This window comes from Cupressus sempervirens, chromosome 11, assembly GCF_028749045.1.
Source record: "Cupressus sempervirens isolate cs-2001-9-10 chromosome 11, ASM2874904v1, whole genome shotgun sequence".
NCBI classification, from domain to species: domain Eukaryota; kingdom Viridiplantae; phylum Streptophyta; class Pinopsida; order Cupressales; family Cupressaceae; genus Cupressus; species Cupressus sempervirens.
The window spans coordinates 719,316,223-719,378,273 of NC_143128.1; the positions used below are offsets into that span (position 1 = coordinate 719,316,223).

Sequence of the window (62,051 nt, forward strand, 5' to 3'; positions counted from 1 at the left end):
TACATATAAAAGAATAATCAGAAACTCCAATGTCCATAATATACATTTGTTCCGAATGCTCCTTGGCAAATTAATTCGGAATGCTCAATCATCCACTGTACATGTCACAGGGTATGAAAGGCTTAAAAGAATATACATATGTAAAGATCAAGATACAACATCCTCAAATCCATGATACAAAGTACAGTAAAAATATATGAAACTATTCACCATACATGATACAACATCTATCATAAAATCTAACCATCCATAATACTAATCCAAGAACATAGTGTAGGTAAATGCCAATCACGAAATCTCCAACCACGGTGACCATGGAACGGATCTCAATGGTAAGAGTAAAAGCACTACCACCCGACCGCGTGGAACCTAAATGGTCCACTCCCACCACACTAAGGAGATAGTCTCAAGTCCCAAATAAGATAACAAAAACCTATAATCAAAATTACTCTCTAAGTCCAAGAAATCCTATAAGTATGCTAACTCAAGGGTTCCTAAAAAGATTGACATCTAAATCCCAGAGGTACCACAAGACACGTAGGAAACCTAATATGCAAGCGGGAAAGTGTCATCGCAAAAGTCACGTAGAAGTTACCCGAGCAATCCCTTAGGAATCCCGGGTCCTTACCGATCCTGGGGCCACTAGTATCCTCTCGTACTGACGAGGCATACTATGGAATGCAAGGTCGTAACCAAGCATTCTCTCTACCCCATCCTAGTCTGTACTAGCACTCATGGCATGGGAGAGAACATACAATTATCTTGTTAGGTTCATTTTCTCTCATTTAGTGTAAATGTTTTCACTTATAAAAAAATGACTTACAATGAGTTTCTCAAGGCAGCCTCTTAGGGCTCTGACCCCCATTGCAAGCCACTTCCTGACTCTACACATAGATAACCTACCCTAGCTCATGAACTCGTAAATCAAAGAATCATAATAAAACCATCTCAGTCCTATACGAGCAACTGAAAAATATCATAAAAGATAATCCACAAAATTACATCAGTTCTTCATGAGCAACAAATAACATCAAATAGTAATCATGTAATCACGACAGTTCTCTATCAGCAACTGAAGGCATCAATGATAAGTCACAAAATCCAATGGTTATCTAATGAGCAACCAGAAAGTAATACAAGTATAACTGATCGAGACTCAGAAATGGTTATCAAATATAACTGATCGAGACTCAAAAATGGTTAAGTTAGGTATTCTCATATACATACACCTCAGCTTCACAAAAGGAAACTGAAAAGCAACAACAAATAGTAACACAAACATGTCATAGAGCACTTCATCACATTACCATGGTCAGGTTAAGAAAGATCGAGACCAAATCATCATGACATCACATTCACAACCCCGAGCCTCTGGTAACAACCTGAACTGGTCAATGCTAAACCAACCCCAAAACATTCAAAGTACAAAGACAACATCAAAGTCTCAGAGATTGGATCTGAAAGTATATTGTTTGAGTTAAGATAAGGTTTATGTTTTAGTTTAATGTCAAATTCAAGTAACTAAGTTTTCTCAACTACCCTTTACAATTATCCCTTTTCTATAATAACTTTCATTAAATCAATATCCAAATTTATAATTTAGTCAAATAAAATTCATTATTAATTAACTTAATTAAACTACTTTTAATTAAATTAATCAATAATCATTTGATCTAATTACTTATTTTAATCTAACCATTAATTGTTAATTTATTAATATTTAAGCAAAATTATTAATAAATTAAAAATTTACAAACTATGTCTATGCATTTAATATTTATTTATCAAATGTTAATAAAGTTTAAACTATTATAAAATTAAATATATTATAATTTTATTATTTAAAAATTTTAAATAAATAAAATTTGTTTTAATAAATTAAAAATTATATAAATAAAAAAAAAAAAACAAAATCGAAATCAAAGTTTCATATATTTTTTTTTATATACAAATAACATTTATAGCCTGTCGGCTTGGCCGCAGGCCTGCGGTCGCAGGGCCTGCGGCGGCACCTACTCTGTACCTATCGTCGTAGTACCTGCGATGCAGGTACTGTCGGCCTGCGACAGTGGGGGGCGGGTACGGGGTGATTCCCTCCCCCCCCCCCCACTATAAATATATATATATTTTTTTATATAATTTTTTTTTTTAATTTTATTTTATTTTAATATAAATAAAATAAATCAAGTTTTATTTTAAAAATTAATTTTGTTTAATTTTTAATAAAAACAATTTCTTCCAAAGGATAAATATATAATATATAAATATATATATATATATTTATTTATTTATTTATTTATTTATTTATTTTTCTCTAGAACTTTTTAATTTCAAAAAAAAAAAATCAAAACCCCTACTAAATTAAATGTTAATTTCTAAATCAAGAAAATAAGGGTTCTAATAATTCATCCAGTCTCCATGGATACAGAAATTATTGAAGAGCAATTAATAAATTCACAATATTGAACAGTTAAAACTTTCATCACAGAGAATTTAGATCTACAAACCCCAGACACGAAGAAGACAGGAAGGGATAATTGCATATTTAATGGATAGTCAAAACACAAGACCCTACCTGATCCTAATGCTATTATGCAATCTCTAGGAACTGTATGCGAATTCGCTCCTCTCAATAACCTTCCCCTGGAAAACTTTCTTGGTATCAGCCTTCTGAAATTTGCTTCCAAAAATTGTCTCCCAAAAATTCCCGTCCAAATTCGTCTATGTCAAAAATGAACCCCCAAAGTTGTGATAAGCAATTTCTCCTCAATTCGGGGCACTAATTGTGCGTTTACCCGAGAAGACTCTTTTCACAACTCAGTTAACTCCAATTTAACTTTTATTATCTTTTCTTATTCTTTTGCATTCAACTTTCATGCACATTAAGTTGAATTATTAAATAACTTTATTTAAAATTTCACTTGACTTCAATTCTTAATTAATTTATTACTTTAAATCTTATGTGCACTTTTAAGAAATTAAAATAACATTATTAATTTTTATAATTTAATCTTTTAATTTAATTCTTAAATTTAACTCATGTTTAGATCATGAGATCTAGAATTCTTAATAAATTAATATCTTTCAACTTTTAATTTATTTTAGAACTTAATTGATAACATATTTAATTAATTTAAATAACAATAATATTTAGCATTTATTTAAAAATGAACTCCAAATATATTATTATTAAATTAAATAAATATTATCCTGTTCTAAATATATCTTTGAACTTTAATCTCCAACTTTAATTCTTTTATTTAATTAATTAATTAATTAAATATAAAGATATCATAATAATTCTTTATTAAATTAAATCATTAATTAGTCTTTTTAATTAGACTTAATTAATAGAAAAATACACCAAGGACTCATAAAGCAACATACGAAAACCCATCATAGAAAAATACATACCAAATCAAACAAAAAGGGTTATAATCATGAAATTACATCATTTGATGCATTCGGAGGGTACTTAACTCAGATACTTGTCCTAATTATCAATTAGGACAATTGGCTAAAGGGTTTAGGATTTGGACTTAAGAGTTTATCTCCCCTCCCTTACCATTGAGACAGTGCGATAGGGTACGCTCATCCTGACAATTTAAGGAAGTCGATACCCAGTACCTGCAACCTGCATAAAATCCACGCATATACAAACACAATATTCTAAGCTAAACAGACAATGGCAGGAAGTGGTGCATCGTGTAGATCCCGACTAGCAGGTGACTACAACTCCCTTCCTTAACCATATCAGAAACACCATACATAAATAAAACAGCACGCACACCATACACATGCAGTATGGGGTAATTATCTATAAGAAGCACATGGAATAATAAATCATCTAACTAATCATCATCGATAATCGAAACCATTGAATAATCATCATACATGCATGAAATATAGAGTACCAAGTAATCTCATCATATAATAAATTGAGTGTAAACATCATCTGATAATCTCTAAAATAATAATACTAATCATCAAACATAAATTGGCCTAAAAGAGTTTGGCAATGATATCAGAAATGTAGCTCGAAAATGTAAACTAGGGGCAGGCACTACAGATTCTTCATTTAATCTCCAAGTCAACTCATATATCTTTTTGAATAAAATATAGAATTATCCCTCCATTATTTTAAAATAATTTTCTAAAACAATCAGAAGATAATTACTTATCTAAATTATTTGCATTCTTTCTCAAAATCAATGTCATCAACAATTCCTAGAGGCTCGTCTCCCAATATTCAAATTATTAGAATAATACTTATCAACCTTCAAATAATTAGTTTACAACTTCCTTAAAACACTTCAAGGACAATCATTTATTTAAAACAATCTTCATTGATTTTAAGTAAAATCAATTTCATTAATAATTCAATTATTTAATTCCACTAAACACTTATTAATTTTTTTTTTAATTTTCCCTCATTTAAAAATCCATTTACTTAAATTGACTAATAATTAATTACACTTCTTCTACTATTAACTAATCTTAATTAAATTTAATTTAATTAGACTAGTTAATAAATCATATAAAACTAATGAATAATAATAAGATTCTATTTTAATTCGAACCCAAACCCGAATCAATTTCAAAATCTTAATTCTACTAAGGAAAGATTTCTATAATATTTTTAATTTCCATAACTAGATGAAACAATATGCATGCCCGAATTCTAAATTACAAAATTGAAGATTCATTCATAGAGAATTATTCAAACACGCATAACAAACACGATGAAGACAGGAAGAGAAAGAGCGTAGTAAAATATGTGAAATAATCATGAGTGCCTACCTAGACACTGATGCTAATTCGCTACGACTCAAAAAATTGTAGAGAAGCTCCTCCTCTTAGAACCTTCTCTTTTTTTAAAATTCCTTCCTTCTCCAACATTCGTAAGTCCTCCAAGAACTGAACCCCCTGAGTGACTAGAAGTGCTTGTAGAAGCATGTGAGGATGTAGAAGCATACAAGCTTCTCAAAGCATATGAGCTTGTTGAAGCGTATGAGCTTGTCAAAGCGTATGAGCTTCCATATACACTAGGAGAGCCTCTATATAAAGGCCTCTAAGATGCATCTAGAATGTGTCTAGAAAGAACTGGGAGATAAGAATGACAACTAAGCACATATCTTTCACAATAAGAAGATAAACATGATGAGGTGTCTAGAATGTTGTAGACACCATGTGCTCAAATAATGCGGTAACTCCTAAGTGTAGACAACACATGCATAATTAGAGTGCAAACTCCTATTTTGTCAACATGGCAACTCACAAGAGTTCGCATACTCCTATGCAAATAAATATTAAAATAATGCATATTAATTTATTTAATATTCACTTTACTCTTTTTAAATTATAAATCGCATGCACTCACTTTATTGAATCCACTTGTTTTATCTTAATATATTTTAATCACATGCACACATCATGTGATCTAGAATCTTTTAATAATTTTAATATCTTTTCCACTTTTAAATTTATTTTTGAAACTTAATTGATAAAATATTTATTAACTTAAATAATAATATTATTTAGCATTTATTTAAAAATCAACTCTAAATAAATTAGTATTAAATTAAGTAAATATTATCACATTCCAAATCTAAACTTATAACTTTTATCTTCAAATTAATTCTTTTTATTTAATTAATTTCCCAATTAATAAAATAAAATAAAATATTAAAATATTATTTTAATTTTCATTTAATTAAATCATAAATTAAATATTTTCATTAGACTCAATTAATAGAAAATTCACCAAGAAAGAGTTCGGCAAAAATGCAACTTAGGGGTAGGCACTACAATAAGGCTTGGTTTACAAAGTAACCAGTAGGCAATGGGGTCATGGAAATGAAATCAATACTCAAGAATGACCAAAAACACTAAAATAATTTATTTACAAATTTTGAGCCCTTCACCAAGTCCCAAACTCCTGCCATTCACAAATCAACACACTACAAGAGGTCAAATCCTTCATGGTACTTGACCGAGGGCTTGATTGGAAAAATCACAAAAATCATCCTCTAGCTTTGGAACCATGGAATCTTTTATATGAGTCTAATAACTACTATTTACCAAGTGGCCATGGAATTCCAATCAAGGAAATTGCAGTTAGAGGCCCATCTTTGCTGAATATACCAAAATATTGTCCTAAAAACCTAGTTTCACTAAAAATGCAATAACTTGAGCAAGAAAAAGCTTAGAATGATGAGACCAGAAGAAAATGAAATCTGATTAAATTTTATATCTCAAACATCTATCAAAACTTTTTTGATAGTCCGTACAATTCATGCAACATGAAAACAATAGTAAAAATGACTCCAAAATTGAATTTTCTTCTTTGCAACTTCTTCCAATCTGTACATTAATGCCCTCTAGACCTCAAAAATGAGGTAGATATCTCTCCTATGTGTATATAAATGGTTACAAATAATATTTTAATAGTTATAACCATTTTTTCACTAAGTTGCAATTTTGAGCAACTTTTACAACTTGCACAAAAAGTGCAATTTTTACATTTTCCACTTCATTCCACTTCTAGGATTGGAAAAGGTTCCAACATACCTAAAATAAAATAAAACCACATAATCCTAGGATTTCTTGATCAAAAACATTAAAAAATCCAAATTTTCCTAATGAGCAACTTTTTCTTATAAATTGCATAAAGTGTTAAGCTTACAAAATGATGTCTTTCTTTGACAACCATGGACTTTTCATCCAAGGTTTGTTTATTCTAGCCTAAGTAGGTGGAAAAAAAATATGAAAATGAAAATATAAACCAAGTGTCTTGGTTCTCTACACCAGGGGCCTTTCATTTTGAACTCAGATTGGTTCTCAATTGAGCATATCTAGATTTTACTTCTCCATCAGATCATTAGATGCCAAAGATCCATCCCCCACAGTGTTATTTTGGCTAAGTTTGGTGCCCACCCTTTCAGACTAGCAGCCATTTTTGACCTAATCTGGTTCTTCCACCACTTTTTTAGCTTTGTGGACTCTGCTGAAGGCTGACATAGATATCCTCACTTGGCATATTGCTCTTCATTTGCTATTTCAAACTATGATCCTGCATCTAGGGCATGCTATTGGTACACTCAGGCTACTATCCTACTGAGATCAGTCAAGATACACATCAACTATCTCCCTCCCTACTAGTTCTCACTAGATGCTCTAGCCCATCTCTTCCCCTCTTAGTAGGAGTTGAACAGATATATCAGACTTGACATCTATAGACAATATATTATTCAAACCTGGGTCAATCCTTCGAGGGTTTACATCCTAGGATGGCATTCTATGTCGAACACTTCTTGGATATTTGAGATGGGATTATTTGGCACCCAAACTACTTACATAGAAAGTGGACCCATGCCCTACATATCTCTCTTAGCTCCTTTAGGGTGGGCTCTCACCAACTTCATATTCAGATTGACCACCATATTGATAGAGAGGATTAGGTTTGTAGACTTTGTACCATGGTGGAGGCAAAATCTAAGACCCATTTACTTTTTAGATTCTCCATATACTATGTGATCATATGGAGATTCTTTTGTTTGTTTAGAGAGTGTAGATCCCTCTCAGACTTCTTCAGATACATAGATCAATGTTTCCTTGCACTCTATCTTCATGAAGCCATACAACTTTGTAACCACACTTTGCAGCTATCTTTTTTCACCAATCAGACCCAAGTACAACTTATCACATCCTTCTTCTTGTCCTCATCTCCTACTTGGGGTACAAAGTGAAGGAATAGTTTCTTGAATACCAACCACTCTAGATCAGTGAAACCTCATAGTTCTCCTCTCTACCAGAGACACTCCTCCCATAGCACTCAACAACAGAACAGAGTCCTTGGTCACCCTCGTCCTTCTCATTCATTTTTTTCCTTTATCCCTCTAAGGAAAGATCACTAAAACCTATTTTTGTTTAGGGTTACTCTTTCTCTCTTCTTCATCATCCATTTTAGGTTTTGTGCTTGCTCTTTTATCAACACCCTTTGGTGTTCCATTTGGTGCTATCTTCTTTGTTGTAAGCTCCTAGTCCCATAGACTCATGTTGTGGTCTCTTGTTGGACATTAATATTACCTTATCTTATCTCTTATGATTAGAAAAAAGACCTAAGATTGAAGTCCCCATATTATTGAGAAATCTTAATCCAAAGGTGCTAATCAATTATACCAATAATCTAGAAAAATATTTGAGTATGGGGAAATTAAAGATCCTAAGAGGGTCAAAATTGTGAAGGCCAAACTGAAAGGGCATGCAAAAATTTGGTGCTAGTAGGTTCAGTTTGAGAGAAATAGAAGATGAATGGAGGAAATCACAAGATGGGATTTAGTGGTGGAGAAATTGAAGAGACAACTCATTTTTGTTGATTGTGAGATTGATTTGCTAAAGAAAATGCAAGGGTAGAAGCAAGTAGGAAGATATGTCGAGGAATATACATAAGAGTTTTATTGAAACCTTATTAGAACATGCCATGTAAAAAATGACAAAGTGAAAGATGTATGTTACCTTAATGGATGAGGCCAAATATCACAAAGAGTTGAGTCTAGTTAGAATGACTAGTATTGAAGAGGCATATCAATTTTCCTTAACGGTGAAAGAAAAGTTAAATAATAAGTTTGAAAGCAATAAGGTAGAAGATTTAACAAATGGTCTTATGGAGGTCAAAATAAAGATCAAAAAAAGAGTAATGGGGCTAGTAGTAGTCAAAACCAAGGGATAAATAATCTCAACCATTGTTGTGATCAAAATAATAGGGATTTTAGAGAAAGAGGAATAGTTCAAGGATTGCAAAGAGGAGGTTTTTGTGTGACATGTTTCCATTGCAAAGAAGCTCATAGAGATTATGAGTTTCCTTAGCATCAAGAGAAAACCAAGGAAAATGCATACATTGCACATGTAGATGAAGATACCAAATTATTGTACTATGAAGGTGTTGAAAGAGGAGAAGTCTTGGTTATCATAAGAGTCTTATTGAGTGATAAGAATGAACATAAACAAAGGAATGATTTATTTTGCACCGGGTTTAAGTGTAATGATAAGGTATGAAATGCCATTATTGATGGTAGTAGAAGAGATAATCTTGTTTCTAAGGAAATGGTTAATAATTTGAAGTTAGAAAGAAACAAGTACTTGAGTCTCTATTGGATTCATTGATTACAAAAGAATCATAAGGCTTTGGTTAGTTAACAATGTCTAGTAAAGTTCAAGATTGGGAACTACCATGATGAGGTGTGATATTATACCAATGGATATTTCTCATTTATTTTTAAGGAGACCCAGATGGTATGATCATTTGATGGGTTTGAAAATACCTCATTTTTTTACAAATGGATTTTGACACAAATTGGATCCATTGAATGAAATTGAAAAGAAAGTATGTAGAAGTCTTATAAAATGTTTATTTGATGGAAGAAAGTTCCTAGAAGGAGTGAGTAATGAACATTTATGTTTTAATTTAATTACAAAAGTTGGTAAAGAGGAAATAGAAGATGTACATTTTAAAAAGTTGTAATTTATTGGATAAGTTTCAAGATATTATTTCTGATAATGTGCCTAATGGATTGTTGCTAGTAGCAAGATCAGTTATTAGATGGATTTAATTCTAGGAGTCATTTTTTTCAAATAAGGAACCTCACAAAATAAATCTAGCATAAAATGAAGAGTTGAATAGAAAAGTAAAGGAATTACTGTGGAAGGGGTTGATTCATGAGATTTTGAGTCCATGTTTTATACTAGCAGGATTAGCACCAAAGGAAAATGGAGAATGGAGGACGTGTACAAATTCTCAAGCCATCAACAAGATCATGATCAAGTAAAAATTTCCCTTGCCAAGGATGGATGATATTATGGATTTCTTGAGTAGATCTGTGTATTTCAAAAAGATATATCTGAAGAGAAGATATCACTAAATTTGGATCAAAGAGGAAGACAAATAGAAGATAGCCCTCAAGACAAAGAAGGGATTATATGAGTGCTTAGTCATTTCTTTTGGGCTAACCAATGTACCAAGAACATTTATGCAGGTCATGTATAAGGTATCGAAAGAATTTCTAGGTAAGTTTTTCATTGTTTACCTAGGTGATATTTTGATCTTCAGTTACACATTGCAAGAGCATATAATGCATCTTCAAAGGGTCTTTGAGAGACTAATGGGAGAAAAAAATATTTATTAATCTAAAGAACTACAGTTGTGTAAAAAAGGATTTAATGTATTTTGGATTTGTAGTTTTAGTATAAGGTCTAAAAGTGAACCCAAAGAATGTGAAATCTATCATCGAATGGCCTACTCCAAGGAGCGTTGGCGAGGTAAGATATCTCCATGATTTGGATAGTTTTTATAAAAAAAAATTATTAGGATTTTTAGAAGTGTTTATGGACCCTTGACTAAAACAATGAGAGGAATAAGGAGTTTAAGTGGACTATAGGAGTAGACAAGAGTTTTGAACTATTGAAATATAAAATTATAAAATAACCTACTTTAGCACTTTTAGATTTTAATAAGGTGTTTCAAGTAGACTATGATGATAGTGGTCATTTCATTAGAGGTGTTTTGAGCCAATAAGGTAGACATGTTGCTTAATTCAATGAGAAGTTAAACAATGCCATAATAAATTATTATGTTTTTTTATCGTGAGTTTTATTTTAAAGTTTAGGTACTAAATAAGTGCAGACATTATCTTCTTCATAAGGAGTTTATTTTATATATTGATTGTCAAGCTTTGTAATATTTGAATAGTTAGTAATTAGAGCCATTTAATTTAATGGGTTGAGTTTTTATAGAGTTGTACCTTTGTTTTGAAGCATATGGGTGGGAAGTCTAATAGGGTTGCAGATGCTCTTAGCAGGAGACAAGTTTTGCTAACAAAGATACAAATTTAGTTTACTGTGTTCAAGAAGCTTAGGAGTTTGTATCTAGAGGATCCTAATTTTGGTGAAACTCTGAAAGCTTGTACAAAACCTTTTACTCGAAAAAAATAGATGGCTATATTTCATCATCCAAGATTGTATGTTATTCAAGTGAAATTAATTGTACATTCCAAGGAATTCTACGAGGGAGAATCTCATCAAGAATAAGCATACTATAGGATTGGCTAGATAGTTTGGTCGAGATAAAACCATTTCTCTAGTTAGTGAGACTTATTACTTACCATAGTTGCAACAAGATGTCAAGAAGTTTATATAAAGTTACAAAATATGTCAAATAGAAAAAGTAGCAAAGAAAAATATAGGATTATATAAACCACTATTGTTAACCCCAACTAGTAATGTTGTTAATGTACGTATAAGATTCATAGTAGTTTTTGTGTTCTCATTAATTTCATGCCTTAATTGGTTAAACATTATGCTAATTCATTAGATTGCGATATCATTTTATTAATGATGATGATTTGATTGATGAAGAGGATTTGAAGAAAGTATGATGAGTTAGAGTGTTGATAAGTGTATGGTATTCAATGGGCACTTGAATGAGTTAGGCTCTACTTGGTACAATGTTAGTTTGATTGCTTGACATGATCTTGAACAAGATGTATATAGAAGACAATTTGGTTAGTGAATAAAGGAATACATTATTGACCGAGCTACTAGGATATAATCACAAAGTTGGGTTGCAATTCCACAGAAGTCAAATCTGCGGAATTGGATCTCTCAGAAATGGATTCCAGATTTTCTTAGAATTGGGTACCCGTTTCTAAAATCGCACTTTGGGTACCCGAGTAGTGATTCAAAAATTGGGTACCCAATTCTTGAAAATCGGATTAGGTGCCCGAATCACTTAAAAATTAGGCACCCAATTTTGAACAAATCGAGTACCCTATTTGTAAAATATCGGGTATGTGATTTTAAAAATCAGGAACACAATTTCAAAAAGTTACAAATACCCCTTTTGGCATTTTGAGTGTCATTTTCAGCATTTAGAAAATGGAAGCCCAATTTTAGAGCAATATGGGAGCTCGTTTTTTACCTCTACCGACTGCCCCCTCTGCTATTTTCTGACATACCAAGTATTTTATTATGTTTTGTACTATCTTACTTAATTATTTTCAGTTTTACGTTTTATATACTATCAATTTATTATTATTTTTCATTTTTAATATACATAAAATTGTAAATTATCATTGTTAATGAGTATTATCTTTAGATTATTGTATTTGTTAATTCAAATAATATTTTCATAGATGTTCATTTAAAAATTATTATTTTAGATGTTTTGAAATGTATTTAATATGTAAATTACAATGTTGAATAATTAGATTATAGATGTAAATTCATTGTTTAAACATGTAATTACAAATAAATATTGATTTCAAATAACTTGTGATTAATTATAGATTATTTTGTAAACCATATAACAAAGAAAGTAAAACTAACTATACTCGTACTTGTCTTTAACCTTGACCTAACCATATAATTGTATAATAAAACCCTGAACATATATAACTAAGTATTTAATCACATAACACCCCGCCAAGGGATCCAAACACAAAACTCAGTATTTAATGATTTTACTTATTATATTGTACTTTGTTTCATGGGTCACAAAAGGATGATGTAAAGTATTTTATTAATGTATTTTCTTTCAGCCTTTCATACCCTATGATGTGTATAGTGGATGATTGTGCATTCCAAATTAATTTGCCAAGTGGCATTCAAAACAAATGTACATTATTTAAATGGATTGAACTTGTAGTTATTCTTTCGTGTGGATGTGTTATTTATTTTACTTCTAGTACTTATAATTATTTAAAAATGAAATGTAAATGTGCTCATTAAGGAATTGTTAAGGAATGTAATCTCTTATGCTTTTTATGTAAATTATTGTACATGTTATTGCTTTCTTAGTAAAACTTTAGGTTAGTTCTTTGGATCCCTTGGCTGGGCATTACATAATGTGCCCCCTTACTTTATATCAAGGTTATTATTAGGGTTCAAGTATCAGACATAGGATTTACACGATTAGTTTTGGATTATGGGAAAACATTTAGGATTAACTATAATCCCAATTTTAACCAAAACTCTAATCATAACCCTTACTGTCATCCTAACCATAATCTTAATTTGCTAAAACCTACACCCTAATATAAATCATTAAATAAGTATCCTAAGAACCAAGTACTAATTATAAATGTCAAACCATAATCCTAACCTTAAATGATAAACTATTATCCTAAATGCTTAACCCTTATCTTAAACATTAATATTCCTAATCCTAACCCTGTCCTTGAATCCTAACCCTTATACAATCTCTAACTTTTATTAAAACACTAACCCTAATCCTAAAAGATTTACATAAATCTAAAGTATTAAATACTAAATATTAGATCCATACCTAAGCAATAACCCTAAGTTATAGTAAATGATAATTTAAAATGAAAAAAATTGAACTCTTCAAATACTAAACTATAGTTGTCAATGATATTATAATCTCATCCCTAATTATAAATGCTAAAATTGTACTTTAAATGGTAAAATATGCACCTAATACAAAATATTAAACCTTGACATTAAGTTTTAAATTATAATCTCAAGTCTAACCCTTATCCTAAACCTTTATCCTACATTCTTAACCCTTGGCCTAAGTAAGTTATCCTAAATGCTAAACCTTTATCCTAAAAATAATCATAAATGCTAAACCCTTCTCCTAATTCTAAATAAAAATATTAAGCTTAAATGTTAAACCCTAATCTTGACCTTAACTATGATTTACATATAAGGTTAGGATTTAATATTTAACATTTAAGATTAGGATCTAGTATTAGGATTTGTATTCAATTCTAGAATATAAATAGGATAAGTATTATAATTTAGTTTTTATAATTAAGGTGTATATTTAAGATTTATGATTAAGATTTATAATTAAGGTTTATAGTTAAGATTTATGATTAAGGTTTATAATTAAGGTTTATATCTAGCAACTCGTTAAAACACCTTAAGAAAAATGATAATTTGTGAAGTTGCTTCCACCTACAAATCAGAATTAAGAAAACATATTTTATTTTAATCATTGATACTACTGAGGCTAATGTTTGGATGAGCCAAGAGTAGTTCACAGGTGGAAGACAAGTAAGCATCTAAAAGTAATTATAAAAGATGTGATTAATATAATAAAAAAATTTCTAATAGTAAAAAGACTTTGGTCATAATTAGAAAATGCAATTGATATAACACATTCCAACATAGAGATTTAGAGGGAAGAAAAGTTCTATTAGCTCAAAATTCATAACAATTGTTAAACGATAAGTTAAGATTTAAATTACTAAAGAAGATAAATTATAAGTTTAATTATTATGATTGGAATTAGGATTATTATGGTTAAGGATAGGGTTCATGTATTAGAATTATGATCTAGACTTATAGTTTGCATTAGTGTATAATATTTAGGATGAACTATAATCATAAATATAAAACAAATCATAATTCTATCTCTAAGCTTTCATTCTAATTGTAAAATTAACTCTCATCCTAATGCCATCTATTATATATCTTTTAAACAATAGCACCATAGTAAATATCTAAAACCTAAATATAATTCTAAGTACAAAACTATAATCCTAGGTAAACCCTAACAGTAGTCATAATCATTATAATAATCTTAAGCTTAACCATCATGAAAACCCTAAACATAACAAAATTATAAACCATAACCTTGTCATAATCTTAACTTTGTTTGATCCTGAGATGAACATATAATCCATAATGAAAATACAATCCCCCAATGTCACAAAATAAGTGTACATAAAAATTGATCTAGCTACTTGAATATAGAAAAGGGAAACAATTTTGAAGCAAACAACCCTAGAACAAAAAACACATTAGAAGTTGCATTCTTAGTCCCCCTACCAATTTCTTCATACTTTCCTTCCATAATCTTAATTATCTTCATTTTTATCTCATTTTATCCTTATATTTCTTAATGATTTTATGCATTTCCTAACAAGTTTAGTAGGCCAAATAAATGCATAAATAGTGTTGAATAACAAATCTTATAGAAGTATCAAAATATGTTTTCCCTTTTTATAAGGTCGGGTAGGGGTCTAGGACAGAAACATATAACTGTAATTTTTTTCAACAAGACTTTAAAAACTAAATAAAATAGGAATATAACTACTCTAGCATTCAATATAAAATATTAATAATAATAAAATTACTACTTGTATATATTTCATAAAGTATTTCCATATAGGATCTAGATCATAATCTAACAAAACAATGGTTAAACTATTGGGCACTTTCACATCCTTTTCCTTGATATCAAAAACATGTTCCCTTTAACTTGCATAGACAAAACAAGTTCCTATCTAACATTAAAACTAGATTTATATAGTTGATTTATTAATATAGTCTTTTGGAGTATTATTTTATGATTAGACTTAAATTCAGTATAATGTTCAATTGGCCTTAATATTAAAGTTTACTTAAGTGTTTAATTTTATTTATTTAATTGATATGGTTTTAAAGATCTACACATTTATATAATTGATATTTTAGATTTAAATTTTATTAAATAGTAATTTTGTCAATTTTTATGTTGTTTAAACATATATGCAGATTATATTTAATGGACCCACTGCCACCCCCTCCCCCTCCCCCACCCCTGCCTCCACCCCCTCCATCTCTACCTCCACCTTCACCCCCACCCCCATGACCACCTAGTCCTCCTCCACCATCCATCGCAAATGATTTGCGAGAGAGCATGAGGCATAACCTTAATGACCTCATGCAAGATATTCAGGCTATCAGATGTGAGGCACACCCCCTCCTCACCTACTACGCCTTGCAGATAGCATGCAAGGTGTCATTCACTCCATACAACCTCTAGATTCTGAGGTTGATTCATTTAGATTATGGAGGCAAAACATGTGTGCCTTCTATTCCAATGGCTTATCATATAGAGAGGTCCATAACCCCAAAATAGGTAAAGGAAATTTTAAAATCTATTTTGTAAACCCTAAGACATGTGAGGAGATTAACAAGAGGAAGCCTCGTATTTCTATTGGATGGTGCAGACATCCAGGCATAGTAGCACACTTTTGGGAGCAATGGTGGATGGTATTTGACCATCCACCACACGCTAATCATGAGGTGCCCATCTACTTCCTTAGGAAGCTATGGGTTGAGTTTGAATAGGGTTTGAAACCCAATTATTTTGATATCAGATCATTTCAGGGGGTTGGTGGAGGGATGCCTCAGGATAGGCCTGGGGCAAAGCTAAGTGATAGAACAAGAAATTGCAAGCGGCCTCAGCCCCTTGTACCTTTTCTTGCAATCATTGTACCAGCTCCACACCATCATCAAGTAGTTTGATTTGATCTTACCTCTTTGAGTGCCCTTTCGGGAAATTTACTACAATAGTGGACAGAGGTGACACATGCTCGTCCACTTGGACATATTTGTACTAGTTGTGGAGGTATATGTAGAGGCCTCGAGAGTGACGTTGATGTAGCATGTAATGACCATTATGCTGAGGGTGCTGATTTTGATGATGACGTATAAACTACCCATGGTGATGGTAGTGATGAGATTGATGTGTCATCATTTGTTGACCTCGTGCAAGGAGAGCCCAGAGACAATCAAGAGCAATAAGTAAAATTTTAATTAAAATTTAAATATAAAGTAAATAATTATTTACTTTCTACATACATGTGTAATTGTATTAACAATATTAATTTGGACTTTTGAAATAACAGAGGACGAATGATACTGTTCCTCCTAAGAGGTAGTAGAGTCTTTTTTTGAGACCTACAGATGTTGTCATCCCTCATATGGTATGCACTTTGAATTACACTATAAAAATGTACATTCGAACTCAAATTTAATAGCATGTACTCATATATTATTTTTATCTGATTTTGTAGGGATTGTCCAGTGCTACACAATTTGATGTTAGTAGAGGTCCTGATCCAGTTACCACCAAGGCACAGCCTCAAATGTATACGGTATGAACTTTTGACTAAAGACAAATAATTTGTACTATTTTTATGTATGTACATTGTTATTAACTTATAATCTGAAAAAATTTTACTGGTGTATATATTTTATGTGTTTTGATTTTACAAACAGGAGATGGATCGTACTCATCCATACATGCCTTGATATAGTTTATTTTAGACTCCATCTTTTGATCATCATGCAAGCATACCTGTTGACACATCTGTGATAGTGGTGACTACTCAGGTATGATATAGATACATATTTTTATAGTGTATAAAAAATGTAGTGTTCAAATTATGTACTTTTTAGATTATGTACTTTGTAATTATTCATGTATATATAATTTTGACTCAACGTTTATATATCCACAATTTTAGGACTATGTCGCCATGAGTGTTGCTAAGAGTATGGAATTTAGCCAGATGGAGGTACCTACATCATCCTTTGAGGTTACTATTGTGATTTTTGTACATACATAGTTCATTAAATGCTCTTTATCAAATTTTAAAAATGTGTGTATTGTAAATTATAGGACCTCACCACTGGTGCATTTGGTAGTTTTCCAGTGCACCTCCCCCCATCATACAGGATGATCCATCTACCTCATAGGGTGTCCCACATGATGAGATGGCTCATATTCCATAGGATGATCCATTTGAGTTCTCTTCGTGTGGAGTAAAGAGGACATTCGATCAGATAGATTAGGTCTTGTTGGCACCTTTAGATTGTGTTTTTATGACACATATTGTTTATTTTGATACACATTGTATTAGGATTTAACTATATTATATGCATTTTTTGACTTCATAGATCATGTTATGACATGTTAGACCATGTACTATTTTTTTACAACTTCTTATCATGCTAGTGTATGTAGTATATATTATTATCTTTCATCATGTTTTAAGAATTCAAACCATTTTCTTTGTTACGACATATTTTATTCATGAACATATGATACATTTTGTAAGTGTAAATGCTACATGAACAATAATTTTAACTATTTATAAAGCATTAGTACTGATATCAAAAAGATTATTAGATAAATATCACATCAAATTTATGCATTGAGATTCATACAAATAAATTTTACCTACTACTATAAATATTTTTCATCCTAAAAATTCAAATTTATAAAATTTAGTTCAAGATTGAAGTTTTTTTTATGAAATGATGGATGATAGCCTTCCTTTCACACATTTTCTCACCAAGGCTATGTAAGTATGTTCATACAATTATGTACCTAGGAAAGCCATGTACCTAGATGGTTCCTTGTAACTTTGACTTAGGTTTTCTTACATCCCAACTAATTAAATAACCAATTGAGGTAGTTTTAATGTGTCCTAATTGGTCCTAATATATTCTAAGGTATTGTAATGGCTCATGGGGCCACTTACAATCCATTATGACCCCTTATGATACATTAGAATCATTAACATCCCATTTGTGTGTCCTATTATAGTTAATGTGTTCTAAGGGATCCTAATAGACCCTAAGATGTCCTAGGACCACTAAGAACCCATTATGACCCTTCATGATATATTAAGACCACAGTTTACAATCCAAGAGGAAACATTAGGACAGATTACAACCACTTAGGAACTATTATAATGCCTTTAGACATAGTAGTGTATCATATGATGGTGAATGTGTTCAGAGGGGTTATAATTGGTTCTTATGAGTCCTAATGGCCCCTAATGGATGATAAGGGTTTCTAACAGGTCCTAAAAGGTCATGGGATCACTTAAAACACATTTCAACCCCTTAAGACACATAAGGACCCATTAGGGCATATTATAACCCATTAGTGTGTCTTAAATGCCCCTTAAGCTTATCCAAGAGGCATTAATGGATTTTAATATGTTTTAAATGGTCATAATGTGCACCCTAAATGGTATTAATGGGTTTTCAAACCACATAGGACCAATCATTATCCGTTGTGAGATATTAGGACCACTTAGGACACGTTACTATGTCTTGCAATGGTTAATGTGTTATAAGAGGTTTTAATGGGGTCTAATGGGTCCTAATGTGTGCGAGTGGATCCTAATGTGCCTTAATGAGACCTAATGTGTACTAATGGGTCCTAAAAATCCCTAATGTCCCCTTAGAGCATATGACTCATTAAGGAATATTAGACCTCTAAATGGTGTCTTACAATGACTAATATGCTATAAAGGCTCATAATGGGTCATAATGGTTCTTAGGAGGTTGTAATTAGTCTCAAGGACTCCTAGAACCACTTAGGACCCACTAAAACTCCTTAGGAAAAAATAGGACTGAATAGGACACATTACAACCCTAAATTGTATCCTACGATGATTAATGTGTTCTAAGGGTTCATAAAATGTGTTAATGGTATGAATGGGTTCCAAGGAGTCATAATGGGTCCTAAGGTTTCTTATGACCACATATGACCCATCAAAACCTCTTGGAAATATTAGAATGTACTAGGACGCATTAGAAAAGATTACTTTTAGGACTACAATAACTAATGTGTTGTAAGGGGTCCTAAGAGGTGCTAATTTTTCCTAAGGTGTCCTAATGGGACCCCTTTTTGATAAATTACAAGCACTTATAACCCTCCCCATATCCCTCCCTCTCTCTCTCTCCCTCTCTTCCTCCTTCCCTCCCTCTCACTTAACATGGTTAACATGGTTAAACATACATGCCAATTATCAACATAACAATAGCATATAATCAATACAATGAGTAATGATCTTTAAATTATCATGTACAAGTGAAGGGTTATTAATTACAATCAATAGTAATTTGAAACTTTAAACAAACATTAATTTAAACATGCTTGAATGTAAAAGTAATGGAAAAAAATAGGAGGCCATTACTTAGATTGACAATTAATTTATAATATCAAGTGCACACCTTTAACTTTCAAATAGAAGTAAATTCCTATTTTAAAATTTTTTTGTACAATATATGTAAGATAATGTCAATGATAAATATATAGAAGTGAACTCAAAATATAAAATTGGTTCAACACATCTCTTCAATTGAGGTCCTGTAAAATAAAATTGTAAAACAAAAATACATGTTAATAAATGCATAAATTAATATGAGGTATCTGAACTATGTAAATATATGTGTAATTTATATGTACTCACTATGTGGAATTGCACAAGATGTTGATGCCCGATCCACTTTAACACTTAAATATGCATAAATTGTAATTGAGACTTGAATAAGAGAAATATATATAAGTTCTCTAATTTGGTATTGACAGGGAAAACATACATGTAATTAAATTATATAAGTACATATATAAAAATAACACTATAAAGAAAAAACTTACATGTGTTTGATTTAAATGTAGTCATCCCACTGTACCATCTACATCCTCTCTCTTTTGCAATGCATCTATGATTGTCTCTTGCTCGTCCATTGAAATTGTCCATAATAATTTATTGGCAGGTCTCCCTTTATATCTTTCTAATTTGATATTCATTTCCACAACCAAATGAGAATAGTGTGAAATCTTCTTTTCGGATTGGTAGCCTTCAAATGCTAGTAAACCATTTCTTCTTGTTAGGTATCTATGTAGCCAAGTGCTAGCTACAACGACAAACCCAACTGGATACTCAAAACCATCATCATCTACTTGATGACATATCAATTTTTTCTTAGGTTCCACACATCTAGCTATCCAATGCTTAGTCTGTTAATCATTATTACTAGGCGCAATAACAACATAAACATATCCTACAAGATAAGATAAAGTACAAAAACACTTTAATCACATGAGTACATATGCAAATTATATAAATTGAAGCATGAAATCACAACAAAATCTAATTAAATTGTGCATACCAAGTTCTATGAGGTCTAAAATGCGATCATAGTCTTCTGAGGCAAAAGTAACATTCTGGCCTTCATTTACTATATCATCTTGAAAATGTGTGTCAATAGGTGCTAATGATTTTTGTTTCCAATCTTCAACCCATTCTGTATTCTCACATTCTTCCCATTCACTTGCAAGACAAAATTGACAAAAATAAGCAAGCACCCTAGTCCATATAGTCCAAGTGTTAGAGTCTAAACTCCTAAATGAATGCCATTTAGCTGACCCACTAATTGTATCACAGTCATATCTTGAAAGGATATTCTTTTCTTCAACTAGATAGAAGAAATGTTTGATTGTAGAGTTCTCACTTGATCCCATGTATAATTTTTTTTTACACCATTCAACAATCTCATGTGCATTTTTGAATTTAGCTTTTTCCTCAAATTTTGATTGCTCTCTACTAAGGGCTCTCTTCACGTATGCACTAGCACCATCATGTTCTCCTTTACCATGTCCAGCCTCAAGAAAACTCCACAAATGTTGGATGTTAGTTTGCCTATGTGTCCTACTTAACCAATAGAATATTCTAGCATTCTCGAATTGTCTTGTACAATTATCCGACCATATCCAATGTTGTGTCATTTGAATTTGTCTCTCTTTTAAATTATCATAAAAGACCTTGAAACAATATTGGACAAACTTAGATGAATGGAGTTTATTATCAGTCATATAAAAATGGTACTCTCTCAATATTTTTTGATCCTCCTCTGTACTATCAGGTGCATGCCTAGAAACTATATGAACATAAATTGTTACTTGCACTAAATTGTAATATTGTGGTTGTACCTCTTCTTGTGGTGCAAGTGTGTAGTTCTCTCCAAAGTCAACAACCAAAAGTATAGTACCAATTGGAAATGTATTCTTACATATGCAAAATTGTCCATCAAGCCATCTAGCATATTGAGAGTGTTTAACATATTTTGGTATGATCACACTCTTAAACTCATCCATACATGATTGACAACTAACTTTATCTATAACTAGATCCCACCTTCTTCCAATATTCCCATCCTTCAATGGATATTCAATAGTTTTGAATCTTTTTACCTCAACTAATTGTTGTCCAAAAGTAGTCAAAGCATTTTCATGCAAACATTCATCTAACAAAGAAAGATTGCCGCACATATCACATGTACCAAAAAGACATGCATTGAAAAGAAAGTATTGATCATTAGGTGGTATTGATCATTATAGTTCATGGTGGTATTTTTATACCACATTCTTGCAATATTTATTTATTATGCATGGTACCACATATAGATTGAAATACAACATAATGGTAATGAAATTGAATATAAGTTTTACAACATGTGATTCTTTCCTTGTTAATCCTTACATACCATGGTTTACACTTTTCAAAAGATCTTTGACTAATGGTAATATTTAATACCTTACCATCTACAAATTTTCTAAATAATTCAGTTTGAGTCATGTCCAAAAGGTGTTTAGGATGTGGATAACGTATTTTTGATGCAATTCTCAATTTAAGAACATCTTTTGAATTAGGTGATACGCTTGTATTATCATGCCAAAAAATTTCAATCAAACTTTTGACTTCACTAGTAAATTTCATATCACATCTCGGGAGTCTACCAGTAGAAGTTCATAAAACATTTGTTGGATCATATTCAAAGTTAACCCTTCTCTTTATAGCTCTTTCTAAAGTCTTACGATTCACATTAAGATATCCACTTATGTTGATAATCAATCTTTTGTCAATTGTTGATTTGTTAACTAAAGCTATTGGTATTGCTTGTCGTGATGCATTATTATCTTTAGACTGAATTCTCTTTCCGATAACATCAAAGGCACTAGCAACAGTGGATACAACTTGTTTTAAAGACTCATTTTTATTCTTGGATTTTGCATACATTCCTAACCTTCTCATTACTTTTCATATTTTAGACATTTTAATTAGTTGCAACATCAACTAACATTGAAACCCAAATTTCTTATTATAAAAAAAATGTTTATACAATCTATTAGCATGTGTCCTAATTTGTCTCCATGAAACCAATCCCTCAAGATTATCTAGCACATCATTAGGAATATGAAAATTATGTTCATACAATTTACTATCATTCTAACATGTTTGTTCAGTAGTTGGTGTTTCTATGTCTACATTCATGTAATTAGAGTTTTTTGTGCATGATCGTTTGATAATTGATTCTCATGAAGAAAATCTAAATCATTTAAATCGTAACCTGCTTCTAAAAAATCACCAATTTCATCACGAGAGAAAATTTGAGGGTTTGGAGACACATCTGTATTGAATGCATAATTAGAATGTGCACCTAAATTTTCTTGTATTGGGTTCTCTTCTTTGACCTCTTTATCCATCGTGGTATCCTAAATGTCTTTCTCCTTTGAAACATTGTTCAAGTCTCTGATTCTTTGTCTTCTCTCTTGTTGACGTCGTACTTCATTCTCTTTATTTGTTGTAATCTCCTCATCTATCAGAACCTTTTCTTTCTTCTTTCTTCGTTGTTTTTATCCCATGTTTGCACCAATTTTGAATTTGAATCAATAGCTTGCAAATTGTAGAAGAAGACAAGAAAATAGAATAACTATGAGAGAATTCGTTGTTGCAGATCGAAACTATTATTCAACCATTTCAATCATTAAAAGTCGGTCTATGGGGCAACTTTTGGGGCCCAACGGGTACATAAGAATTGGGTACCTGATTGTTTGAAAATTGGGTACCTGCTTACAAATCAGGTAACCGATTTTAAAAGAATCGGGTACTCGATTTTTAAATAATCAGGTACTTGATTCTTACAATAGTTAAAACACAATTGGGCATCCGATTTTTGAATTACAAGTTGGATGCCCGATTCTTGAGACATGAGCAGGAATTTGGTATGACACGCGACTTTTACATGGGGTTTTGCCTTGGGGAAAGGCATGGCATAGGCTTGGTTCCACCAAGTCATGCCTTTATGATCCATTTTTTTCTAAGGCATTTAATCAAACAATTTCAGGGATTGTTGTAATTTTTTTATAGTCGTCCCCATCAAATTTTTTGATGAAACAAAAACACATTATAGGTCTTACTATTTTGATTCCAAAAATGTAAATTTTATAGTGTTATTAGTTTATTTTCTATTTTTCCATTATTTATTAATCAAAACTATCTCTTAAATGTTTAAAAGTGACATTCACTAAAACTTTAATAACTTTTTTATTTTATAATTTTTCTTAAATTAATTTATATGTCATCAATCTACATACAATTCTTTTGAGGTTTTTTTTTTTTTTTTTTTTTTTTGAAAGAAGTGAGATTTTGATCAAATTATGGTGTCCATACATGAGAGGTTTTAAAATTTACCTTTATAGCCAATTAATAATTAATAATAATAAAAATATTCAATAAAAAATTAGGGAGAAATATTGTCATCAATCTCAGGTGTATTAGGTAACTACCTTTAACAGGATTTGTGAAAATTCATTTATTTGTGTCAAATTATGGTGTTTGTACACGAGCGTGGTATGGTCTTGAAACAAACATTTTGAAAAAATGGTTTTTAAAGATCCATACCAAAAATATAATCTATCATATGGGTACAAAAATAAATTACATATTCAAAAACTAGATTTCGAACATTAAAATTTTTATTTTTGAATTTTTTTAATATTCAATCTCTAAATGCCTCAAACTTTGACATCAATTGACAAAAAATTTCAAAAATAGGAAAAACACTTCCACTTTTTGGCCAAAAGTGAGACCCAACTTCTTGCACTGACCCACTATAGTTGTCATCGATCATCTAGAAAAGAAATATTGAAGTTTAAGTAATTTTAGTTGTAACAGAGTCAAGTATTAACTGAGAAAGTTTAAGTGTTCACCAAGCATGAACAAGGAAAACAAGTTAAGATTAGATTTAATTTAATTTGAGGCCAACAATTGATGAAAATTAAGAATGTTTCAAGGATAAGGATGAAGGTAGTTATTAGATCAATGGCTGCAATAATTCAAAGAAGATCTAATGAAGTCAAATTAACAATTTGAAATGGAGCACAAATTTCAATGCAAAGTTATATTTTTTGAGCATCTAGATTCAATAAATTCGGATCCAATAGAGATCTACAATATGATTAAGTGAATATTTTTGGAAGATTGTAGAATGAAAAAATATTTATATTTAAAGGGATGAACAAGATGTTTCTTCTTGTTGATGTTGAATGTGTTGATCAAGTTGTCGAAGAAGAAAGAAGACAAAAGATGAACCAAGAAGAACAATGTTGTGAAGATCAAGAAAATAAAGTTCTAAGTTGAAGTGTGAGTGTGTAAAATAGCTAGAAAGGGATAAGAAGGAAGAGATAGAAAAAAGAAGAGATTTGAACAAGCAAGGTCATGCTAAAACCTAACATATCATTTCATTGTTACTTTTTTACCATTGTAGTAGAAAAATCTCTTAACTAAGTGGAATCCTAACAAGACTTTGAAATCCTATATGGTAGCATTCTTTTGAATGTTTTGTAAGTCCTTTAGAGAAGGCCACTCTTTAGAAATGTCAAGGAGTGATAAGGTCTACATAATCTTTGACTGAAAACCCTCTAACAAGATCACACTAAAAATGTGCATGCAACCTTTAACAAGGTTGGCTCCTAGTAGAGCTTACTTTAGAAGAGTGAGAATATTTGGGTTGTTGGTTCCCAAGTGGTTTTTCCCTTTATAGGGTTTTCACATTAAATACTTGTGTCAAATGTGTGAATCCTTATTGTGTTGCAAGTGTTTTTTCATGTTAACTATTTACTCTTGCAACTTTGTATAAGCTAGATGATTACTTTGATACTTGGTACATTAAGGAATGGTAAGGTAAGAAGTTTGATGCAAATATGGAATCAAATTGAATAATGATATTTGATGTGGTTACTAAGTTATTGATTTGAAAATTCAATAAAAATGAATTGGCACTAAAGTATTTTTAAGGCCTTCGCTCTCACTTATCCAACAATTACTTGTACCAAAGAAGCCATGGGAGGATATCAATAGACATTTATTTTGGTTTACCAAGGATGCATGATTCAATTTTTGTCATGGTGGTTGACAAGTTTTCAAAGATGACACATTCTATACCCTACAAGAATACTAATGGTGTTGTTCATGTGGTTGAATTGTTTTTGATAAAAGTGGTAAAACTTGATAGTCTACCAAAATTGCATAGTTTCAGATTGAGACACCAAGGTTATTGGGTACTTTTGGTGAACATTATGGAAAAAGTTAAAAGCATATTTGTAGTTCATCAACTTCATCCATAGATTGATGGACAAACTAAAGAGGTGAATAAGAGTTTAGGAAATTTGTGATGTTTGGTTGGAGATAAATCAAAGGGATGAGATTTGATTTTATTGCTGGCCAAATTTGCATACAATAATTATGGACCAATAGGAGTAGTGATAAATTTTCATTCTAGATAGTATACGGAAGTAGTCCTAGAAATGCTTTTGATTCAAGGAAGTTGGACAAAGGAGAGACAAGTAGTGCTGAAGCTAAAGATTTTGCAAAACATTTAAAGAAAAATTCATGAGTAGATGACGAATCATAAATTACTAAAATAAATACATGGTACAAGGCTAAGACAGATGAAGAAAAGAGACATAAGGAATTTTAGATTGGAGATGAAGTCATAGTTCATTTGAGAAAGAAGAGATTTCCAATGAGAAATATAATAAGTTGAAGATGAAGAAGTTTGAACCATGCAAAAATACTCAAGAAACATGATTTCGGGAATGTCTATGAAGTAGAATTGCCTAGTGAGCTAAATATTTCACCAATGTTCAACATTTCAAATCTGGCAAAGGATCATGAAGGTGTTGAAGACAATGTCATTGAAGCACAATGGAATATTCTAGAAACTACTTCAACTACAAAGGTGATTGAAGGAATTTTTTTCATAGAAGTGAAACTACATAGTCTACCAAAAGAGCATAGTTTCATAATGAGACACCAAGTTTGTTGGGTACTTTTGGTGAACATTATGGAAAAATTTAAATATAGATTTGAAGTTCATCACATCATATCATCCACAGATTGATGGACAAACTAAAGTGGCTAATGAGAGTTTGGGAAATTTGTGATGCTTGGTTAGAGATAAATCAAAGGGATGAGATTTGATTTTATTGCAAGCCAAATTATTTGCATATAATAATTATGAACCACTAGGAGTAGTTGTAAATCAACATTCCATATAGTATATGGAAGTAGTCCTAGAAATGCTTTTGAATTAAGGAAGTTGGATAAATGAGAGACAATTAGTGTTGAAGCTAAAGATTTTGTAGAACACTTAAAGAAAAATTCATGAGGAGGTGAGGAAGCATAAATTACTAAAATGAATACATAGTACAAGGCTAAGGTAGATGAGAAAAAGAGGCATAAGGAATTTCAGATTGGGGATGAAGTCGTAGTTCATTTGAGAAAGAAGATATTTCCAATGAGAATATATAATAAGTTGAAGATGAAAAAGTGTGTACCATGCAAAATACTCATGAAACATGATTCAAGAAATGTCTATGAAGTAGAATTACCTAGTGATCTGAATATTTCACCAATGTTTAACATTTTAGATTTGACAAAGGATCATGAAGGAGGTGTTGAAGATGATGTCAAATGAGCACAATGGAATATTCTAGAAATTACTTCAACTACAAAGGTGATTGAAGGAATTTTAAATAGTCATGTTGGTTGAAACACAAGAAGGAAGACATGTGAAAACTATATGGTCAAGTGAAAGAATGACGTATTGAAGATTCATAGTGGAGGCTTATTATCTTGGTTTCCCTCTAAACATCTGAGATGTGACAGAGTCACTTCTCAAATTACCTTGGATGTCTAGTGCAGGAGCATCTTGAGTGTAAGGACAAATCTTGCATCACCTTAAAAAAATATTTCTATCAACATGCTATTATTTCTTCCTTAAGGTTCATTTTAGATGTATTAGTATGTCAATAAAATTTCATTGCAACATCAAGTTTATTATGTGTTTTTTATTCATTATTATTATTATTTATTTAACTTGAGTAGATTCGAAGCCAAGACCTCTAATTTACTATTGTGTTGTAGAATCTTGCCTAAGGTATACATAAATAAATTTTCATCATTCACTTTTACAATTAATATTAAACCCAAAAAAAATCTAGTCTCCCTCATCATAGTACATATGAATTATATGACTATTATTTTATTAAAAATAGATCATAAATAAATATCTATGTAAAATAACTATTTATTTTTTATTAAATATAATTAAAGCTTTTATAAATTTGATATTTTTTATTAAATATAATTAAAGCTTTTATAAATTTGAAAGATCAGTTATATATTAGGGAAGCACACATTTAAAAAAACACTGTATAGATCAACAACACTAAAATTAAAATCTATAGAACCCATCACAACACATTTGATTGATTTAATTAATTGATTATCAATATAATTTATCAAATTTCATCCTCTCGCAACTTTAAGAGTTAATGTTAATATAAAATGCTCTAAAAACAATTGTGATAATATGACAGTTGCACTCCAGCCTACAACGTAACAGCCTACAAATGAAAGCTAAAGATATGGAGAGATGGCGATTAATTTATGAGCATTGCTGTAATACAAGAGTTTGTGGCTGCATTCCCATGAGGTTTAGCAGGCCTACGCAAAAATTGCATTATTCCAGCATCTAAGGAATTTTTATCTGTCATTTTAAATCATTGTATACACGCAACACGTTATAATCATTCTGCAAACTATATGACAAACAGATGAGGACAATGTCTTGTCTGAAAAATGGAGTATGAAAAGAGCGTGTGAAGGTTGTTGACGTACAGCATTGTGAGCAGTAAGAATTGTCTTCTCATCTTTAAACAATTTCGATCAGACAAATGCCCATCTCCATTATTTTATGCTGAGCAGATAAAAATCTCAGATTTAACCTTCGTTGAATCAGAAAGTTTCCACTGTAAAAAACCCTTCCAACGAGATTGTTTGAAACGTTGTTCTAGGGAAAAAAACTTATATAAATACTCAAGCTCACCAAGAAGTCTCTCGAGGCCCGGACACATAAATGATCTGATGGCTCATGAAAAATTTGAGATGGTCAAAGTCGGGCTTGAAACTTGACCGTGTGAAGGATCTTAGGACTTTGCTGCAGAGAATATTTGAAATACCATATATGCACAAGGGGCTAGCCCAAGAATTTTTGTATGGGTTGAATGCAAATCTAAGAAAAGATAGGAAGAAAATTCAATCCTAAAGGTTCAGTACAGTTCAGATGTAGAGAAAATTTTTACACTGCGGTTGCAGAGAGATTTCAAATCTCAGAACAGAAAGTTTTCTGGTAAGGCACAAATTCAAGATTCCTAGCAATTTTCTGGTAAGGCTCAAATTCAAAGCTTCAAAGCAAATTTTCTGGCAAGGCATGAATTCAAGCTTGGATGCAAATATAAAAATGTGACGGTCTAGGGAAAACCTCAATCTCAAGATTAGTTGAGCTGCAAAAGAGATTTAATAAGAGATACGGGCAGGAACTCAGAACAAGAAATTTCTTCTGAAGCTCAATGTGCATAAACAATTTGAATTAGTCTCGAAAAATCTTAAAGGTGTTTTCAGTGAGAAATATGTTGGGGCTGGCTAACCCCAACAATTTGTGCTGATGCTCTCTGTCTAGAGGTTCAGTAGAATTAGGCTCAGAGAATTCTTCCAACTTTAGAGAATCTCCAATAGAGAATTCTTTAAGTTCAGGGGCAGAGATTTTGAATTTGGATGGCAGGAGGTTTTGAAGAGCATATGTGCAGCCTTTAGCAAAAGTAATTTCTGCTGCTTTTACTTTTGAAGGTGTAAGAGAGTAAATTTCAGGAGCGGACAAGATTATCAAAGCTCCGTCAAATAACAGATTCTCGAACTCAGCTACAGAGAATATTTCCAGTTAGGGTAGGAATAGCTTGAAGACAGGGGGAAACATTAGCTATCTGGAGAGAAGATTTCCAGTAAGGGCATAAATAACTTGAAAACTAGGGCAAATCTCACCTGGACTGCTGCAATGAAGATTCCAGACTTCTTGAAGATAAGATTTTCAGTAAGACGCAGTAATCGCTGCCCAAGCAATTTCTCTCAATTTTATAATTGACGAGACTTACCGAGAAGATTTTTGAAATTCTGTCACTTGATAGATTTTCAAGTTCAGTTGCTAAGAAGATCCCCAATTAGAGATACAGCTAGGGCATAAAATATTTAAAATCTTTGGAGCCAAAATAAACATCTGCTTGAATTTCATGGGCACTTATGGTTAGAGTCTAGCTTTATGTCTGATTTTCTTGTTTGGATCAGAGGCCACGTCAAAGTTACCCTCCGTCGATTTCAGCTATCCAACGTTCGAATCCCCGGATGGCATTGAAACCCTAGGAAACGCTACATTCGAGAACTGCGTGCTACAACTAATGGCCGACGGGTTGGCTCATAGCATTGGAAGGGCCGTGTACTCTAAACCAATAAAGATCTGTGATCAAGCCACGGGACTCACGCTTTCCTTCGAGACTACTTTCACTCTCTCCATTAAAAGGCCTAAATTCAATGGCAGTGGCGACGGCCTGGCGTTTGGGCTTTTTTTGCACAAATTAATCCCAAACAATAGCGGTGGCGGCAACCTTGGCCTTTACAATTCAACTTCCAGTAAGAGCAATTATGGAGTGGCTGTTGAATTTGATCTGTACATGAATCCATTTGACCTGGATAACAATCATGCTGGCCTGGATATCAACAATGTTAGCTCTGCCTGCGTGTCGATGCTGAGAAATTACGGGATCAATCTAGGAGCTGAAAATGAAATCAATGTGAAGATCAAATATGATGGAGTTACAGGAAGACTGAATGTCTACGCCATTAATGCTTCTCTTGGAGATCCTAGCATCACAGATTTGGTCCTCTCCTGTCAGTTGAATATTTCCAGGTACATTTTCAACCCTTTTCACAATTTTTTCCCCTCTCATCCATTTTAATCTGTGAAAGGAGATGAAACTACAGATAGAGAAAATTTTAAGGTGGTATAAACAAAACCAGGTAGCCATATTGTATCACATTAGGTAGTTTTACCGGGTAGAAAAAAACTAGGTGGTTTTACATATAACATTCTTTAACAGCGTCTGAATCCCAATCTGAATGTAAGGTGGTACACAAGATTTGAGAGGTTGAATGTTTAAAGATATTGAATATTAAAAGAGAGCTGTTCTTTTTAAATGTTTTTCTTAAAAATAGAGGGGAAGAGATAGTTTGATCATAGATACTTCTTAATTACGGTTTTTAAAATAGTTCACAAAATAGCTGACTCGCTTTGAAGTTTTGAACATTAACTACCAGTAGATGAGACTTTTTGATATTTTTGTCAAAAATTGAAATCTTTACATTTTTTAGGGGCCCAAGTTATCCGTAGTGGCTGCTAGGTGTTTTCTCCTAGTGTTGATTTCATATTAATCTTTCATTACAATGATAGACAGAGAGTCCCTTCATTTTGATTGTAGAAGTTTAAGTTTTCTTAGTATTTTTTTGATTAAGATGAGTTAAACTATTATGAAATATTATTAGAATTTCATTTTATAGTTTTTGAGTAAAACTCATTGATCTATGTTTAAGGAGTAGTTTATAACGACTCATTTCATTCTTCACAATCACATGTTATAATTTATAAAACAATAAATATATACTCTTGCAAAAATAGATCACATGTTTCAACCATGATCACCATCATATCTCTAGTAATTGTAAAAAATAGTTTAACAAAAATTGTAACAAGTATCAATTTTTTAAGATTGAAATAATTACTAAAAATAAAATAATCTAAATATTGTTAGACAAATCTATGAATATAATATGGGAGATTATATTCTACATAGATCAATCAATCTACAATAACAACTTTATAGAGTTTTGAGAATCTTGATGAAAAGGATCACATCATTACAGTTGAACTATACTATATCATTTTTGCCATTTATCAAAAATAATATGATGACCAATTTTAGCATTCTTATTACAAAAATATATAATGATATTGTTGTTATAAAAAATATATTGTAATCTTTAATTTTGTCGATTCTCTATTCTAAATATTATTAAAAATAATAACTTAATATAAAAATATAATATTTGTTCTCTAAAAGTAAATTCATTTCTAGTTATTATACAAATAATAAATTCTTAAATATTTTAAGTATTTGTCATGTTTTTACAATCCAAGACAGCATTTGTTTCTTTCCTTACTATTAAAATCTGTACTGTTTTAAATTGGTTGTTATCTAAATCATATTTAATTTTTATACTTGTAGGTATATAGTTGGCGAAGAGGTATTTGTGGGATTTTCTGCTAGCACAGGTGACGACAGTGAGTACCATACAATTCACTCATGGACATTGAAGACGTGCTCTGGCGAATCCCAAAACAGAATAAATAAGGTGCTGGTAGCAACATTAATTGTTTCTTCATTTTCACTGGCACTCCTCCTGGCAATACTGTTGTACATAGTAAGGATAAAGAGGACAAAAATCCCATTAACACCAACCAGTGAGGACGGGAAATCAAACCCAGCATCCGACCTGAGCAAGGAAATAACAAAGGCCTACGATTGGGACGTGTTTCCAAAAAAATTCTCATACGAGGACCTCAATTGTGCCACTAACAACTTCGATCCCAAACAACTCCTCGGCGAAGGTGGATTTGGAGATGTCTACAAAGGTACAATTTTTATTATTATCAGTCCACTTTAAAAAGTGCATTAATTCCACGTGGACTAATGCATTTCCTCGCAAGGAACATACGATGCAGCGATTCAGAGCGGGCAGTGGCGGTGAAGCGATTCTCGCAGAGCTCGAGCTAGAGCGAGAGAGAGTACCTTTTGGAGGTTATAATAATCGGGGGCCTACGACACCGGAACCTGGTGCAGCTGCAAGGGTGGTGCCACGAAGGCGGAGAGCTACTCCTCGTCTACGACTACATGCCCAGCGGCAGTGTGGACCAGCTCCTCTACGACTCCTCCGTCCCACTGCAGTGGCCCCACCGCCTCAACATCTGTCGAGGCCTGGCGGCGGCGCTCCTCTACCTACACGAGGAGTGCGAGTACACAATGGTCCACCGTGATGTCAAGACCAGCAACATCATGGTCGACTCCCACTACTACGCCCGCCTCAGCGACTTCAGCCTCGCCCGCTTCCTCCACCTCTCCACCACCACCTCCGCCTCTCTCACCACTAGCATCGGCGGCGGCACTGTCGGCTACGTTGCACCAGAAAGATCCCTCACCGAAAAAGCCACCCTAGAGTCCGACGTCTTCAGCTACGGTGTCGTGCTCTTGGAGATCGCCTGCGGGTGCCGCCCGTTAGACGTCGCTGCCACCGACCTCGGCGATGCCGTTCTGGTGGAGGTCGTATGGAGGTTGGTGAAAGAGGAGAGGCTGTTGGAGGCGACTAATCCGGGGCTGGATGGTCGATTTGACCCGGACCAGATGGAGTGCATTCTGACCGTTGGATTGCTAAGATGAACAACAAAATCACTCGGTTGATGCAGGTTGTAAATGTTCTTCCATGTGGTAGTAGTAGATTTTACGACAGATTCTATGGCTTTCATCAACACAAGACATGTGTTGAACTTAAGAGTGAGCTTTTCTTTATCTTGTTAGAAACAATAGTCCACCAAGATAATTGAGAGGCGACGGACGAGGGGGTGGGGATGGCGTTCAATCAGTTATCCAAAAATTAAAACATTTATCAACTTTAAACAATCTTATCCATTCAACTAAAGTAGACGGCAACCATAACAAGATGCACATAGACAATTACACCAGATATGTTAACTAGGGAAACCCATGATCAGAGGGAAAACCCTAGTGGGAATGATGGACCCTATTAGGAGTCTATTACAACATTTAGTACATATGAGTCCCTGTTAGGAGACTTTGAATCCTTGTTAGAAGATTCCAAGCCTTTTAGGAATTGTGCCAACCCTATTAGAAGTTGTAGAAGATAGAAGGACCCACTGTCCAAACAACTTCTGGGTCAAGATCATTGAACTCACTGTCCAACTGATCTCCCAACTATTCCTTGTAGAATAATTGTATATATTGTACTTTAACTTCTTTCTATTAGAAATAATAGTCCACCAAGATAACTCAAAGGGGAGGGTGGGGTGGGGCGAATCATTTATCTAATAATTAAATCATTTATCTTTCTTATAACAAGACACACATAGACAATTACACCAGATATGTTAACTAGGGAAACCCTTGGTCAAAGGGAAAACCTTGGTGGGAATGATGTCCACAAGATGATGTACTAATATAAATATTCCTTGTTAGAGGATGGACCCTGTTAGGAGTCTATTACAATATTTAGTACATATGAGTCCCTATTAGGAGACTTTGAATCCTTTTTAGGAGATTCCAACCCTATTAGGAGTTATAGAAGACAGATGAATCCACTATCCAAACAACTTCTGAGGCAAGACAACTGAACTAACTGTCCAACTGATCTCTCAACTATCTTGCATAATAATTGTGTTTATTGTACTGTAAACTTCTTTCCTCTATCTTGTCAACCAGACCAATCACTGTTAGACCTTGTAGACTGGGTCACGAACCTTGGATCCAAGTATCAAACTTCTGATCATACAATAAAAGCTCAGCAATGAAGTTTCCTTCACTTATGCTTAGCTCAGCTTATCTTCGTATTCCACTCTTCAATAATTCGCATACATCCATACATTCTTATTTTTTATAAAGGAAAATGTCCTTCTTTTATACTGAATCCATAAAACAATTTCCTGAGTCGGTTGTTACACCTTCTTAATTAATTATTATAGGACCACATTAAGAACATGTTACACTTAGCGATAACATTAATATTCCTCCTTGTAACTTGAATAACTTTTTGTACACATAACATTATGATGAGTGAACTTAGCCATGCCATCACCAACATGTCTTGTTCACATCTATAACTTTGGCTTCTCAGAATAATAAATCTGCTAAGAGATTTAAAAAGTTTACCAAAACATGCCTTTGTAAAGTCTATCTCAGAACTATTTTTACTAAAACATGCATAACTTCTTCCAAACTTAATATCTTATGCTTCTAAGGTTAGCTGTATATACTAGACACTTAGTTATACCTCTCTTTAACCTCACTATTGAAAATGCTCGATGATCTATTCATATCAACTTGATCTTTCTGTTGTTCTTCTATCAGATAACACAAGAAATTGCTATGTTGACATCAATGACAAACACAATCATGAATGTAACATATCATCATGATAATGATCTACAATACTCCCCCATAAGAATATTATCAGAATTCATGCTTCCAACAATCTCCCCCTTTGGAATTGATGGCAACATAGATGAAAAACATCTAGTTCCAAAAATACCAACAAAAGACTGTTAACCTTTCTTTTCAAATCCTGTTCATCAATCATTCTCCCAAATTATTTTCTTCCAAACTATTAAACTTCTCCCGAACATGTTGCACTTGCTTGTTTTTCATGTTGAACTTCTCTCCCATTGACATCAATTTCAAAGGTTTCAAAAACCATCAAAACTCTAATACAACAAATTCTTACTTAGCTCAAGTGTCCAAAGACACTCTTCAAAAACAACATCCAATAAGAGTCCTTGATGACTCTATCCATCATAGATACTCCCCTATCCAGGAAGCATCAACATTCAGTCCATACAAAAATAATGCTCTATTACACTGGATTGATGCACTTTTTTCATATCTACTCTGATGTAGGAAGGGGCGTAACCCCTAGCATACCTCACAAATACTTAAAAGTCTCTTTGGGAAGAGGCTTAGTGAAAATATCTGCAATCTGCTCTTTTATGCTTACATACTCCAATCTAATTTCCTTTTCTGCAAATTTCTCTCTCAAGATTTGATACTTGATAGAAATGTGTTTTATCTTAGAATGCAACACTAGATTCTTTGACATATTTACTGTGCTTGTGTTGCCATAGTATATGACAACAGGTTCACTAAATTCTATCCTTATATTCTTCAGCATCTACTTCATCCAAACAACTTGATTACAATTGTTTGATATTGTAACATATTATGCTTATGTTATACTTTGTGAGGTACAATCCTTCTTCTTGCTTAGCCAAGAAACCAATCTTCCTCCAAGAAAGAAGGCTCTGCCACCAGTGCTCTTTCTGTCATTCATACTACCTATCCAATCTGCATTGGTGTAAGCATATAGAGTGAAATCATTAGATTTATCATAACATAGTCCAAACTCTAGCATTCCTTTTAGGTATCTAAATATTCTTTTGATTGTTGCATAATGTGCTTCTTTGGGATCAGCTTGAAATCTTACGACAATTCCAACTGCATTTGCTATATCCGACCTTGTGCGAATCAAATATTGCAATCCTCCGATCATAGATCTATACTTCTTTTTCTCAATAGTAGGTGTCTCATACTTTGTAGATAACTTATGTCCAATTACCATAGGTGTTTCAATGGGTTTACATGTTTCCAAACCAAACCTTTTCGATAAATCTTTCAAATTCTTAGTCTAAGAAATAAAGATTCCTTCTTCGTCCTGCACAATTTGTAATCTTAGAAAATATTTCATCTGTCCTATCATGCTCATTTCAAATTTCTTCTTCATTTCTTCTGCAAACATGTCACTTTCATCATCATTTTCTCCAAATATGATATCATCAATTTCTTTCCAATAGAGATTACTATCTGTCATACCTTTGCTATATCTGAGCTTTGTCAAATTCTTGTCCAACCTTGCATACCAAGTTCTAGGTGCTTTCTTTAAGCCATACAATGCTTTCTTTAGTCTGCATACTATGTCCTTGTCATCTATCAAGGGACAACCTTCAAGCTATTCTATGCATGCCTCTTCTTCAAGTTCTCCATTTAGAAATGTTGACTTGACATCCATCTGATATTCTTTGAATTTCTTAAGTGTTGCATAAGCTAATAATAACCTTACTGCTTCTATTCTTGTCATAGGAGCATAAGTATCATCATAGTATATTCCTTCTTGCTATGAGTAACCTTTGCATACCAATCATGCTTTGTTCCTTACAACTTTTCCTTGTTCATTCATCTTGTTTCTGAATACCCATTTAGTTCCTATCACATTCTTGTTTGTTGGTCTAGGGACCAATTCCCATGTCTCATTCTTTATTATCTGATCCAATTCCTCTTTCGTACACTCCTTTGTCAAGATCACATCAGCTTTCAAGGCATATTGATATACTTCCTCCACACTTTCCAATTTCACAAAACTTATTTCATCTTGAATTCCAAATCTCAAACCATTCAGGTACATTGCAACTTTCCTGACCTCATCATCAACATGTCCAAATCTAATTTCTAATCTATAGAATTCCTCAGTATAGTCCTTCACAATCATGTTCTTTTGTCTTAAATTTTGCATCTTTCTCAACAAGATAACTTGGTAATCAGCAAGAAGGAACTTCTTCTTCATCTTGTCACCAATTTCAACCAAGTCCTAATCTTCTCTTTCCCTCTTCTTTCTCTATTAGTTTACGAATGCTCCCACCATAGTGAAGCATGACCTTTTAACCTAGTGACTACAATCTTCCCCTTTCCATTATCAAGAGTGCCTTCAAACTCAGAGAAATTTTCCATAAAGATCCAATTCAACACAACTTTGGTGTCCAATTTTCTATAATAAGGAACAACTTCCACATAAGGCTTTGAATGTGCCCTAGACAATACTCTCAATAATATTTCCTCATCTTGATCTTCCTTGGGTTCTAGATTAGGGTTTGTTATTATTACTTCATCATCACTCGCATCATCAAGATACGGTCCTCTCCTCTAGGTTGTCTCCACTGCAAGGCCCTACCTGAAGATCCTTGGAACAATGATTCAATACAAGCCAAGATTATTTTTTAACAAGTATGAATGCACAAGACAACATAATACATGGATCACAAAGATCACAACAAAAGACTGCACCAAAAATCCCAACAACCAACAAATCTCCAAATGCAACAACCTAATTGACATGGCCAAATAGAAGAACGAAAGCCAAAGATGATATTACAACACAAAATATGTGATCTTTCAAATCATGGAACCACAAGAAATCCTAAAGGGTACTCAAAAGCCCAAATTTCATTCTCCAAAAAATAGCGGAGAGGCCCCCTATTTTTCATGCAAGAGAATAACAACTGACAGTCTCGTGCAAGGAAGTACCTCTTTGTAATGCCCCGCCAAGGGATCCAAAGAATTAACCTAGAATTTCACTAAGATTGGTAACATTTTTTTTTTTTTTTACATGAAAGTAAATACCATACATAACTTATTCACAATAATGGAAGCAATAGCAATGCCCATCTGAAAAGTAAACATAACATACATAACAAATTACATTCTTTAAGATCCCTTAATATTGAATTACATACATGAATCCATCTAGTACAACAACCACATAAAATAATAATTATAAGTCCAATGTTCATACATTACATTTCCAAATGTTCAATCATCCACTATACATGTCATAGGGTATGAAGGCTTAAAAGAATATACATATGTGAAATAAGGTACATCATCCTATTCTAATCCATGATACATCAAAGTAGAGATAATCACATGATACATCATCATAAAAGACATATACATCCATCATAAGATCAAACATAAGTAACTAAGTGCACGGTTCCTCCCAACCGTTAATAGCATTATTAGATCATCGTGGGCCCTAGCCATCCCTCCGTGCATAACATCCCAAATCACCGAAGAGATCATCGATATTAACATAGTAGGAATGTCACTCCTAACATATACAACATCATATGTAGAAATTAATCTAACATGCAAATATAAGCATAAGATAACATCATCTAACATATGTTAATCATCAATGAAAGGATACATATCCACCATCACGAAGGATGCATCAGCCACGATGTCTCAATGAATCTCAAATGATAAGAGTGAAAAATACACTACCACCTAACCGTGTGGTACCTAAGTGGTCCACTCCCACCGTGCTGAGGAGATAATCTCAAGTCCCAAATAGGCTATCCATAACACATAGCACAAATCTCTATAGTCAAAAAATCCTAAAAGTATACTAACTCAAAGGTTTCAATCACAAAACTAACATCTAATCCCAGAGGCACACAATGACATGTAGGAACCTACTATGCAAGCAAAAAAGTGTCGTCACAATTATCACATACAAGTTACCCTGGCAGTTAGCTAAATTCCATGGGTCCATACTGATTTCATGCGGCCACTAGTACCCTCTCATACTGATGAGGCATACTATGGAATACAAGGTCGCAACCATGCGTCTCACTACTCCCATCCTAGCCTGTACAAGCACTCAAGGTATGGGCGAGAACAAAACACTTATCTTTTTAGGTTCATTTTGTTAGTATTAGGTGTGAATGTTATCACTTATTAATCCAACTTACAATGAGTTACCCTAGAAGCCTCTTAGGGCCCCAGCTCCCATTGCAAGCCACTTCCCGTCACTACATGCAGATATCCTACCCTAATGCTCATGGACTCATAAATCTCAAAATCACAAAATATAATCCATAAAATCATCAAATATGCATAAAAGCATCAAATCTCCATGAGCAAACATCCATAGAAAATTATGAACACAATAGCTCTCTATTGGTAACTGAAGTATCACTGATAATCAAAGTATCCAATGGTTCTCAATAACCAAAATATATATCTCAATCATACTGATCGAAGACTCCAAAAATGGTTGAGTCAAACATGTCACAACATGACATCATCAAGAATAAATCCACATCTCAGTCCCATCATGGCGACTAGAAAATAATCAAGGATATCTGATCGATAACTCAAAAATGATTAGCTCAAGTGTCTCACACACATACATCTCAGCTTCACACATGAAGACTGATGAACAAATACAAACAGTAAATACAAACATTTCATAGAGCATACAATCACATTACCATTGTTGGGCTTATAAAGATCGAGACCAAATAAGATCAACATGCCAACACATCTCATAACCCCCGAGCCTCTGGTAACAACCTAGGACTAGTCAACACTAGTTAACCCAAAACCCAAAACAAGAAGCATATAGAATACACGATGCAAACACATGTTTTGGTTTTGCTAAGTTTTCAAATTTGAATTTAAAAGTCTCAGTTTACGTATTCCCAAATTATATTAAGTGGAGAAAGTTCACGTTTTTCCTAACCCATGTATTTGTTTGATAGATAAAAGTTTCTCTTCAAAACTATTAGACTCCATTTGCTAATTGTACTAATAATATTTTGTCTATATAAACGTTGTTTGAAAAAGATCCCTATCACAAACCAATAAGACTCATTGTAGATTTTAACATGAATAATCTCCAAATTCTTAACATTATCATCTTCATTAAACAACTCTAAAAGTATTTAATATATATTAAATAGTATTCAATATACATTATAAAAATTCCACTATATAAACTATATTAAAATCTCTTTTCTTTTAATTTCTCTCATTTAAAAATCCATTTACTTAGATTGACTAATAATTAATTACACTTCTTCTACTATTAACTAATCTTAATTAAATTTGATTTAATTAGATTAGATAATAAATCATATAAAACTAATGCATATTAATAAGATTCTAATAAGGGAAGATTGCAATAATATCTTTAACCCATTCCATGCTTTGGTATATTATTTTTTTGTGAAGTTTTAGCATAAAGAACTCTTGGTTATGGGAAATGAAGAAATATTTGTCCTTGAATAAAATAGTCTCAATACGATGGCCATATTTCCCTAATGAACTTTTGGATCGGGCTGAAATTGAAATATGTTGGAGAGGGCCAAGTTGTGCCAATTCTGACTAGAGCGATCGAATAAATTTGAACACAATAAAAAGTTATGAATGGCTGAGTTCGGGTCTATCCAAGGGGCAGCGACAGGGCAGTTGTGATGAATTAAAAATTTCCTCTTAAAATAATTGTTCTCTAAATTTAACTATAAAAGGGTTTATTCATACGCATCCAAAAATATAATTGATAGAAAGATTACATCTAATCATTCAAATTTTCACCATAAAATTTCTATTTTAATTCCAAATCTTGTCTTTCTAATTTAATATAAATTTGAACCCAAATCCGATTCATATCTAATTATTTCTCCCTAATTGGATCTAGGGTTTTTCTATTGTTTTCTTCTCAACCAAATAGCATATCTAGATTCCAATTTCAAATTACAGATTCAATCATAGAGAAGTTTCAGACACAAACACAATGAAGACAGGAATGCATGATGCGAAAATAGCATAAGTAAAATCACAAGAATCTACCTGAATTCTGATGCTAATTCGCTCTTCCTCAGAAAACCCGCAGAGCAAGCTCCCTTCTTCAGAGTTCTTGAGTCCTCTAATGCTCCAATTGCTCTCCACGCTATCTCTAAGCTTCTATGAATGCTTAAATACAAAGAGCTCTCAAGAAACTTTTGGAATGCTTCTTGAAACAGTTGGAAGGTGTCACCAACTAAGCATGGGTCTTTTCCAACATTTTTGATGAGTCATAGAGTTGTAGACACTTTGTGCTTAATTGATGCACTAACCTTCGTGTTGTTGACACATGTTAATTCCCATGCAAGCTTATAACTCCAATAATTTATATTTAAATTTTATAACTTTTATTTTAATTTTTTATAACTTTTATTATTATTATTTTATTTACTACTTTATTATTATTTTATAATTATTATTAATTTTAATTTCTAGTTTTCTTTTATTTAATTCCTTTCCTCAATAATTCACATTTAATTAATTACAATCAAAATATCAAAGATCATGATATTTTATTAATTTTCTCAAATAAATAATTTATTAATTAAATCTATTTATTAAGACTTAATTAATGGAAAATTCACCATAGACCTCCAAGATAAAATATGAAAACCCATCATAGAACAAATCATACAAAATAAATCTAAAGGGTTAAAAATTACGAAATATGTCATCTGACACATTTGGTGGGTATTCAACTTTGATATTTGTCCTAACTCACTAGGACAAATGGTTTTTAGGTTTGGGATTTGGACTTGAGAATTTATCTCCCTTCTCTTATCATTGAGATAGTATAATAGGGTACGCTCATCCTGGCAATTCAGGGAAGTCGATACCTGGTACCTGCAACTTGCAAAAAAACCATGCATGTACATACAATATATAATGCTAAGCTAAATAGACAATAGCAGGAAGTGGTGCATCGTGTAGATCCCGACTAAGCAGGTGACTACAACTCCCTTCCTTAACCACATCAGAAACACCATACAATAAGAAAACACACACACCATACACATGCAAGTATGGGGTAAGTAACCATAATAAAACACATGAGATAATAAACCATCTAACTAATCATCATTAATAACTGAAAACAATGTAATGATCATCATACATACATGAAATGTAAAATCTAAATGATCTCATCATATATCAACTGAATCCCTATCATAATATCTGATAGTGTTAAAACAACACCACTAAACCATCAACATAAAACTAGTCTACATAGTCTGATAATAATAGCAAAAATAAGTCTAGAAAAGATGTGAACGAGGGTAGGCACTACACTCTTTGCATGAGAGAGTACATTGAGCCACACAAGGAAACACCATCTTGCATGAGGACATTCTTGATCTAGCAGCCAAAACACCCAAACTAGTGTGGGGTTTCATGTGAGGATTCACCACAAGCCGCATGACGAAACCCAACACACCACAAGACCATTTGTATTCACACACAAGAAAGTACAATTCTGCTCGAGGATACAAATTAGTAAGCTAGAAATATAAAGGTAAAAAGATAGGAAATAAATTTTCTCCACACCGGGGAGTACCAAATGCACATACATCAAGGAAACAACAAGATAACATGAAACAAGAAAGAGGAACATCTATCCATCTAAACCATAGTAGTAAAAGAATGTACTGAAAGAAACATCATAATGTAGAAAAATAACATCACAATAACTGAACAACCAAACTAAGTACACGGTTCCTCCCAACCATTAATAGTGTCATAAGACCATCATGGATCCTAGCCATCCCCCATGTGTAACATCCCAAACCACTAACCAAATTGTTAGAGCTATCTTATGAGGACGTCACTACTAAAATGTGCACTAGTAAATTTAGCCCTAAATTTTGATGAGAAAAGGTCAAAATTCTGACCAAAATTGGTCAAATAGACAACTAAACCTGTCATCGATCTTTTTTAGTCATTTTTTCATCACAATAACTATGCGTCAAAATTTTGACTCAAAAAAGGTCAACTTACCGATATGATTAAAGAGAACAAATTTTCACAATCCATTCTATTGTACTGATATGTTTCTGGATTCGATTGTGTTAAGATTTTTACCGATATGAGTTTCGTCAATTTCCTTAGTCCAGTCTAAACTCTTATTTCCTCATTTGCATCCATTGCTGGTCAAAATTTTGACGTACACCCCTTGACTTTTTTGACTGTAAAGCCAAACATTCAACGGCAAAAAAGACCAATTGTTGTCAAAATTGTGACCAAGATCCCTTTCAACTTGCATCAAAATTGTGACCAAGATCCCTTTCAACTTGCATCAAAATTGCAACCAAGACCCCTTAATTTTCTATGGCGCTACCATATATGCAACAGCAAAGGGAAGACATGTTGGTAAAAATTGAGATCAATGCTTGCTAGAAATTTAAATGAGCTGTGCTAATTATTTGAAAAGCTTTGCTCTCATAAGAGCCTTCTAAACTATATAAAATTGGATTCTAAAGCATAATTGCTCGATGTGAGACTTAGGGTATCATGCACATTTCTACCTCCACACCATTGTTTCGTTCATATCACATGATTTATTTCATACAAAATAATGGGAAGGAGGAAGAAATGTGCACGATATCCTGAGTCTCCACTGAGCAATTGTGCTTTAGAATCAAATTTTGTGCAATTTAAAAGGCTCCTGTGAGAGCAAAGCCTTTGCAGTAATTGGCACAGCCCATCTAAATTTTGGTTCTTGAGACACTATTGCTTGTGAAGACTACAAGGAAAAATAAAATTAGGAAAGAATTATTTATCAGGAATGAAAGCCAATAACACTAACTAATCTCTATTTTTCAAACAGATAAATGTGAGAAAAAAACTTACAGTCCCAATCGCATCATTATAAGAGAGCATATATAACTATAACCCCTTATTTGGCTGCTTATTTATCAATTCCTTGGCAAGAGCATCCAGGACATAATATTAAAATGCAATCAATCACTGAGCCTATTTCTAGCAATTGAATTGTACTATAGAAACAAAAATTGCCTTAAAATTGACACCTCACCAGTTGTAGTTCATTTGCATCCATAATGGCTTCACAAAAGTTGAAAGCTTACCATTTGTCAACTCATAGTTCAGCTACATCAATAAAAGTAAAGTTATTTGAATGTTGAAAAAATGTGAAACTTCCACTTAATAGCTAGAAAAGCCATAATTCCTCAGTATACATCATCTTTGATGGAATGTTCATAAGTGAATGATTTTCTCTAAAAGCTCAAACTTATGCACAAAGAAGCACCATGCTCTTGAAGATATATATAGGTTACAATTAGACTAATATATCAAAAGGAGAATGGTGAGGGCAAGAGACTATCATCAATATTGATTATGGAGTTGCAGATAGGTAAGTGATAAACATAAAAAGGTAGTACAAGGCACCATTTGCCATGTTATAATATGATGAACTACCTTGGAGCTGGTTCTAAACCTTGATTGCTTAATGTTGGATTTGATCCAACGGTACCATTATCTAGAGGAGGTCCCACACCCCACTTTCCTACTAATTTTGAAGGCTCAATGACATAAACTCCTCCATCAATCATTCCAAGAGCAAACTAATTTGAGTCAGATGGATGTGATGCAATTACTAGAGGATAGACACTACATGAATAATCAAAGGATACATTTTGAGTTAAATCATAAAATACGAGAAGGTTGTTGCATGAATATATCGCACTTGAAATGGGAGCAGATAGAGAATCATGAGGTGTCCATTACAATACAAAAAAATGTGATATCAGTTTACACTCATATAGAGAAGGTATCTTATATTATTATCACTTACTAAATTTGAATTCTAAATTGCTGACAAAGACTTACATAATGCAAACAGTCAAACTTAGAAGCATCATAAATAGCAAGATGGCTCTCGTGAACAACCAACAAGTGAACTTGATCATTATGGAACTGTACTCTTATATCCCCAACTGGTGGTGATGATATTCCTGTCTGCACTTGTAAAAAATTTGATTTTTGCTTCTCCCATCTATCAATGCTTCAGAAATAGAGCTGCCAAAACATTGGCCAAACATTTAGTAATTTGAATCTATAAACATGTGAATGTACAAAATGAGATGGTAATGGATATACAAAATGAAGACAAACCTAGGCATTGGCCCCAAAAGATACCAATACATTCAAAGTGTGTAAAATGCCAAGCCTGTAATTTTCTTTTGGTGGTTTAAGCTTCATTTTTACCTGGTTAGTTTAAACAAGTTTTGAAAAGATACAAGTTAGAATGTCATCATATTGAATGACTCCAAATACTCTTCCTATAAAATAAACACCAAAACAAAATGAATAGAATGAGGGCAGTTCACTTTGACCATGTATAACATTTTTGCATTGACTTTGCAATTCATATTTTAGAATACATAATCTAGACAGTGAATTAGTGAAAAAGAGAACTGCCATGATGTATCATTTAGTATAGTGATCTTGAAAAGAAACAAAAATTCATGCTAGATCATAAATATAATTTCGGAGATACCTGCAATCAAGTCTAGAAGCTTTCCAATTTAAGATACAAATTAAGACTTTTTCATATGAGTGTGGTCAGGTTTATAATAGATAGGACAAGATAATGAGCTAGAAAAGAGAAAAGTTATGATGATAGATAAAGCTATGATTTCTAATTCTGAGTTTACAAAAATACACAATCAACTCAAAAAATTAAAATTTAGAGTGAATAAAGATTATTTTTATAAGTAGTTTACTTAGTGTACACTATTTTTCTCAAAATTTAATGAATTTCAAAGATTTTGATATGACTTCATAAATCTCTTTTGCATCAATATTTATGACTTATTAACAAGACATTATGGAAATGGTGCATATCCATTACCTATCATGATCAAGATAGGAAGTTAGAGAACACGAAAGTTGTGATGGTAGATCATAGAACATGATCTAAAATATTGATAGGAAAAAATGATAAAAATAATTGAATCTGAAAACAAATTAGGCAGTCTTAATTTCTTGGTCTATAACAAAGATTTTCAAAGTGTTCAAACACCCATCAATATAATGAATTAAAATAATAATAATAATCCTAACGATGGATTGTAAGAACATGGATCATACTCTATAACACATTATTGAAACAATGATCTAGAAAAGACAAGGTGATAATGGATCATAGAAAATGTTGACATGCAAGGAAGGAGGAGTGTGATATCCTGTATATCTCTTGAAGAAGTGACTATGACTGTCTTGCCTCATCCAAAAGTCACACCATATAAAATAAGCATACATATATGTACATAAGCATAATCTTTTAGTTGGGTTGGCTTTACACCAAATCATACTTATTCATAAGCAATGTGTTCAAGTGTGATATTGAATTAGAACTCTAACCAACATATAAAGCATGATCCAAGGTATTGAAGTCATGATATTGAATAAATATGAATCAAACTACACTTTTAACGATGCATTTAAAAAACATACTACGATCAATGTACGATGCAAAATAAGTTCTAAGCATCATAAGAAATCCCAACTAGTACATTAAGGATAGAGATACTTCTCACTATTAATAATTCAATTGATGCATTAATTAAATCAAGACCTTATAGAACCTTTTAGGAACTTATCAAGTAGATAGATGTCTTATAGATTGAAATTCTTAAAGCTAAACATATAATTAAATACACCCTCACAATTCCTTCATTGATTCAGTCTCATGTGTTATTTGTTAAGATAAATCTTATATTCCAAAATGTCCCAAATTACTTATACTAATACAGGGGTATTATAGGTCATTATACATTTCCTCACATTCTAGTTGACATTGGCATCTCCAATGCTCTCCTTTGGGAGAAAGTTCTCATGGTATGGGATAGGTCATGGGCTCAACTACTAGATTATGAGGACCTCCCCTTTTGGAGTCATCAATGCTTTTCCATAAGATATTTGGTTATAGATTATCTTTCTACATGTCAAAGAGGCGTTGTCACTTTTTGGAGGGACACAAATGATAATTATTTGACTATTTGTGCATCTAACTCTTCCTCTAATGACTCTCCATAGGGTAATGATGACTCCTCCCAATGTTATGGTTCTGTTGAACTAGCCTTTTGTGGCCTAATGGATTTGACCGCACCTCTTGTTGTCGATGTGGTCCAATCTAGCCACATGCAACCTTCTCTAAATGTTGTTGCTCCTAATTCGCAACAAGGCTTGACTGTTGAGATAAAACATTGTCAATATCTAGAAATGATTGTTGTTGATTCTCTCTCGAAATGGGTTCTTCCACATTCCTCTTGTAGTTGGGACCCTACTGAACTTAAGGCTTGAAATTATCCAAAGGTGGAAAAAAATCAATATGTAGACTCTCACTCACCTCCCAAATGGTGGGTGAGTTTTCTACCTATTATTGATGTGGACTAGAAATTGCGCACTAGTTTGTTTCTAACGATCTTTCTCAACTTTTTTGTACATGTTGGAATATTTAGGAAATGAAAGATGTTGAGGCAGGGGGTAAATGTGTATCCAATTAAAATGTGGGGAGCCAATCATATAGGTGGGGTTGTTAATGCATTCCCCAGCAGCAACCCACTTAGCACAATCATCATTTTCATCAATGCATTCATCAGAAGTGCCCATTTTAATGAAGTCATATGCCTTCACATGTATCCATTTTGTAGCAGATCACTTCTCTCCTTCTATAATAGGACAACTTCCATGTAGACTGTTTTCATCAACTATCCCATTTGGCAGAAGACTGAAGAACAGAATAGCATCACCTTTTCTTGGCTTCACTATATTAAAAAACCAACATGAATTTCATTTTTCATTTGTACTACAATCATCTCACAGATCATTTTAGTTGCCTCATCCTAACCCTTATAAGGTTTCATGGCTAAATAAGGAGCAGCAGATCATAGTAAATGAACAAATTCATGTTCAATTTCAAATAGGGGAGTACAAAGACAAGTTTGTCTATGATGTTGCAAAAATGGATGCTTGTCACTTATTGTTAAGTAGGCCCTAGAAATTTGATTTCTATTCTAAGCATGATGGAAGGAGCAATGTTTACATCATCTCCAAAAATGGGAAGGAATACACCATGAGACGACTGCTAGAAGATAGGAAGGAGATCCAACATGCATCTAGTGTGATGATGGTTGGAGAGAAGGAATTTTTTGAAGACCCTCAAGGTGAATAACACCTGTTGCTTTGCCATAGTAGTAAAGCCAAAACTTGGAGAAAAAGGAAAGGAGTTAGGTTTGTGAACCAAGTAGGAGTTAGTACATATTTCATTGTCTTACCAAACTAATAAACCTCCAGGGTGAACCGAAAGGGAGTTTAAGCCCTACAATTCTATGCCCTCGACAATCTAGATAGTTTAGCTCAAGGGTGCCCATTTCCTTATAGGTAGATGCAAAGGATGGTCTGGGAACAAAGGATGGTCTGGCCGAGAAACTTGCCTACATGCTAGAGTGGGGTCAGCCCAAGATATTTTGGAATCTTCAAGAACCTAGTAGAGGGTATCTGGAAAGGTAAAAATAAACAAGTATTTTTACAGCTACAAAGGAGGAATCGAGAGCATTATAAATAATGAAGAAGAAACTTAAATCCATACGGCTTCACCTCTATTTACAATTTGACCTTTATGCATGTGAAATATGACAATATACAAAATTTTGAGTCACATTTTCACTTAAAAAAGAACACCAAATATACCTTTGGTACAATATCTTCTTCAGATTCTTTAGAACTGCAAGCTCCTATGCAGAAAAAAGATGAGATGTACTAAGTAATTTTTGATGGCCAATATTTAAACAAATCAACTATCAAAAAAACAATTTATGAAATTCAGTTTCTTTATTATGTACTGAAGACTTGGCTTAACCATGGAGTATCTCATCAGAAGACTCGTCCTCACTTGATTCTTCTTTACCATTTTTTAAAGCTATAGTTGACCCATTCTTCACTACAACTGAGTTATTCTTTCCCAAAGTACTTGGTTTTTTATGTGTTTCATGTAATGCACTTTGAATAATATTAAACACAAATTTCTTATCTCTCTTTCAAAAAGTACAAAAAAAAATTATAAAATGAAAAATGTCATGATAGTATAGCAATATTTAAAGATAAAAAACAAATATCTATTAATGTTATGCTAGAAAAGTACAATGAATGTCTTCATCATTTAGAGAGCACCAATTTTTTTGTTTGATTTTCAATTTGAAATAAGGCATTTCAATTAACCATTTGTTCACTATTGAAAATCAAAATTCCATAAGCTTGTGATTCCACTAGAATATGATTTTTTCTACAGATAATTATCCACAACAAAATGACTAACCTCCTTAGAAGAAGAATCCTCATGCTAGAATCTTTTGTTGGTAGCTTCTTTAAGATGGCAAGATTTTTTCTTATAGGATGCTTCACCTTTATCAATAGAGCATTAACACAAAAATGAGTACCATAAAGTCAAAACATATGTTATACTATCAATATGATACCAAAAAGCAACAAAATAACTGGCATTTTTCAGATCTGGTAGTTTTTTCAACATAAATAGTTAGATATGTTATTGAATCCAAACTCAACCCTTTGGGAGTGATCATGACTTTCCAAGTCATCAAAGGTTAATTAGTATCTGCTTACCATTACAACAAGTTGACAACTATAAACTTCCGACAACATTCCATACATTTTTTTGGCCCTAATTCATAGTTGTCAAATTATTTTTGTAAAAAGAGAAGCAGTCAGTCTGTTCAGCAAGAGAAGAGAGTTAACTGATTTACTTCATTTCTTTACATTATTTATAAAGATTGTAACTTCCAGACATATATGAGATTTTTAATTTATTAAGCTTTAATTTTGTTGCTTTATGTGAACTCTACTTTGCAGATTTTAAAATATGATAATAAAAGCATTAAAATTTGATATGTGCTTCAATTTTTTAGTGAAGGTTTCAATACTTACCTCATAGCTGTTGGAGGCTTTGGAGGTCTTTGAGCTCCCATTTCTATCTTTTTCTATTTTAAACCTTACGAAGACAGTACAAATGTATACACTTCAGAGAAGTTGATGGATGTCATCTGAATTATCAAATTCCTATTAAAATGGAGTTCAATTTATTACGATATAGGGTAGTTGACTTCATGTGAAAAATGAATCTATGATGACAATAAAATACTTAAGAAGAATTCATTACAGGCACTAATATAAGAAAGACAATAAAATTATAAAGTATAAATCTCATATCTTCTACAAATTATACTTACTAAATAATGCAGAGACAATTCTTCTATAAATTGGGCTTTACACAGAGCAAGCTTTTGAATAAAAGAAATCACTACATGTTAGGCTTAAGGATTGAGTTTTGTGTCAATTATTGGTGCAGGAGCACCAAGGTCATTCTATGAAGACACACAAACACACCATGAAGATCAGGGGAGTGAGTAGGACAAGGAGATATCCAAGCAATTCAAATGGACAGGAATTAAAAGTTATAATGGTTTTCATGACCAAACAATGTAATCAAATGTGTTTATTTTGTAATGTCCTCAAGGGACTAAAAGTCATTTGTAATGTCCTTAAAGTACTAAGAGTTTTTTTGTATTGTACTAATGTTGTCCAAACCTAAGTCATGTTTACAAGAAGTTTAGGTTGAGCATGGGATAGGTCTAGTACCTTAAGCAACATTTAGATAAGGGTTGATTATTCAAATAAAGCTATTTTTGACATTTGAAATTCAAATATTTAAAAAAAACAATAGCTATTTAGAAATTTGGAGGGAAAGGGTAGTTTACTGGTTTTTAGCCTTAACCAATCAACTCAACATCAAATTTTGGTTGATATAGTTATAGGTAGTTCTATTTTAGCAAGGGAAATGTATTGTGTAGGCAGAGAAGCCTGGGAAATGCACATACTGATAAAAGACAATAACATAGCATATCTTTTTTCTGCAAAACTAGCACTGGATCTCTGCAAATTAATGTGATTGTCCATTTTGGGAAAGAGGAAGGTGTATTAGAAGTTTATTTTCATTCTTTGCTTACCCTGAATGTATTTGATATACTCTATGCTAAGAGTTTAGATGTTTTGTATAACTCATACTCTTCATTTTTTGTGTATCTCTGCAACAATCCTAGTTTCCTTTAAGATGTGACCATCCCATGAAATCTAAAGGGACCTAACTTCATGGGATGTGCCAATCTAACATGTATAATAGTCTTCTAACTTTTATATGCAGAGAGGAGTTTAGATGTTGATTGTACTTCACGAAACAGTGATGAGAAACTAATGAATTGACAGGTACAATATAAAAATGAGCATTTGGCTAGAATGAGAGGGGTTTCTAAGTGTTTGGATCGTCTTATGTTACTCCATTTATGGTGAATCAAAAATCTTTTAGGCCAGGAAGTGTGTAGAAATAAGACATTGAAGAAACCCCAAGGAACAAGGGCTTGAAGCCTCAAATTGGAGGTTTTGGGGTTACAGAGTCTTTGAGGCTAATTTCTCATAGAGTTATTCATTTTTTGTCATTTCATGACTGTTTTGATGATGTGGAGTGATAAGGATACAAATAGAGTGTAGTTGCTTTGTAAGCTCATGGTTTTTAAGTCATTTTGAAGGCCACTATGTTGGAATAGTCAGACCAGAGGAGTGTATGGTAAGGTTGGAATATGTTTTAGTACTTCAAAAAGGGTGTCCATAAATGCTATTACCTTGTCAATTGATGTGGGAAAATGTCAAGTTATTTAGGCTTTTATGCTGCTGTAGGGCTGCTAGTTTTGCACCATCGATTATGTACAAATAAATATAAGCCTGAGATTTAATATAGAATATATACAAAAGCCAATATAACTCCTATTAATTTAATAAATATACCTACCCATTAGTGATATATTCCATACTCCAGAGCATTCCATGGAAATCATACTTCATAGACAATATTAATATGGACTTCCATTTAAGTTATGTTAAATATTTGATAAACGACTTGGCATCAGTAATGCCTACCCAAAAATGGAAAAATTCTAAAATTCAGTCATAGGCCTACCCCTGCTAGCCATATGGAGGGGAAAATGGAGGAAAGCATTAAATCACTTTAAACGAAAGAGGAAGTGGAAATTTTTTGAATTGTTTTGATGAAATTCATATATGTATTTCTTTACTTCCCTCTTCTGGTTCCCAAGGACTAAAGCCAAAATGTGTGTAGGGTCATAAATGTAATCTGTTAGTAGAGACCAAAATTTAGATCTATAATATATATCCCTTATGTGCAAAGTGGTTGAAAAAATTCTTAGGCTAAGGAATTGGAAAATTTAATTTAGAATTGAAAGGAACATTACAACAATCCATATGAATTATGGTATGGACATACTCCTAGTGTTAAGCATTCCAATTTTTTTGCTAGAAGATGTTATATCAAGGGAGTTGAATTCACATGGAAATTTGATCCTAAGAGTGATGAAGGAATTTTATTAGGATAATCCACTAAGAATAAGGTATAAAAATGTCTCAATAAAAGAACCTATTAGTGTAGTTTTTTATTTTTTCTATTTTGCTAGGTTTTTCCTACACTTTTAATAATCTCGCTTAGGTTAATAAAGCATGTCTTATTAGGTGAATGGTTGTGAGGTGTCACCTTCCTACATGTGAGCATCCATTAGCTATCTTGGGAAGATACTTTGCTATCTTTAGTCCGATAGATGGTTGCTCCTCATTGGTTGGTGTTGCCACCTCCTCCCTCTTCCTAGCCTATATAAGCATGCTACCTGGCTTGTATTTGGATATCTCTTATTTTTGCATCCTCTTAATGCTATTTTTCTTCCAGCATTTGCATTACTCTCTTGGAGACTAACTCTATGATGCTATTTTGATTTTGTATCATTTGCATTCATAGTTTAGATATTGACTCTTTGCACTAGTTTTCTGGGTTATTAATCTTGCCAGATTCTAACATGGTATTAGAGCTTTTCTATGTGCAAGAGTAGATTTTAGTTTCCTTATTTGAGAGATTCGGGGGGGGGGGCAAATAAACTTTATTGTAGTTTTTTGAAAAATGAAGTATGCTCTTCTCTTGCATCTTTGGATGATCCTGAAAATTAGAAAAGTTTCAACAAAAATAGTTTTTCTCTGGGGTTTCAATCTCAAATCTGACAACCAACTTGCATATTTGGAGTTTTCAATCAGTTTTGCAGGTTCCAGCATGCCATTGATGGACTTAAGAAGCTGATCCAGCATTTGCATGTCATATTTTGGTTGCTGGGGTCGTTTTCTGATTTTTGGAGCCATTTTTTACTGTTAAAGGCGTCTGATTTACACTACAGCAACATCTTCTATTTTTCAACAAGAAAAACACTTTTTGGGTTTTGTTCGCAGCCTCGAAAAACCATCTGGGTATCTTTTAGATTTTGCATGCAAGTTGTATATTTTTTAGAATCGAGCATGCAAAGCTACAGCCATACCCCTCTCCGTTGGCAGTCGCAGATTTGAATGCATTTTTTCTTCAAATTAGGGGATCAGCAAATTTTTGGAGCACTTTCAGCCCAAACAGACATCACCATTGGATTTGAAATGCCGTTTGCAGTCAAGATTCATATAAAGCTTGTCGTTTTTGGACACAGGGCAATTTTGGAGATTTTTTGAAGCCTCCAGGGTCTGTCGTAGGGATCGTACGGATGCAGGGTCGGAGAAATTTTTTTAAAAATAAAAAATAAAAAAATTTCGCACAGAGCATGCCGCCACGGCACCGCCCAGCGGCCACCGCGGGGCCGCCTGCGCGCTGCTCTTGAGGCGGCTCTGTACTGGCCGCGCCTCCTGGTTTTTCGCGGCCCCCGCCACTCCGCTCCACCAGTGTAGACTCCCGTGCCCTTCGCTCCACCCGAAATCTCTACCGTCGCCAGGCTCCACCGGTCCACATCTACACAGTTGGCAGCGGTCACGTCTGCAGTGTTTTGACAAGTCAGCAACAACGTGGCCTTTTCCACCCAGTGAGCAGCCCAGTCCGCACCTAACACGTGGCACGGGTGCCACGTGGCCCCTGCCACGTCAGCCTGTCTGCCACATGGCACTACCACGTGGCTCTTTTTGCCGCGATGGGCCGCAGGCCGTCAAATTTAATCGACTGACTTGCTGACATCAGCATTGCATCACTATCCTTGCTTGCCCTCTCCTTCAAGTTCTCTTTTGGACCTACTTGTGGTTTTTTGGCCATAACTTTTGCATACGGAGGTATTTTTCTGATCTGAAAGAAGTGCCGAAAAGCTGGTTCTAAGATGGAGATACTGGTACATGTGTTTTTGAGTTTTGATGTAGTTTGGTTTCTTGTTGTGGCAATCAAAGCCAGATGTTCTATTTTTCACTTCGAGAGGCGTATCTTGAGCTTTCGATCTCCGTTTTTAGACTTCTTTATACCGCTAGAAAGCTCTTATTGTGCTCTTTCCAGTGATGCTGGTTGTTGTTCCAGATTCTATTCTAGACACATCCTATTCAATCTTTTGCATTTTAGCATTTTGGTGGATATTTTGTTTGTTTCAGGTCCAGAGATCAATTTTGTTGCTTCAGTTGCTTCGTTTTGGGCTTTACCTTCTGTTGTTTCAACCTTATATTTTTTCTGATCATTGTTGATATTCATTATAAGCATCTTTATGCAATGCACTGAGATAAAGTGCCACTCTTGCATTTTGGGATCCTTTTCATCATTGTGATTCATTGTACTCGCACTATTATATAAAGTGCCATGGGGGGGATAGTTGTTTGCCGATTATAGGCCCTCTTTCTCTAAATCCTCATGCAGTGTCGATGACACATGCCTTTATTTGTGTTTGTACCTCACTCTCGATGAGTTTGGCTCCTGTGTTGTAGGAGATTTTTGGCCCATCTTTTCAGCTACCTGTCACCTCACCTACCTTAAGGGGGAGGTTATATTGTTGTTCTATGCTTCTTTGGTTGATGGTTCATGCCTTCTATTTCCATGGAGGTTCCTTTGGTTGATGGTTTGTGCCTTGTATTTCCATGGAGGTTCTACAGATCAACATTTTGACAGATTTTTGCAGTTCTTCATGCTTCAGTGATACTGCTTCTTCATGATTACTCCTTGTTCCTATTTTAGGGGACAATTTGCCTAGCGGGAGACTTCTTCAGTTTTTCACTAGGTTCTTACCTCTTTTTGGGGGAAGGTTTTTCCCATGTGGTTTTCTCTCTTTCCCCGCTTTCAGAGGTTGCATCTTCTTGCATTGTACTTGGGTACCTAACATGGCCTCATTGTCGGGACCCATTTCTACATCCACCTAAGCTTCGCTTATTGGGGGGGTGTTAGTGTAGTTTTTTATTTTTTCTATTTTGCTAGGTTTTTCCTACACTTTTAATAATCTCGCTTAGGTTAATAAAGCATGTCTTATTAGGTGAATGGTTGTGAGGTGTCACCTTCCTACATGTGAGCATCCATTAGCTATCTTGGGAAGATACTTTGCTATCTTTAGTCCGATAGATGGTTGCTCCTCATTGGTTGGTGTTGCCACCTCCTCCCTCTTCCTAGCCTATATAAGAATGCTACTTGGCTTGTATTTGGATATCTCGTATTTTTGCATCCTCTTAATGCTATTTTGCTTCTAGCATTTGCATTACTCTCTTGGAGACTAACTCTATGATGATATTTTGATTTTGTATCATTTGCATTCATAGTTTAGATATTTACTCTTTGTACTAGTTTTCTGGGTTATTAATCTTGTCAGATTCTAACAGAACCAACATGATGATAGACAATGCAAGTGTGAAGGTTGATGAATAACCAGAGAAATCAGATGAGCCTAATGAATCTAGTAACTAATAACTCGATTATGTTCGAGAGATAGTTTATATTCAATTGAAGATGTAGGAAACTCCTAATTTAAATGGGAAATTTCATGGTATGTGTAGCTAAATCATGTGATGAATCGGATCATTGGGGATAAAAATGCAATACAAACTAGAAGGGAAATCAAGGAGAGTACTTGTTTGATTTTTTTATTTGAGCCTAGAACATTTTATAAAGTATCAAAGAGCGACCAATGGATTAAGGATATGGAGGAAGAACTTGACTAGACTTAGAAGAATGATACATGGACATTAGTTCCTGAACCAACAAACAAGAATGTGATTAGCACAAAATGGGTTTCTAGGAACACATTAAAAAACATTGGTGATGCAATCAAGAACAAAGAAAGATGAGCGTGCAAGGGTTATTCACAAGGTCTAGACTATTGAAAGAATTTTGCAACAATTGCAATACTTGAAGGAGTGAGAATACTAGACACTCTCATAAATAATCTTGAAGAGTATACCAAAATTTAGAAATGACTTTAGCAAGTGAGCTTTAAGTAATATATGAGATCTAAAATCACTTGTAACATCAAACAACCACTTTGATATGGCTTAGAGAACCTATAAATCCAAACATTATAGGGAAGCATCCAACACAAACAAAGTATTTTTTACATACTTCGCATGGATGATAATTTTACAAACTTGGAGACAAATAAAGCTCACTTAACCTTGAACAAAACTAATATTTGTTCTTCAAAAGTAATGAAGATAGTAGAATACCCAAAAAACTTAACTTAGATTTGGTTGAATTTAACAAGAAGGTTGTAAAGACCATTCATTAGAGAAATCAATTCAAAGGTGATGTCTTGTTGCATATGGTAAGAGAATTTCACTTTCTAAAAGAAATAGAATGCTTACTAGCTCTGTGACACATTTTGATACAAAGAATTATAGTGACTAATCAAAATATCAATATGCTCAATTTGATACTATATTTCAAATTTTATAGTGCAACTTGACTTTGAAAGGCATAGGTACTATCTTCAGTTTCTTAGCTCCTATTATTTAAGAAGACTTTGATGCAATGAACCTTGAACTCTATTTTGAAAAGAAAAGAGTTGTTGATTATTTAACTTCCACTAGTGCCACTTATCCAATTTCTATAAAAAGAATACAATAAATATTTGATAATAATTTCCATGATAAGTTGATGTAAAAAGAAGTAGAAAGAAAGTATAGAATAGTCTAGATTGAGTTGAAGACAAATTTATGGTATTCATTGATTGTGAAGGATATCAAAATCATATATTATAGTTTTAAATTTTGAAATAGAAGAAGATGTGAATGTTAATTTTAGTTCTAATCCAAGATATAGTTCCAGATATTTTTAATGGTTATATACATACTCTTGTCAAGAAATAAGGTTATTATTTTTAAAATAAAATTCAATCTTCAAAGCCACCCAAATGAAAACACACAATATTTTGGTCTTTTTGTTTCAATAATCCACTTATCCAATGAGAAATCATATCATTAAAAGCTTCATTACAGTATTTATAAAAGTCTTAAATTTTGTCAATTACAATCTTCCATAGAAAGAAAAGAAGTTACCAATTGCCCAGCCTAGATATTTTTTTTGAAGGAGATCTATGTTGTGGAACACTTCCAAGAAATGAAAGTTACACTTCAAAACAAAAAAAGAAACACAAAGTCAGATGGTACTTTGTGCTTCTATAAATTCCATTTAATCCTAATATTAACATAAAATAGAACGAGTTTAAATGACCATAAAGAAATTGGCTTTAGGAACTTTCATTAATTCTTGGAAATTTTTGAAAAATTTAAATTGAAACCCTAAGTAACATGAATATTTGAACTTAGTTATCAAACCTTATTTTACTAGCTATGTACTAGCAAGACAAACTAAAATAGTTTGCAGAATGGGTTGTTGCATATATGCACTAGTTACAAATTATAGCAAGATATAAAAAGAAAATAATGGAAAGTGAACTAAAAAAATCTATGAACGAGCATAGAACCAATGGGACAAGGATCTACAACATAGACACTAGTGATAAAAGAAGCTAATTTTATAATGAAGTTCATCATAATACTGTAACTAGAAGCAGAATGTACATCCCTAGTACATCGCAAGTAAAAAGTCACAAACTATAAAATAAAAGAAGAGACAAATTCTTAACACCATAAAATCCCCTACAGTATCTGGAGAGATTAGTGCAGAAGGAAAAACACTAAGTGTCACTCATTCATTTCCCTAAAAGTAAAATACTGAATGTTAGCCTAGTGTATCACTAAGTTAATGGCTAGTCCTATGATCTTGTTACCAGACCCTTATCATTTTATGATTAGTTGTATGAGAAAAGTGCAACCAAAACTATACACTCCAAACCAGTCAAATAAACACTATCAATCATGTGCATGTACTCAAATTATGATCCAAAATTTTTGACCTATAAACATTAGTGCTAATATTCCATCCCAAAAACACCAGTTATAATTCAACTTTCACACCTTCTAAAAATTATTGCGAGAATAAATGAAATACAATTTATTGTAGGTAGTTGCCTCTTAACTAAACTTACTCCATTAGTGTATGTTGTTTTCAACTTGACTTACAAACACTTGTATGTATGCCCTCATAACTAGGGCTTCCTCAAACTATGCCTTCCCCCAACAATGATTGTTTAAACAACAACATATCAACTCACCTATTCGTGTATGCTTGTGTATGCTCGATGACGGCCAGCAAGTTTGTGTATGCTTGAATGATGGTTGGCAGTTCAAGTTTAGGGTTGTAGTAGATGCTCACAAGGGGTTGAAATGCTCCAATTAAAAATCCAATCGATGAAGAATGTTGGAAAGCTTCAAATTCTCTGCAAATGATGACTGGTATAGCACTCAAGTGAAATGCCCTCACACTAACTTCCCGCTCAAGTGAAATGTCAATTGTTCCATGCAGATTTTATGCTACCGTGTGTGTCACAATTGAGACCAATACAAAATACAAAGAATTGGTTGCAATTGCGACCAACACGGGCATGTAGTAAAAAAAAACAAAACAAAAGTTTCCTTCCTTTATAATGACGACCAACCAAGCCATTTAAAAGAGTTGGTCAAAATTTAGGGTTGAATGCACTAGTGGTGCTACAATATAAGAATAAGGAAATCTAACTTTCTAGAAGTAAAGCATAAAATAATCCTACAAATCAAACTCATCATCTATCATATGCTAAACATCAGATGAATAGGAAATCTAACATACTAAACCAATAAGCAATAAATACTCCAATGAAGCAATTCACATCATCTAATCATATGCTAAATATCATAATATAGGAATGTGTCAAATAAAGTAGCATCATTTAAACATGATATCCAAGCATTCTAATGAAAGAATAAATCACAAGAAAGCATACTCTAGAACCCGAAGTATCAAGTCCAAACATCTAGCAATGGTCACACCAGGATAAAAGACTATCTTTGTACATAGATCCCCAGTAGTGGTATAGCTAGCTACACCTCCCAACCATATGGAACCTGTAGGTCCACTCTCTCCATACTGATGGAGATAATGATCCAACCACAAACACACAAACAAAAACATCGATGGCTATCACTCACGTCGGATAGTAATGATGACTAAAACCATTAATATGAGATAATGCAAGTACAATAGGTCCTAGTTAGACACTCTATGGGTAGCTATGTAGGGACTCTAGTAGAGAGTTGGTAACTTAGAATCACCCAAGTTGTAGCACAAGGACAGCCATTCCCATTGGTACACCCTCGGGAGGCTAACATGCTAAAATAAATAACCATTCCCCTTGGCACCACCCTCGGGAGGCTGACCATAATTTCTTATCTTATTTATTTATCTATCAATTAATTAAGTTATCACTTATTAGAAACTCCTCAATGCCAACTTAGGCTAGGACACCATGGTTGTGTTAGAAGCCCCTCCATTGACCTTACCCTACATACCCATACTCATCACATGATGAGTGCCCATAGGCATGCATATTCCCAACCCAACCCCAAATGAACATAACTCCACCAAAATACAAAGGGAGATCAGGCCTTGCAAGTCACCTAAAAAATGTGTGTGCATGTGCTCATGTGTGGAACACCACCATCATGAAGATCAGAAACACAAGGGTTGGATGAGAATACAATGCAGAAAATCACTCAACCGAAACAAGCTCGGGAGGACGGATTCTACAAGAATCCCAAAGAACAATAAAACCATACATAATGAAATCACTCAACTAGCCTCAATTTGGGAGTATGGATTCTACACAAATCCCAATGATGCAACAAGACCAAACATCATGAACTCACTCGACTGGCCTCAATCTGAGAGTATGGATTCTACGCAAATCCTATTGTTCACAAAACAATAACAAGGGTCCAAAAGAAATGATAACACCAGGTAAAAATCACAACCAAACACAAAAGTGCAACAATGGTCTGACTAACATCCTATGGAGAATCCAAGTCCACAACCAACACCATTCCAAGAAAACCTAAGAAAACTGGGTGACACACAAACTGAGGTAAAAAACCTCAAAACCCAATAATTTTGAAAATTAAACCCATTTGGTCTTAGGGAACACAAGCCACAAAAATCCAATAAATTCTAGATTTGGAGTTTGTATGCAAAAATGGCTAGCATAATGGTGCAAAACTCCAAACCATCATCCCAGAAAATAGGGAAACACTCATACCTTCCCAATCGAGTAGAGCTAGCATACAGAAACAAAGAGGAGCACTAGTTATCAGCCTCTTAACAAATGGCTACCAAAAATAGAAGTAGAAATGGAGTAGAAACAATAAAATGGAAGAGCCCTACCTCATATCCAAAAGAGCAGAATGGGAATCTAAACCATAAAATAAAAATCCTATAAAAGTAGCTAAAAATCACGGCAATCCAAGGTTTCCCTGAGCTGGATCCAATGAGATCAACCTCATAACGATCCCACTCTCGTAGCTCCCACAATAGACAAAAAAATAATTCCTCATGAAGAGGATTTTGGGTTTTACTCTCAAAATTTCTAATTCAAATGTGACAAGTGAGGAATTGAATTCTTTTTTTTTGGATACTTATTCACTTTTTGAGAGAATAATCGATTAGGGAAAATAATCAGCCAACCTAATTAGACCTCGAATCTGTCCAAATGAAAATAGGGTATTCCTAGTAATAGGAATTCATCTATGGAAAAGCTGCTAGAAATTAAATTCAATAAAAATAAAAGCTTAAAAATCCATAAACACAAAAAGGTTCCTTAACAACTTTCGCAACAATGAGAAACCCTAAATGCATAGACACACTCACTAGTCTAATTACATAATGCAAATGAGTTTAGATTTAATAATCACCAAAAGGATTAATTAAATAATTAAAATAAGAATATGTCGACCATACAAGAATGACATTGGTAAAACATGAATGGCTAAATCACTAACTCCATGTGCCACTGCCAAGGATAAAATCTTACAAACTAAACAACAGGATCAAGTGTAATTGCATATAATAACATAGTCAAAGCAATAAATGCATTAAACTACCTAATTTAACCATTTATTCAATCATACTAAAATAATCTATTTACATCACTCATGTTCACATATAGCATAATGAAATAAGAATGAAGTAAATAACCATGGCATTAAATCCATCACATAACATAATCAGAGATATGTCCAAATATTGGATAACTAGATATCATTATAAAACATGCTATCATCTCAAAATGGCATCATCATGCAATTATGATCAATTGAATAGCATAGTAGTCTAACATATATGATAGTGAACTCAAAGTATAACATTTGACCCTCAGGTCATCTCAAATATAAAACATAACATGAGTAACAAGCATCTCTTGGATCAAAATATGACAAGGTAAATATCTGCAACACATAACCAATGAATCCAACATGGACAATCCATTTCTAATTATTTAATCATTTAGTTATGGTTGTTTAAACAACATGAAAAGGCACTTAAAACACATAAGTGAACACAGTCATAAATGTGACTAACCACTTCTACAGGAACATAGTCTAGTGTAGCAAGATAATAGTGCATAGTACAATCTTTGTACACATC

At 33.1% G+C, this 62,051-nt stretch overlaps 1 protein-coding gene across 2 annotated transcripts; it reads left to right on the forward strand.

Moving 5' to 3' along the window:
- Positions 1-28,629: 28,629 nt before the first annotated feature.
- LOC149531688 (putative L-type lectin-domain containing receptor kinase S.5) lies at positions 28,630-51,127 on the forward strand. Of its 2 annotated transcripts, none has more exons than XM_089810937.1 (3): positions 28,630-30,738; positions 32,111-32,237; positions 50,511-51,127. In XM_089810937.1, the coding sequence occupies exons 1-3, from the start codon at positions 30,230-30,232 to the stop codon at positions 50,751-50,753; spliced, it is 879 nt and encodes a 292-aa protein (XP_089667063.1). In that variant the 5' UTR covers positions 28,630-30,229; the 3' UTR covers positions 50,754-51,127. The 2 variants fall into 2 exon arrangements, with proteins under 2 accessions (XP_089667063.1, XP_089667062.1); XM_089810936.1 differs by lacking the exon at positions 50,511-51,127 and adding an exon at positions 32,616-32,781 and having other exon boundaries at positions 32,111-32,517.
- The last annotated feature ends 10,924 nt before the right edge of the window (positions 51,128-62,051 follow it).

Excerpts from the sequence above, each read along its gene's own strand:
- LOC149531688 (XM_089810936.1), top strand. The coding sequence starts at position 30,230 with ATGGCCGACGGGTTGGCTCATAGCATTGGAAGGGCCGTGTACTCTAAA. Across the intron at positions 30,739-32,110 it reads TGTCAGTTGAATATTTCCAG|GTATATAGTTGGCGAAGAGG; the intron begins GTACATTTTCAA and ends TTATACTTGTAG. Across the intron at positions 32,518-32,615 it reads ATTTGGAGATGTCTACAAAG|AGCGGGCAGTGGCGGTGAAG; the intron begins GTACAATTTTTA and ends GCAGCGATTCAG.